This window comes from Onychomys torridus, chromosome 19 (genome assembly GCF_903995425.1).
Source record: "Onychomys torridus chromosome 19, mOncTor1.1, whole genome shotgun sequence".
Taxonomy (NCBI): domain Eukaryota; kingdom Metazoa; phylum Chordata; class Mammalia; order Rodentia; family Cricetidae; genus Onychomys; species Onychomys torridus.
Genome location: NC_050461.1, coordinates 31,126,295 through 31,198,383, shown reverse-complemented (window position 1 = coordinate 31,198,383; position 72,089 = coordinate 31,126,295). Strand labels below are relative to the sequence as shown.

Sequence of the window (72,089 nt, the reverse complement as noted above, 5' to 3'; positions counted from 1 at the left end):
GCCAGAGACAGATGCAGTGAACCTGGTGGGGTAAGTCAGGGGGTCACTGACAGCAATATATCTATCAACAGAGATGAAGCACAAGTGAAAGATAGAAGAATAACAGAATGACCCTTCAAAACAAGAATGAAATTTACAATAACTGTCCCCAAAGTACCAGCAGCTCTCCACAGACCTCACTGTGCTGAAGGGCATAACGGTCAGTCCCACCAAGAAATCAGCACAGGCCAGGGATGCCACCAGAAAGTTGGCAGGAGAATGCAGCTGCCTGAAATGAAGAATGGACATCATCACCAGGAGGTTTCCACACATAGCCAGCACAGTCCCAAAGCCAAAGACTGCATAGAGGATGAGGCGAAGGCCTGGGGAGTAAGGGTTCCTAATGCACGATCCGTTCAGGTTCTCATAGCACAGCTGGACAGATGTATGAGGGAGCAGATCTTCACTCATGATCCTGGCTAGATCACTGAGAAAACTGTCATCCAATGTGTTCATGTATACTCTTCCAGTTTTTAAAAAATCCTTGGAAAAAGATATAAAATATGTCAATAATTCCCACTACCTTATTCCCTTCATTGTACCTGTAAATCTTTATAGCCATGTTTAAGGATATATTTATACCTTCATTTCATACAACTAATTCCTTAATTATAGAAAAGGTGTCAGTTTCTATCATCATTATTTTCTTCCTAACATTTGAGTTGTCAATTTTCATTATTACCTACAATGCTATTTCAATTTTCAAATGTGCTTCTGAATTACCTACTTCCTCATATTGGAGAAATAAGTGTGGCTTCTGTAGTGCTCTGTTGTGTGAAGCTTGCTTGTGCTCATCTTTTATTGGCATTATTTACCTAAGTTCACAGACCCAAGAATGCCCAGAGCATGCCTTCCCTGCAGGAAAGTAGCTTAATGACTTTCAATGCCTAAAGCCCTGAAGACCGATTCCCCACAGTGCAAAGAGGAAAGTAAGAGACTTTTCAGCATGTTTATGCCACAACTAAATTCACACCGATCCAATTTGTGATGACATCAGATCTTTTCTGGAGATGGAGATGGGAACAATAGCTTTCCTCACCAGACCATTGTTCAGATTTGTAAGCCATGCTAATTCTCTTATTAATTATTTGAAATTGCCATTGTGTTTTTACGAGAACTTTTTTATTGACACGGCTCACACTGACTGCTTTTAAAATGTTTTCAGATGATCTTTGGCTTTCCAGCTTAGCTTTTTTTTTTTTTTCCATTAAAGACACAAGATGCTAAATTAATTAGTACTAATAATTACATATTTTAAGACTTGGACTTAGAATAATGAGAAAGAATGTAAATAGAAAAGAAAAATAGTCACTCTTGTTTTATTCATTTTGTAAATGGGAAATATTGAAAACAATATATATTTATTTTCATCTTATGCATGTGAGCATTGTGCTTGAATGTCTATATGTGCACCATGTGTGTTCCTGGTGCCTGTAGAGACCAGAAGAGGTCATCAGATTGCCTGGAACTAGAGTGACAGATGTTTTTGAGCCACTGTGGAGGTACTTGGCACTGAATGGGGGTCCTCTGCAAGAGCAGCAAATGCTCTTAACTCCTAAGCCATTTCTCTAGCTCTGGAAGATATACTGAAAATAAATTAGATAGACGGTAGAAATTTTAACATGGCTCTTCTTTTAAGGTTTACATACAATAACTTTATTTATATGCAATATGCACCTAAATGTTTATAACTGAGTGAAAAGTCTGAGGAAGCTACAAACATAACTTTAATAGTGGTTTTCTTAACTGGTGGCCATGGTTACATTAGAAACGTCATATTGTTGTGACCCTTATTTCACAGTGATCTGCACATGATAGCTGTGTGATGAGCTGTCACAGAGGCTCAATTCCATTTATTATATATGAGCATTCTCTGGACAATGATGAGTCTTCTCCTCCACTTTAAAAAATAATTTTCCATTAATTCTTTGATAATCTTACATCATGTATTTGTCTTATGAACATATTCACCCTCTCCCAGATTCATCACCCCATTTTTTCCCCAACCTTGTGTCTCCTTTTTTTTTTTTTAACCAATCTATCCAGCCCAATTAGTACTGAATACGGTTCAATTTTATCTCAGACAAATTTCTTTGTGCTCATAAAATTCTTGAGTCTTTCCTTTTTAATCTATTACCTATTTGTCTATCTATCTATCTATCTATCTATCTATCTATCTATCTATCTATCTATCTATCTATATCTCACTGCTCTAATTTATAATCACCCATTTCATTCTCATTTCCTGTCTTCTTTTTTTCTAGTTAGGCTCTTGAGATGTGTTGTTCAGGCTGATCCCTGAGTCCCAGGCTCTCAGGCTAGTCTTCTTGCCTCATTTTCTCCAGTGCTGGGACTGGAAGTATATGTCACCATACCCAGCTTTCATCACACGCATGCTCACTTGATTTCAGGACAGGTTACTTGTCATGTTGACATCTTTTGGTTTTGGTTATTTGTTTTTTTGAGATAGGGTTTCTCTGCATAGCCTTGGCTGTCCCAGAACTTGCTCTATAGACCTGGCTAGCCTGGAATTTACAAAGATCCGCCTGCCTCTGCTTCCTGAGTGCTGGGATTAAAGGTGTGTGCCACCACTGCAAGGCTAAATTGAGACTTCCTATGTGTGGTTTCCCAGGAGGGCTTTCCAGCAAAATTGTCACCAGTAACATCTTCTTGGCACTTTCCTTTTCCTCTTTCCTGTTCCAGTGGCTTTTAACATTTCTGTTTCTCCCAGGCTACTGTCTTTGGGTCTGCAGTCCATCACTCAGCTCAGCCTGTTCTTTAGATTTTGTTTGTGTTAAACAACACCCTTGCCAGGTATGTCCTCTGCACCATGCAGGACAGATGCTGCTTGTAGGGGAGCAGAGCCTTGTGGTCCTTTTGTTGGAGGTTTCTCTTTTCATGCATCTTGATCTTCTTCCCTATTTGCATTTTTTCAGACCCACTGCACCATTTATAGTAGATTTCAGCTGCCAGGAATTTTTTTTTTTTTTCTGTGAACATTCATGAGCTTCTCAACTTTCTATTTTTCTGGTAAGCTAACAATATCTGTAGTGTTCATGGTGTAATTCAATATATTCAATTAGCAGCGTGATGGCAGCTGCTGGGCACAGCCTTCAGAATGCAATGAAGCACTCAGTGATCCAGGAACCAACCTGGTGGTTGCTCAAACAGGGAAGGCTTTTAGTTTCCACCAGCAAAAGTGAGCACGACATGATTGCCTTTCTGTGCTTTGCCAAATCTGTTGCCTTCCAGTTCATCCATTTTCCTGCAAATAGTAGGATTTCGTTCTTAATGGTTGAGCAATACACCACTGCGGATATACACCATGTTTAAAAACTATGCATTTCTTAATGGACACCTTGGTTAATTCACTATTACAGTTATTGAGAATAGAGGTGTAAAGAACATGGGAATCCAGGTGTGTGTTTTGTATGTTGACTTCATTTTCTCAGGCACACTTCTAGGCTCTGTAGTACCCGATCACCCATTAGTTCCACTCTTCAGTTCTTTTGTTGTTTAGCTTTTTTTGAATCACATATATTTGTTTGTTTGTTTGTTTTGGTGGGAGTTTGGCTTGTACATTTGCTGTCTTGTGTACGGCAGCTCTCAGGAGTCAGTTCTCTCCTTATACTGAGTAGATCCCAGGCATCACACTCAGGCTGCCAAGTGCTTTCAGTCGAGGAGTACCTCACCGGCCCCATTCATTAGTTTTTAGTTTTTATTTTATTTTTTATTTTTTTTTGTTTTGTTTTGTTTTGTTTTTTCAAGACAGGGTTTCTCTGTGTAGCTTTGCACCTTTCCTGGAACTCACTTTATAGCCAGGCTGGCCTTGAACTCACAGAGATCCCCCTGGCTCTGCCTCCCGAGTGCTGGGATTACAGGTGTGTGCCACCACCGCCCGGCTGTCATTAGTTTTTAAAGAGATTTTTCACTGATTCCCACAGCCATTTTAGTTTATTTTCTCATCAATTGTTTGGAAGGATTCCCCTATTCCACAGTTTTTCCAGTATTAGTTATTTTATTTTATTGTTTTTCTTTCTTTTTTTTTTGTACTAATCATTTTCACCGGGAAACAGTTTTCTCATTTAGTGGTGGTTTGAACTACCCTGATGGTTCAGAATGTGGAACTTTCAGAGACCATTCTGAAGGCTCAGAAAAGATGGCCTAACCGAGAGATCAGTGAGACAAAAGAGACATCAAAGTCAAGATCACGATGTCTCATTAGCTACACGAAGGGGAAAATTCCATCAAAAAACAAAACTAAAACTTGTGGAATGCAAAGTGAAATTTCTAACTTGGGCCACATATGATTAACTTCAACCCTGATGCAGACAACATGGATGGACGTTCAGTGGACACAGAACAGTGTTCAAAGCATCAGAGAAGAAGCCAGACAGCTGAGATGGTACAGAAATTAAATAGGGAAGGGACACACGAAGGTGAGTGGGGTACTCACCAAAGATTCTTCTAGCAGCATCTGCTCCTACTGGGACCCATGGAAACTAAGCAGAAAATGATGTTTTAACTGTCTGCCTTCGAGTAGCAATTGAGAGAAGTTTACTAAATTGCATTAAAGAACCAGTCAAAAGTACTGCAACTATACTTAGCTTGGCTTAAGGAAACAAATCTCCTCTGGAAGGAACCACCATTCAGAATCTCTGGAGTTTTCACTGAAATGGTAATGGGTGTAGGGCTGTATTAAAAATTATTAGGAAAGTTACTCACATCCTTGAGGAAATTATAATTAATTCCTTTGGATGCTGAAATACCAAAAGAAAATGTTGGTTTAATTTCTTGATCAAAATATTACTATTATAAGATATAAACACAGGTTTTAGGAGTCACAGAAATGAAAAGTAAGGAAAGGAATAAAAGTTTAAAATTATGACCTGTACAGATTACACTTCATTCCTGAGATTGATATTAAAAGATACGCCATCTAAAATTCATACAATTAAAACTAAATAATGCTCCTAAAATCCTAAACTATATTATTATCTCCAATAATAAAATGGACAGTTTGCAATTAAATAGAAGTGAAAAACACTATCATTATATTTAGCATGTGTAGGAATGTTCACACGTGTGTACTTGCATGTGATAACCTGTAGGTGACATTGGAGTCTTCTCAAGTTGCTCTCCTCTTCTTCTTTGAGGCAAGGTCTCTCAGTTGTACCCATACTTGCCAACACTACTATTCTAAATGGCCAACTTGTTCTGGGAATCAACTGTGTCTTCCTTCTGAGCACTGGAACTACAGGTGGGCGTCTATGTCTACCAGGCATTTATTATGGTCCTGAGGATCCAGACTCCCATCCATGTGCACTGCCAGCACTTTGTTTACTGGGCTACTCCCAGCCATGAATATTTTTTTCCTCACTTGATTAATACGGTATCTTTCCAATGATTTCATTAAACCAAATGAACGACACAGAGAAGAAACTTCTATTTGTTATAATAACCCCTTGTCTCTACTCTCAAATCAGAAATATTAAAGCTGGGGCAGGAGAAAACTGGGTGTTCCATGACTCAGCATCATATTTCGTTACCATGGACCAACACCTGAAGAAAGAAAGAACTTTTATGCAAGAATTTTGATCACTTTCAATGTGAGGGTCATTAGTAAATTTTCTCACAAGGGGAAAGGTGAGCCTTAATAAAATGAACAAAGCTTCAAATTCTGGGGGAAGTTCTGTTGTGGCAGGTCTTATGTTCACCTACATTATACAGAAAGGTAAGCTGTCACTAGCAAATGAGAAGGGGAAAATTTGGCTGTGGAACAAACAACACACTCACTGGCAAGTTATCACTTGCCTCACCTTACACCATGGGGATTCAGTCCTAGGGACACACTGCATTTGGCATCATTAGGCTGCTTTCCTGAGAGTTAAAAGTGCATAGGTTAGTTAAATAAGAAAGAGAATGATAACAAAAGGTGAGATTTAAATGTGTGCACAGAGTAGGTTGGTGCTTTGAGATGTGAGGAAGTAGATTAAGCTGAGAAAATATTTAAAATAAACCTAAACAGCATTCATGTAATACAGAAGGTTGACTGTGAATCAGAAAGCAATTAATGTTAGAGAAAGAAAATGTGAATTGATATCTAAGCCTAGTGTAAAGATGTGCAGGTAAAGAAAAAGATGGACAAAATTCATTAATAATTATACATTCTGTATTTTTTCCGAGGACTTTTGGAATAGCATACATGGCTACAGATGATGACAGTTTTGTCTGGGATGAAGAAATAATCATGAGTAAAGACATGGTCCCTCCCACATCTGTCCAGCTGTGCTATGAGAACCTGAACAGATCCTGCATCAGGAACACTTACTCCCCAGTTCCTCGCCTCAACCTCTATGCAGTTTTCAGCTTTGGGGCTGTGCTGGCTGTGTGTGGAAACCTCCTGGTGATGATGTCCATTCTTCATTTCAGACAGCTGCACTCTCCTACCAACTTTCTGGTGGCATCCCTGGCCTGTGCTGACTTCTTGGTGGGACTGACCGTGATGCCCTTCAGCACAGTGAGGTCTGTGGAGAGCTGCTGGTACTTTGGGGACAGTTATTGTAAATTTCATTCTTGTTTTGAAGGGTCATTCTGTTATTCTTCTATCTTTCACTTGTGCTTCATCTCTGTTGATAGATATATTGCTGTCAGTGATCCCCTGACTTACCCCACCAGGTTCACTGCATCTGTCTCTGGCAAGTGCATCACCTTCTCCTGGCTCCTGTCCATCATCTATAGCTTTTCCCTCCTTTACACAGGGGCCAATGAAGCTGGACTGGAAGATCTAGTGACTGCCCTCACCTGTGTGGGAGGCTGTCAAATCGCAGTGAATCAAAGCTGGGTCTTTATCAATTTTTCTGCTATTTTTCATCCCCACACTTGTCATGATAACTGTCTACACTAAGATTTTCTTCATTGCTAAGCAACAGGCTCAGAGGATTGAGAGAATGAGTGACCAGACAGCCAAGGCTTCAGACAGCTACAAGGACAGGGTGGCCAAGAGGGAGAGGAAAGCAGCCAAAACCCTGGGAATCGCTGTGGCAGCCTTCCTCCTTTCCTGGCTGCCATACTTCATTGACTCCATCATTGATGCCTTCCTGGGCTTCATCACACCCACATATGTGCATGAAATACTAGTTTGGATCGTCTACTACAACTCAGCCATGAACCCCTTGATTTATGCTTTCTTTTATCCTTGGTTTCGAAAAGCCATCAGACTGATTGTCACTGGCAGAATCTTGAGGGAGAATTTCTCAGTCTCCAGTGTATTTCTTGAGTAGATTCTTGGTTTAGTTGGGGATTGAAAAAAGAATCACAGCAGAACATTATCAGAGAACTGAGTGCCACATCTGATCTTGTAGCGTCATGGATTATGCTTCAGCTCTGAATAAAACAGTTAAATCCAGCTTCTGCTTTCTTCAAGAAATGTAAAATTGCTGGGCAGTAGTGGCGCACGCCTTTAATCCCAGCACTCGGAAGGCAGAGCCAGGCGGATCTCTGTGAGTTCGAGGCCAGCCTGGGCTACCAAGTGAGTTCCAGGAAAGGCGCAAAGCTACACAGAGAAACCCTGTCTCAAAAAACAAAACAAAACAAACAAACAAACAAAAACACAAAAAAACAAAAAAAAAAAAAAAGAAAAAGAAATGTAAAATTAGTTTCTATCTGTAATAGAACTAGATGACCCTGGATCTAACCATTTTCCACTGTGTTTTGCACTGGTTAGTGTTGGTTGCTTTCCTGTTGCCCCTTTTCTGCCTTTCTAAAATTCTAATTGTTGTCTTTTGTTAAACTTCTTAAGCCTCAATTTTCAATACATAGCCATTAAATCCTTTAGTAGTGTTTTTCTAATAAAACAAAAAGACCCTTATGGGCTGTCTCTTCCTCAGAGGAGGGGTATGTGTGGTTCTCTCTTAACTGGGGCCCAGAAATACACTCTTAAAAATGTGATTTTTATGGTCAGGAAAAATAAACCAAGAAGTTGACATATTAACTTACATCTATCCGATTGTTTACAGAGGAAGGAAAAATGGTGTCACAAAGGTCACATCTGTTCAGTGACCTACTTTCTAGGGAACAGGCATGCAGAGAAGTGGTCACTGTCTAAAGGCTTTACAAGGTGTCATTTGTAGAAATGAAGGATTTAAAGATGCTTATTCTTTTTTACTAGGCGATTTATAAATTAGCTGATCCTTCACTTATTTTGTAAAGTATATATATATATATATATATATATATATATATATATATATATATATATATTCCTGTTTATGGCTGCAGTCTTCACAATAGACAAGTCTGGGATCAGCATGCTTACCTAACAATGGAAGAATGAATTAAGGAAATGTTGTATAGATATCAAGTGGGTATTGTTCAGTTTCAGAAAATAAAATTACTTGTGATTCCATCTCTTGGGAGATGGAGACAGGGGTATTAGACTTCAAGGTCATCTTCAGTTCCTAAGAGTGATTGAGGTCAAATTATGCAACATAAAGTTTTGGATCAAAAGCTATAACTCCTTAGAATTTGTAGTAGTAAAAGGATGTGCAGCTCTTGTGGAAGACCTGAGTTGAGTTTCTAGTACCTACATTAGGCAGTTCCCAACTGCCTATAACACAGATCAGGTGGATCTTGCTTCCTTTGGAACCTACAGTCAAATGAACAAACTCATGTACAGATACATAGGTAAAGACACCATGTGTAGCAGTGTATACCTGTCATTTACTCCTGGGGAACAATGACAGGTGGATCTAATGGTTCCACTGGCCAGACTTTCTAGTCCAATAGGAAATGGCAAGCTCCTTGTTTAGTTATAGACTCTATCTAAAAAAACAGAGGGAGAGTAACCTGCCCACCACATATCTGTAACTTCCACATTCCACAAAACAACATCAACAGAGTCTCCAATTATGATAGATGACCTTTCTTTTTGGTAGGCTCTTACTATGTAGCCCTGGCTGACCTAGAACTTACTCTGTAGATCAAAGCAGTCTTGAATTTGTAGAGATCCCCTTGCCTCTGCCTCCTCAGTGATGGGATTAAGGTGCGTGCCACCATGCTTGCTTATATTGGGTTATTTGTTTGTGTGTATGTGTGTTTGGTTTTAACTTTGTGCATTTCATTTGAAGGTGAGAATTTCTCTCATTTTCCTCTTTCTACCATCTCTTCCATTTTTTTTTAATCATTGAAGTATTCTCTGATAAACACCAAGTCTTAAGAAGAGACTTACAGAAGTTTCTTCTCATTTTTCATATTTCACCCTTTGGAGATTCCTATTGTCATCATTTCTGATGTGCAATTTGGCTTTATTTCCAGGAAACTTTTGTTCACTTATTACTCAACCTTAGGAGTGTAAGTAGTGAAAAGTGAGTAATCCATGTTCAACCCTCACCAAATTTCAGGGCTTTGACAATGAGGACAGTCTTAGTCACACAGAGCAGGTACTGAAAATGACTGGTTAAATTATAATGTCACAGCAGAAGATTTGTTGCATATTTTTTTGAAATGTAATTGCTGCTGGATTAAGAATAAATTTTTCTCCGATTACACTGAGATGTAAGAATTACGATCATAACAATGAAATTCATGGAACACACAAATTTAAGTAGATTTCATAACTGCTTTGTAGGTTCAAACATTAAAGCTGAAATCAAGATGTGGCAGGGAATGCTTGACAAGAACACCTTGGATATGCAAATTAATGAGGGTTCTTCTCTCTTTTCAGCACTTAAAAAATTGTCATCTTATGTGATTGATCAAAATTCTAAACTTGTGCCCGAATGAACAGTAAGAAAGAGATGGTGCTAGAGAAGAATCTTGTCAACCATAGCCCTCTGCTACAAGAACCCAAAGGAGTCCTCTGTGATAACCCATTTACCTGGGACCTTGGTCATTGTCTACACAGTATTTGAACTCAGGCTTGTGTTGGCTGTATTTGAAGAGCTCCTGAAGATGAGCCTCACTCTCTAGTTCAAATCATGTATTTCATCACTGTATTTCTGGCTTGTTCTGATTCTGGGTGGGAGTCTCTGCAGTGCTCTTCAGCATGGTCACATCCATTGAGAGCTGCTGGTACTTTGGGAGAAATTTCTCTCCTTTTCTCACCTACTGCTATTTGGCATTTTGTTACTCTTATCTCTTACACTCATGCTTCACCTCTGTCAGCAGGAACATCATTGTAACTGACTCTTGGATCAATCCAACCAAGTTCAAGATGTCTGTGTCAGGGATTTGCATAAGCATCTTGGGATTCTGCCCCCGTTGTACACCAATGCTGTGTTATACACAAGGGTCTGTGGCTGTGGGCTGGGAGAATTAACCAGTGTTGCTAACTGCAAAAAAGGATGTCAGTATGTTCCAAACTAAGGCTGAGTAGTCACAAGTTTTCTGTTATTTTTCAGACCTGCTTCTTTATGGCAATAGCCATATTTTAATAGTGACGATATAGAAAACAAGCTACAAACAAAAAGATAGAAAACATCAGTTACAAGGACAGTTATTTTTAAGGAGTTACAAAGCCAATGTGGCCAAAGGAGAGGGAAAAGTTGCCAAATCTTGGGTCAAAGTGATAACAGTTTTGATCATCTATGATTATGTAGGATCACTTCTTTCACTGATTCTTTTAAGGAGTTCATAACATCTTTCTCCAGTTATAAGCTATTTTGTTGGTTTAGCTACTGTAACTCAGTTCAAAATACATTGATTTGAACTTTATTTCCTTGTTTGATTCATGAGAACATCAAAATATCCACTAACTTGACAGGTACCAATAATCCATTATTACCTTGTAACTCAGCCCAAATCTGTAATTAAGGAATTTTCTGACAGAGTGGGAATTTTGTTGTCATTATGACAGTTATTATACTGCCCATAAATATGTTGCTTTCAGTTGAGGAGGGAAATTGATATTTAATTTTATAGCATAGCTTTTATTCTAGTAGGTTCTTGTTTTCATGATCATCTTAAATCACTTGATAGAAATATGGCTTAGTAAATATTAGTGTATACAATATTTCCTAGGTTCATCAAATCAAATCTGCCTGGATGCCTACTTTGTCTGTGGCTAATTATTGTCTTCTAGAAGCCTCCCATTTATGCTTTACTATGAGTGACAAGTTCAGTTGCTACAATAAGAGACTTCTTTTTAAGTCTTAAAATATTTATATAAGGTGTATCCATTTTTTTTTTTTTTTTTGTCGAGACAGGGTTTCTCTGTAGCTTTGTGCCTTTCCTGGAACTCCCTCTGTAGACCAGGCTGGCCTCGAACTCACAGAGATCCACCTGCCTCTGCCTCCTGAGTGCTGGGATTACAGGCATGAGCTACCACCACCTGGCCAAGGTGTATCCATTTTATATGTGAGTGTTTTGCTTGCCTGTAGGTCTGTGCACATCCTGTGTATTTGGTGCCCACAGATATCAGAAGAAGGTACCAGATGGCCTGGAACTGACATTAATGAGATTTGTGTACCACAATGTGGGTGATGGTAAATGAACCCAGGTCCTCTACAAGTTCTTAACCACTGAGCCATCTCTCCAGTCTCTAGAGATTGTATTTTGTAGAATTCCTTTTCTTTTTCCCTACAATTTTGTATGTCTAATGTCATAATATAGAGTAATTTTGTCATGATGTTCTATAAAATTTCATATTACTACAGTGTCGATTACAAAAAAACATAATGTAGAATAGTTCCTGAAAAAAAGAATAGATTATTTAAGAAATGGTAATGGAGTGTAGGACTATTTAAAAATTTTAAGTAAGTTACTCATATCTTTCAGGAAATTATAATTAATTCATTTGGATTTTTAAGCATTAGAAGAAAATTTTGGTTTTATTTCTTAGACAAAATATTAAAAATGTAAAATATAAACATAGATTTTGGTGTAATTGTCACAAAGATGGAAACCAAGAAGATGAATATATGTCTCAGATTATGAACAATAGAAATTGTGCACCACCTGTGAGAGGTATATTAAGAGATTATGCCGTTCCATCTAAAATCCAAACTATTGAAATTAAATAAATGCTCCCAAATCCATGAAGTATAGGCAAAAATATCTCAAATAATAAAATGAACAGTTTTCAGTTAAACAGAGGAGTGAAAATTATTTTTTATTATTATTTTTAGCGTGTGTTGGAATGGCCACATGTGTGCATGTGCATATGACAACCTGTAGATGGCACTGGGTGTCTTCTCCAGTTGCTCTCCACTTCTTTGAGGCAAGGTCTCTCAGTTTGATCCATACTTGCCAACACTACTAATCTAACTGGCCCACTTATTCTGGGAATCAACTGTCTTCCTTCTGAGCACTGGAACTACAGGTGGTCGTCTATGTCTACCAGGCGTTTGTTATGGTGCTGAGGTTCCAAACTCCCATCCCGACTTGTGCACTGCCAGCACTTTGTTTACTGGGCTACTATTGCCTTGAAAGTGTGGTTTTATTTTGAAAAGAACATAAATGTAATTCAAAGTGTATTGCACTTTTGTTGTTACACTAGGCAATATATATATATATATATATATAAATTTTATATATTATTATTATTGTTGTAATTATTATGAAGAAGGTAATTCCATTTTGACTACCATTAAATTACAGGGAAAATTCATGTTCATATGTATCGATGAAAGCAAAAATTGGTTAAAAAAATTTAGATAGATTTTAAGGTGAACTGTTTAAAGTATAATTTATAACTCAACCCCAAATCCAGTACTAACAATGTTTAGAGTTTCAATAGAAAAGACTTCTCAGAGGTTAGGCAGATTCTGTAACAGTGTTTTTTGAGGAGAAATATTTCCAAAGTAAAATAGAGTCACACATTAGGACACCACAGTCTGAGGATTCCTTCCACATTTTAATTTTACAATATGTTTCTAATGACTTTGTCACATCAAAGAAGAAATTCCTGTTCATTATGCTAGCCTCCTTACTTCATTCTATGAGCAAATCCTTGCAGTCAATACCTCCAATTTTCCAAATCAAAATGGTTAAAGCTGACCCTGGAGAAAAGTACTTGTTCTCCTGGCTCTGCATCTTATTTCTATAACAAGGATGAATGCCTGAAGAAAGAAAGCTTTTATGCAGGAATTTTGATCATTTTCAATATAAGAACCATTGATAGGAATTCACATGAAGGGAAAAGGTCATTTTTTTTTTTTGGAGCTGAGGATCGAACCTAGGGCTTTGCACTTGCTAGGCAAGCGCTCTACCACTGCGTTAAATCTCCAACCTCAATTCATTTTTAATAAATGAACCAAGTTTCAGATTCTGGGGGAAGTTCTGCTGTGGCAGGTATCATGTTCACCTACATTATACAAAAAGGTCAACTGTCACTAGAAAATGAGAAGAGGAAAACTTGGTTGTGGCATAAACAACATTCTCACTGGAAAGTTCTCACTTACCTCACCTTAAACCACAGGGATTCAGTCCTAGGGACACACTGTACTTGACATCATTAGGCCGCTTTCCTGAGGGTTAAAAGTGCTTGGGGGGGTATTAACATAGGTTAGTTAAATCAGGATGAGAATGCTCATAAAAGGTTAGGTTTAAGTGTGGGTCACAGAATAGTCTGCTGCTTTTGAGAAGTGAGGAAATAGATTAAGCAGAGAAAAAAAAACTGAAAAGACTTAAGCAACATTCATGTAATACAAAAGGTTGATTGTAAATTAGGAAGCAAATAATTTTAGGAAATGAAAATCCGTTAGCAGTTACATATTCTGTATTTTTTTTCCTGAGGATTTTTGGAATAGCATACATGTCTACAGATGATGGCAGTTTTCTCAGAGATCTAGCCAGAATCATGAGTGAAGATCTGCTCCCTCACACATCTGTACAGCTGTGCTATGAGAACCTGAACGGATCCTGCATCAGGAACCCTTACTCCCCTATCCCTCGCCTCATCCTCTATGCAGTCTTTGGCTTTGGGGCTGTGCTGGCTGTGTGTGGAAACCTCCTGGTGATGATGTCCATTCTTCATTTCAGACAGCTGCACTCTCCTGCCAACTTTCTGGTGGCATCCCTGGCCTGTGCTGACTTCTTGGTGGGACTGACCGTGATGCCCTTCAGCACAGTGAGGTCTGTGGAGAGCTGCTGGTACTTTGGGGACACTTACTGTGAAGTTCATTCTTGTTTTGATGCATCATTCTGTTACTCTTCTATCTTTCACTTGTGCTTCATCTCTGTTGATAGATATATTGCTGTCAGTGACCCCCTGACTTACCCCACCAGGTTCACTGCATCTGTCTCTGGCAAGTGCATTGCCTTCTCCTGGCTCCTGTCCATCATCTATAGCTTTTCCCTCTTTTACACAGGGGCCAATGAAGCTGGACTGGAAGATCTAGTGACTGCCCTCACCTGTGTGGGAGGCTGTCATTTCCTAGTGAATCAAAGCTGGGTCTTTATCAATTTTCTGCTATTTTTCATCCCCACACTTGTTATCATAACTGTCTACACTAAGATTTTCTTCATTGCTAAGCAACAGGCTCAGAGGATTGAGAGAATGAGTGACCAGACAGCCAAGGCTTCAGACAGCTACAAGGACAGGGTAGCCAAGAGGGAGAGGAAAGCAGCCAAAACCCTGGGAATCGCTGTGGCAGCCTTCCTCCTTTCCTGGCTGCCATACTTCATTGACTCCATCATTGATGCCTTCCTGGGCTTCATCACACCCACATATGTGTATGAAATACTAGTTTGGATCGTCTACTACAACTCAGCCATGAACCCCTTGATTTATGCTTTCTTTTATCCTTGGTTTCGAAAAGCCATCAGACTGATTGTCACTGGCAGAATCTTGAGGGAGAATTCCTCAGCCACCAATTTATTTCTTGAGTAGATTCTCGGTTTAGTTGGGGATTGAAGAAAGAGTCACAGCAGAACTTTATCAGAGAACTGAGTAGCGTCATGGATTATGCTTCAGCTCTGAATGCGACACTTAAATCCAGCTTCTGCTTTCTTCAAGAAATGTAAAAATAATTTCTATTTGTAGTGGAACTATACAACCCTGGATCTAACAATTTTCCACTGTGTTTTGTACTGGTTCGTGTTACTCGGTTTCCTGTAGCTGCTTTTCCCTCCTTCTTAAAATTCTAATTGTTGGCTTTTGTTAAATTTTGAAGCCTCAGTTTTCAATACATAGCCATTAAATCCTTTGGTAGTGTTTTTCTAATACAATGTAAATGAAACCAAACGTCCCTTATAGGTTCTCTCTTCCTCAGAGGAGGAGTATGTGTGGTTCTCTACTCACTGAGGCACAGATTTGCACTTTTAAATATGTGATTTTTATGATCAGGAAAAATAAACCGAGAAGTGACGTATTAACTAACATCTACTCCATTGTTTACAGTGGAAGGAAAAACGCTGTCCCAAAGGTCACAGCTGTTCCGTGACCTGCTTTCTAGGGAACAGGCACCCAGAAGAGAAGTCACAGTCCAACGGCCTTACAAGTTGTTATTTGTAGAAATGAAGGATTTAAAGATGGTCATTCTTTTTTTCAAGGTGATTTATAAATTAGCTGATCCTTCACTTATTTCGGAAAGTTTCTATAGATTTACAAAAGTCAAATTAAGAATGTATTCAGCTGAAGAAAACAGTAAACTAAAGGGCAAAGTATGCATGCCCCTGAATCTTGAAAACACATTTTTATAAGGATCACCGGATGTATTCCTAAAGCTCCCCCCCCCCCCCCCAAAAAAAAAGCCTGAATTAGTCATAAAAATTATCCTGGATAAAGCCAACTAGGTGTTTAACGTATAACTCTCTCAATAGTAAATTAGAGAGCAGTATACAGCAGTAGTGAACAAACTCCATATTCTACTCTAGATTACTTTTGTTAAGACAAGACATTATAAAATTCCAAGTCTTGGGGCTGGAGAAACAGCTCTGATGTTAGGAGCACTGGCTGCTCTTTCAGAGGACACTCCGTGGCAGCTCACAGCCCTTTTTAACTCTATTTCTCTTCTTTAACTTTGGCTTTTGTCGGCACTGAAAGCATGTGGTGCACAGATATACATGCAAGAAATACACCCACACATATCATAGAAAAATAAAGGAAAAGTCTGAGCCTTCTGGATTTGGTAAAGTTATGGATGCATACTGAGATGTTCTTGCTTACTCTTTTTTTTTCTAATTTCTATGTTGACATGCACCATGAATATTTATTAATGATTGCTGTCTTTTTTATCAGATCAATTATAAACTGGTAAAGCTTTCCGTTTGAGATGATACTATGTCTGATGTTAATTTGAGACAGTTTCTCTGTAGCTCAGACTAACCTATATTGGATATTAAATTCAGGCATTTCCCCTGCTTCTGCTTCCTGAACATTGTGATTAGAGGTTTAAGCTGTCATTCTTGCCTTATTTCTTATTTCAATGTGTTTGAGGAAGTCTGTCCTCTTGTGATTGGCAGGTGACTAAAGGCTGCTCGGACTCCTTGAAATCCTCTGTCCATAGCTGTTTAGTTCAGATATTAAACATCATTGGTTTCTTTTGACTTTAGCTGTTTCAATAAGAGTGACTTATTCTGCAGCCATAGAACACTGTCCCTTCTTCACTTGAGTGACAGTGTTCACAAACAAAAGCTTAACAGTAATTGATGCATACTGTAAATGTCTACATTCAAAAGCAACTCTAATATTTAGTTCAATACACTCAAAGAAGCAATTCCCCTTTTTTAGTAACCCATTGTGCTGTCTAGTTTTTATGTCTAGAGTTATCTACAAGGATGAAACCTCATTTGAGAAAATGCTTCCATATGCTCTAGCTGCATGGCATATTTTAATTAGTGATTGATGTGGGATGGCCCAGCTCATTGTGAGTGGTGCCATCCCTAGCCTGGTGGTCTTGGGTTCTATAAGATAGCAACCAAAAGACCTTTAAGGAATTGCTCAGAATCCTTAATTATCAGGGAGATGCAAATCAAAATGACTCTGAGATACCATCTTCCACCTGTTAGAATGGCTAAGATCAAAAGCACTGAAGACAGCTTATGCTGGAGAGGATGTGGAGCAAGGGGAACACTCCTTCACTATTGGTGGGAGTGAAAATTGATACAGCCTCTTTGGAAATCAGTATGGTGGTTTCTCAGAAAATTGAGAATCAATTTACCTCAAGACTCAGCTATAACACTCTTGGGCATATACCCAAGGAATACTCCATTATACCATAAGGGCATATGCTCAACTATGTTCATAGAAGCATTATTTGTAATAGCCAGACCCTGGAAACAACCTAGATGCCCCTCAGATGAAGAATGGATTTTAGCTAGAGTTTTCTCTCCAGGTCCTGCCAAGCCCTGGCAGTCCAACAGCCCACTTATAAAATAATCACTCAGATGCTTATATTATTTAAACTGTTTGGCCTAATGAATCAGGATTCTTGCCAGCTGTTCTTACATCTTAAATTAACCCATTTCTATTAATCTATATGTTGCCATGTGGCTCTTGGCTTACCAATACCTTACATCTCCCTTGTCATGGTGGTGCCTGTCAGCGTCTCTCTGCTTCAGCCTTCCACTTCCAGAATTCTCTTCTCTGCTTGTCCCACCTATACTTCCTGCCTGGTTACTGGCCAATCAGTGTTTTATTTATTAACCAATCAGAGCAACACATTTGACATACAGAATATCCCACAGCAATGGATTAAGAAAATGTGGTACATATACACAACAGAGTACTACTCAGTAGAGAAAAACAATGACAGTATGAAATTTGCAGACAAATGGATGGAACTGGAAAATATCATCCTGAGTAAGGTAACCCAGACTCAGAAAGACAAACATGGTATGTACCCACTCATAAGTAGATATCAGATATAAAGCAAAGTGTAATCAGGCAATAATACACAACTCCAGAGAAGCTAACTAACAGGGAAGACCCAAAGAAGGATGTGTGGACTGCCCTGGGAAGGGAAATAGAAAATATCTCCATGAATAAAGTGATGATGAGGGGTAGGCAATGGAGGGTCAGGGATAGGGGATGAGAGCCTAAGGGAATGAGATGGTTAAGCTGGAACAGGGAGGGAAGAGGAATGCAATGAAAAAGACACCATAATGGAGAGATACATCATGGGGATAGAGAGCAGCCAGTTACTGGGGTAGTTGCCAGGAGTCCTCAAGGATGACCACAGCCTGCCATACTGGCAATAGTGGAGAGGATGCCTGAACTGACTGCTTTGCCCTAGAGAGCAGACCAGTGAATGCCCTAACTGTCATCACAGAGCTTTTCTCCAGTGACTGATGGAGGCAGATGCAGAGATCCACAGCCAATCACTAGATAGAGCTCCAGGAGTCTGGTCAAGGAGAGAGGAGGGATTCTGTGAGCAGGTGCATCAGGATCATGATGGGGAAACATGTAGGGATGACCAAAACAAACTAGAGGGAACTTATGAAAGTTGGATCAATGGCTGGGGAGCCTACCTAGAACTAGACTGGGCCCTCTGTATGGTGAGACAGTTGTGTAGCTTGATCTGCTTGGGAGGCCCCTTGCTGGTGGGATCAGAATCCATTTCTGGTGCATGGGTGGGCTTTGTGGAGCCCACTACCTATGATGGGATACCTCGTGTAGCCTTGAGGCAGGGGGAAGGGCTTGGACTTGCCTCTGCTGAATGTGCCTACCCATGGGAGAACTTGCCTTCTTGTGGGTGGGAGTGGGCGATGGGTTGGGAGAGGGAGGCTAGCGGGGGAAGAAGGAGGGAAGAGGGAGATCTTTGACTGGTGTGTAAAATGAATGAAAAAAATTCCTTGCTAATAAAGGAAGGAAAGAAGAAAAAGATAGCATCCTGAACAGACTATTTTGAACTAGACAGTAAGTGGCACTCTTTCTTGGTTTCTGCATCAGCTCCTACCTCCAGGTTCCTGGCCTGTTTGAATTCCTGCCCTGACTTCCCTCAGTGATGGGTTGTTACCTGGTGCTGTAATATAAGCTTTGGTTGTGGTATTCTATCACAGCAGTGGGGATCGATGCAGGTGTCATAGCAGGCAGGAAAATGAAGAGGTGAGACTAAAACCAGGTTCAGACTGAACGTGTCAAACTTCAAAACCTTTGTCAAACATGGATCACACTTCAGGAAGTCTAATGCAAAATGGTTTATTGTAAGCATATTTAAACACAATAGTATTTGGAAACAATTTTCTAGGCAACAATCATTCCATTTGCAAGCACACAATAAAGCTTAAGATGGGACTACAAATGCCATATGACCATGTAGGTTTATTTTGTGGCTAAAAGGCCTAGAATCTAGTGTGGTTTCTAAACAAGGTGGCCAGAGAACCCAGCAGCAGACACACTGATCTGGAACTGGGAGCATGCAACACAGAGGGAATGTAAACCTTCTGAAGCTGGCATGTGAATTCATGGGATCTTATTCTGTGCTGGAGACTGCTTTAATCACAGGAGTTTATATTCTTCAGCACAATCTGGTAGAACAGGTAAGACTGTGCCTTGGTTTTTGAGTGCACTTAGGTCAGAAGAGGTCAAGTCTCATGGCTATTGTCATCATAGACAGATGTGAACATGCACCACCCAGGACTCAGAGAGTAAGTGCTGCTGCTCCTAAGTGTGCCTCCCTCCCATCATGAAGTAGAACTCGGCCAAATTGCTTAGAGCAGAAATTATGGAACACATACATTTTATATAATTACTTCAAGGGAAAATATGATTTTCATCAAGAAAATTTTAATTAAAGGTTTATATTATATGTATAGCTGTGTTTTATGTATGTATGGGTGTATGTATTTGTATATGTTCATATGTGTGTATTTATATGTGTGATATATATACATGTTTGTGTGTGTGTGTGCATGTGCTATTTTGTTTTTACCACCAATTTGACCACTTCTTTTTTTTTAAAAAAATGTATTCATTTATTTAACATCCTGACCAGTGTCCCCTTCCTCCTTTCTTCCAGTTTCCCCCTCCCCTGCTCCCCTTCTCACCCCCTCCCCCAGTCCACCTCTAATGTTTGTGTTCAGAAAAGGGCAGTCCTACCATGAGTATAAACAAAGCTTGATCTATCAAGTTGAAGGAGGACCTCAGTTTTAAGGCTGGGGAAGGCAACCCAGTATGAGGAATAGGTTCCCTAAAGCCAGCCAAAGCATTAGGGATAGCCCCTGCTCCCACTGCTAGGGGTCTCACAAGTAGACCAACTAGACAACTGTCACTCAAATATAGACAGTCTATGTTGGTCCCATGCAGGTTCTCTGGTTGTCAGTTCACAGACTCTGTGAGCTCCTAAGGGACCAGGTTAGTTGTTTGCGTGGGTTCTTTTGCCACGACATGTCCCCCATGGCTAGTATAACCTTCCCCCCCTCATCATCAGGCATCAGGATTCCCTGAGCTCAGCCCACCCGTACTTTTTTTTTTTTTTAAGATTTATTTTATTATTATGTATACAGTGTTCTGCCTACATGCATGCTTGCAGGCCAGAAGAGGGCACCGGATCTCATTACAGATGGCTGTGAGCCACCATGCGGTTGCTGGGAATTGAACTCAGGACCTCTGGAGTGACTTGGAAAAAAAACTGCACTATCTCTCCCTGCCATGTAACAAAGACGTGTGAGTTCCACATGATGCAGAATACACACAGAAGGCAAAGAACCTTGACAGAGCTTGCATGGATTCCATACAAGAGCTGAATCTGTAGAAAGAGGTCATCTTGATGCAAGCCTTCTGTGTTTGGGGATTATTATGATTCCCACAGAGTACTGAAGATGAGACCTCCCTGATTAGAGGCTTTAAACGCAGAGATGGAGCCCACCAAGCAAAGGCTAAGAGTGGACAAATTTGGCTATAATAGTATTTTATTCATGTTAATCCACCCCTTCCCCCTCCTCCTAATGGAATAGAAACAGCAAGGTCTATAGTATAATGAATATGAAGAAAGACATTTATCTTCTTCAACGCAAACATGATTCACTATTGATGTCTATCACTGGAAGAAAGGGGACAATATTCAGATGTGGACTGAAGATGTGGAACTGAAATTGAAAGAAATCTAAACTTTCAGTGCTCATGGTGACTGACAATTGAGGGTCTACCAAAAGAGGAAAAAATCAGATTGGCTACGGAACACGTATACACTATGGTTGATGCAAGCACAATTTCATACAGTTTCACACCCACATCTAAGAATTCCTTAGGCAATTAACAGTATCAATAAGAAATGTTTTTGAAATACATGTAGATCATGTAACGGATCAAGCTAAACTGGTGTAATTATTCATGAACTCAAAGAATGCCTGGACCCCTTAGCAGACAATTTGCTGCATGTGTTCAGTGCTCATAGCAGTTCATACTCAGCTTGTAACTTTCATCGTTCTTGTGTTTGGTTGCTGCCATCCTCTTATACAGGGGTTCTCAACTTGTGGATCTTGACCCTTCTGTGAGGATGAACTACTTTTTCACTGGGTTATATCAGATATCCTGTATATCAGATAATTGCACTATGATTTATGAAAGTAGCAAAATTATACTTAGGAAGTAGCAATGAAATATTTTACGGTTGGGGGGTCTCCATAACAGGAAGAACTGAATTGAAGGGTCACTGCATTAGGAAGATTGGGATCCACTGTGTTAGAGTCTAACCCATAAAGACAGGGCATAAAATCTTTTTCCTGTTTCCTCTCACTAAATGTCTTCTTAATTTTGGCTGTGCTATGACCACAGACCGTCATTACTGTATCCTTCTCTAATGGGAAATGCTTCACACTCTCTATCATTTGGGTGATTACAAGTTAGTGGATTTTTAGTAATGTGTTTCAGGAGCCAACAACCTGTCAACTAGTGCTCAAGTGTAGAAATGAGAATGAAAACTTAGGATCACCACAGAACCAAAAGTTTGTCTGAGAATTGTGCTCTCAGGGTTAGAATCTTAAACCCCAGGGAAGGAAAACTTCTGTCCAACCTTGATTTGACTTTTAGTGGACTCATTTACTTAAAATAAATTTGTAAACAACCATGGAAGTAACATTTCTACAATAATGTTACAGGTGTTGGGGATATCTCCTAATTATATCTTACCTCAGCATTAAGTTTTCATGGAGTTAATCTGAAAGCAAAGGTCAAATTAACCTGGATGAATCTATTTAGTTTAGACTGTCTAACGTATGTGTAGAATAGTTGCAATATAAAAACATTGAAGTGACGTTTTGCATTGCTTGTACCTGACCATTCTTGTGTTTATTGCACTATAGGGCATTGGCTTTCTCTTCCTGGTGCTTACTGCATCTATGGTCACTACCTCATGATGCAGTTATATCATTTGTTACAGTGTGTCCCAAATTAATCAAAGTCACTATGCAATATAATCTATCTGTATACTCCTGTTTATGGCTGCAGTCTTCACAATAGGCAAGTCTGGGATCAGCCTGCTTACCTAACAATTGAAGAATGGGATAAAGAAATGTTTTATACATATCAAGTGGGGTATTATTCAGTTTCAGAAAATAAAATTACTTGTGATTCCATCTCTTGAGAGATAGAGTCAGAGGTATTAGTCTTCAAGGTCATCTCCAGTTCCTAAGAGTGTTTGAGGTCAAATTATGCAACATGAAGTTTTGAATCAAGAGCTATAACTACTTATAATTTACAGTAGTAAAAGGATGCACAGCTCTTATGGAAGACCTGTTTTGAGTTGCCAATAGCCACATTAGGCAGCTCCCAACTGACTGTAACATAGGATCCCCTGGATCTGGCTTCCTTTGGCACCTACAGGCACATGAACAAACCCATATACAGACAATGTAGGTAAAGACACCATGTGTGGCAGTGTGTGCCTGTCACCCAGCCCTGTGGGACAAAGACAGGTGGATCTAACTGGTTCACTGGCCAGCCTTTCTAGTTCAGTAGGGAATGATAAGCTCCATGTTTAGGTACAGACAGACTCTATTTCACAACTCAGAGGAAGAGTAACCTGCCCTCCATCTATTTGTAACTTCCATATCACACATAACAACATCAACAGAGATTCCAATTATGATAAGTAAGACTTCTTTGAAGAGATCCATCTTGTAATCAATCATAGACCATACTCTAGACCTGGCAACTGAATTAGGAACCACGGATCCCACAGAGTGGGACATGTGCCCCGCCTGTGGCTCAGGTGATCCATGTTTTAAAAGATCCTTGTGTTTGGAACTTCTAAGCTAACTTTGTTTCAAAGCCTGAAAAATTTCTCTGCTTACTTTTTCACATCTTGCCGTTTCTTAGCTTAGGCGTATCCTGAAAATACCCCTCTAAAAGGTCTTTGCCTCTCCCCAAGCTTGATTTATAAGACATGCTCAGAGAAAAGGGCTTGGGACTTGAGCACTTCATCTCCAAACAGAAAAAACATGCCCGCTCAAATACCAGAAAACTCTGGTCCCTGAAAGAGTCAAGTGAAAAATGTATCCTGGCCTTATAATTAGTGTCCAAGAGCTAAGTAAGGTCAGGGAAAGAAAAACATTGGAGGAGATTGCTACATTTCTGCAGGGGTTTCCCTTTTTGCAGAGTGAAGCAAAAGAAGCAACATCTTAGGCTGGAGAAGCAGAGCTCAGATAAGAAGCCTCTTAAGTGGGGGCTGAGAAAAGCTCAGCTGCGGCAGCTCTCCAGGAGAGGAGCAGGGTTGCTATATCCTGCAGGGAGACCATCCCCCTTCATACCAGGCATAGTCTGACTCTCCCAAACAGTCAGGATACCCTCCTCTGCTGTAGCAATTTCAGGCCTGACTCTCCCAAGCAGTCAGAAAAACTTCTCTTCCAGGGCTGAGCTGTCTCTGTGCATCTCCAGCCATCAGAGCTGTCCTAAGTAGCTCAAGGTGTTGCCTGACTCACCAAGTAGTCAGGATACCTTTCCCCAGAGTGGCAAAACTCACATATTTGGTGCCAAAAACTGGAACCAAACCCACAGAATTGCAACAAATTTACTTGCAAAACCCTCACCAAATTTCAGGGCTTTGACAATGAGGATAGTCCTAGACACATAGACCAAGTACTGAAAATGACTGGTTAAATTACAGTCACAGCAGATGATTTGTTGCATATTTTTTGATGATTAATTGAAGCTGGATTAAAACATATTATTCTCAAATTATACTGAGACATAAGAATCATGATCAATACAATGATATTTATGGAACACACAAATTTAAGTAAAATTTACAACTGCTTTATAGCTTCAGAGATTAAGGCTGAAATCAAGCTGAGACAGGGAATGGGGAAATATTTGATAATGATGCCTTGGATATGCAAATTAATGAGGATTTTTATTTACCCTTCAGCAAATAAAAACTGTTTTCTTATTGGATTTATCAGAACTTGTGCCTGCATGAACAGCAAGAATGAGATGGTGCCAGGAAAAGAAATTTGTCACCCATGGCCCTCTGCTACAAAACCCAAAGGAGTCCTCTGTGAAAACCCAGGTCCTTGGTCATTGTCTACATACTGTTTGACCTCAGGGTTGTGCTGGTTATGTTTGAAAACCTCCTGAAGGTGAGACTCACTCTCCATTTCAAGCAATTGGATTTCATCATTGTATTTCTGGCTTACTCTGATTCTGGTTGGGAGTCTCTGTGATGCTCTTCAGCATGGTCACATCCATTGAGAGCTGCTGGTACTTTGAAAGAAACTTCTCTACTTTACTCACCTGCTGTGATGTGGCATTTTGTTGCTCTTCTCTCTTCCACCCATGCTTCGTCTCCATGGACAGGCATAACATTGTCACTGACCCTTTGGTCTATCCAACCAAGTTCACAGTATCTGTATCAGGGATTTGCATCAGCATCTCCTGGGCTTTGACCCAGTGTACAACAGTGCTGTGTTCTACATAGGTGTTTATGACCCTGAACTGTAAGATTTATCTAATGCTGCTAACTATATTGAAGGATGTCAGTATGTTCTAAACTAAGGCTGAGTATTAACAGGTTTTCTGTTACTTTTCAGACCTGCCTCTATTATGGCAATGCTATATAGTCATATTTTTATAGTGACTAGAAAACAAGCTAAAAAGGAAAAGTAAAAAACATCATTGACAAGGACTGTCATTTTTAAGGAGTTATAAAGCCAATATGGCCAAAGGAGAGAGAGAGAAGCTGCCAAACCATGTGTCAAAGTGATAGCATTTGTGATCATCTATGACTATGTAGGATCACTTCCTTCACTGATTCTTTTAAAGATTTCATAACACCTTTCTCCAGTTATAAGACATTTTGGTGGTTTAGCTGCTATAACTCAGCTCAAAATCCATTGATTTGTGCTTTATTTTTTCTTTGATTCATGAAAACATCCAGTAACTTGACATGTATCAATAATTTATCACCTTGTAACTCAGCCCAAGTCTGTAACTAAGGAATTTCTTTACAGACTAGGAATGTTGTCATTGTGAGAGTTATTATTACTGCCCATAATATGTTACTTTAATTTGATGAGGAGATATGATATTTGTATGTCATAGCATAGCCTTTATTCTAGGAGGTTCCTGGTTGCATGATCATCTTAAATCACTTGATAAAAATATGGTTTAGTAAATATTAGTTTATGCAATATTTCCTAGCTACCTCAACTCAAGCCTGCCTGGATGTCTTCTTTGTCTGTGGATAATTATTGTCTTTGAAAACCCTCCCATTCTCCATGGGCAGGCTTCTGGAACTTGGTGCCTGTGGTGTGATACTTTGCACAGCCTTATTGCAGTGGGAAGGAGCTTGGACCTGCCTATGCTCAGTGTGCTGGGCTCTGCTGACTCCCCATGGGAGACTTCAATTTGGGGAATGTGGGTGGCTTGGGAAAGAGGGCTGGGGATGGAAGGAGGGAGGAGGGGGCATCTGTGGATAGTATATGGAGTGAGTAGAAAATTTCTTAATAAAGAAAAATGAAAAAAAAGAAAAGCCTTCCATTTGTGCTTTCCAATATGCAACTAATTTCAGTTTCTACAATGGAGATTTCCTTATAAGTCTTAAAATATTTTTATTAAATGTATTCATTTTATGTGTGAATGTTTTGCTTACCTGTATGTCTGTGTACAGATGCCCTGGAATTGGCATTAAGGAGAGTTGTGAACCACCATGTGGGTGATGGAAACTGAACCCAATTCCTCTGCAAGATCACAAGTGTTCTTAACCACTGAGCCATCTCTCCAGTCCCTAGAGAATGTCTTTTGTAGAATTATTTTACTCTTTTCCTGAAATTTTGTATGTCTAATGTCATAATATACAGTAATTTTGTCATGATTTTTCTATAAACACTCATATTTCTACAGTTTTGATAATAAAAAATTCATAATGTAGAATAATACCTGAAAGAAAAATATATTATTTAAGAAGTGGTAATGGAGTGTAGGACTGTTTAAAAAATGTTAAGTAAGTTACTCATAACCTCCCAGGAAATTATACCTAATTCATTTGGGTTTTCAAATATTAGAAGAAAATGTTAGTTTTATTTCATGGACAAAATATTAATACTAGTAAATACAAATACAGATTTTATTGTACTTGTCACAAATATGGAAACTATGAAGATGAATGTATGTTTGAAATTATGACCAATAGAAATTGAACCCTTGAGATATATATTAATACAGGAGACTGTTCCATCTTTAATCCAAACAACTAAAACTAAATAAATGCTCCTAAAATTGTAAAGTCTAGGCAAAATATCTGCAGCACAAAAATGATAGCTTCTGTGTGATGTATTTCTGTATGCTGTGAATATGTGTTGCTATGATTGGTTAATAAGAAGCTGCTCTGGCCTATGGTGAGTCAGGTTATAGCCAGGCAGGATATCCAAGAGAGAGACAGGAAGAAGAAAGGCAGAGGCAGGAGAGACCCCTGGCCACAGCTCAAGGAGCAGCAAGATGCCAAAAGACCACTAATGCCACAGCCACATGGCAATACATAGATTAATAGAAATGGATTAATTTAAGATGAAAGAGCTAGCTAGTAAGAAACTTAAGCCATTGGTCATACAGTTTGCAATTAATATAAGCCTTTGAGTGATTATTTTATAAGTGGCTGAGGGACTTCGAGGGCCAGATGGGACCTGAGAAAATTCACAGCTATGTTTGGTGCTCAATGTGGTAGGAAGAATTTCCACCCAAAACCTGAGAAAGAGTCATAAATGGAGTCAAGAGCAGCTGCCTAGTTGTGTCTGTCAGACAAGCTGTGATTCAGAGATGTTTGGGCATGCAGGCTTGAGCTACAGTATGGTGGGTTCACAGCATGTGGGCTTGACCTACATCATGGTGAATTCCCTCCATGGTACACAGAGGCATCTCCAAGCCATGCCACACATTGCATGGCAGATGCTGTGGAATGTCTTTCTGTATGCTGTGAATATGTGTTGCTCTGATTGGCTGATAAATAAAGTTGTTTGGCCTATGGCAAGGCAGCTTAGAGGCAGGTGGGAAATCAAAGAGAGAGACTGGAAGAAGGCGGAGAGACAACAGTGAGCCGCCCAAGGACCAACATGTAATGGGATGCAGGTAAAGCCATGGAACGTGTGGTGATACATAGATTAATAGTTATGGGTTAGTTTAAGATATAAAAGCTAGATAGCTAAAAGCTTGAGCCATGGCCATGCAATTATAATTAATATAAGCTTCTGTGTCTTTATTTGGGGGATGAAGTGGGAGACATTTGTCCCAACTGCCGGCAGGCCAGGACACAGGAAATCTTCCAGCTACTGGCAGATTTAGCTTTTGCTAATACAGAACTCACCCCCACCTCAAAAAAGTTTCTGGTCTATATGCTGCTTGTTGGAAACATAGAACCACTGCTTCTCAGAGCTGGTGGTAGGCATACCTCAATCATGTTAGGAAACTGCGATGAGCAAAGTCAGTAGCCAAGGCCGCCTCATTGGTCCTTGCCACACAGTTTAGCAGTTCAAAATCTCTCCTGATCAGAAAAAGATTATAGACACACAAAAGACAGATTCAGATGGATAAACCTCTAAATGTTTTGCATTATAAATAAAAATACACATAGGCTTGAAAGAGAGAGGAAGGGGAGGATGGATAGTTATATAAATAAATATATAATTAAAGAGACAGTAAAAATAATATAAAAAAATAAGCCATGTAAAGATGGAAATCACACAGAGAGTCTAGATTATATTGTCTTTGGGATTTTTAACTGAAGAGAGACATTTGATTATAAAGGCTGCTGAATTAAACATATATATATATATATATTCTCAAGGTAATGTGACTTCAAAATTTTTTTCTAAGCATGTGTTGCTTTGGAAAAACAGTCCTGCTTTTCTTTCTACAGAAGATGAGAAGTTGTGGACTCCTTCCAGGTTAATATGAATCAAGGAAGACTCCCTGAGAGGTCTTCAGTTGATCCAACATCCAGAACAGCTTCAAAGTAACTGGCTCAGAGAATACAGCCTCACAGACTACTCCAGTCAGGACTTGACCACAATCCTAAAAGTTTCTTTGTGTCTACATAAAACTAACAGTGCCTCCAATTAGCAGGAAGTGACCTACAAAACTATGCCCACATTGCCAAAAAATGGATTATGGATGTTTGTCTTTGTTTAGACATTGGTTACAAATTGTTATTGGTCATAGTCAATCTCTTTCTAAAAGAAAAAAGGGGGATATGATATAGAAATGATGGGATGAAAGGGTAGATTATTGAATCTACTTTTAAAGAGCAACAACTCGGTTGAAATTTTTTTTTTTACATTGCTGTGGATTTTTGTTTATTGATAAAAATTTAAAGTTAATTTTGTTATATTGTATGTAGATTTCTACTCTTGTTTAGGTATTATGCTTATGCAACTTATTTTAAAATGCAATATATAATTAAATACAAATTAATAGTCATCTACACTAGTCAAACTTATAGTCATGTTAATTAGGTTTTCTAGATATGCAGAGATATATTTCAGATAGACAGTTAATCTTCAAACACTTCAAAGACCTACAGAATACAGCATTTGAAATGTTTTTAAGAACTTAGATTTTTCAGAACAATAAAACATATCTGCTTCTGACATCACCAATTACTTCAAAGAAGATGATGGGCATCAAAAAACTCCAAATGGAGTTTACTTTCTTTATGGCAAAAGTTAGCCATTTGCACAAGAAACTTCTCTTGCCTGGACTGTTTGATAATATGTTGTATAAACTGGACATATAGAACCCATAGGAAAATGACTTTGAATTTTGCCAAAACAAGGCAAGATGGTCCTTCAGGTTCCTGATTCACAGAGGAGACTGCCAGACATTCTGCAGAACACAGGGAGAGGCGATTGAGAGACTCTAGACCTATAGGCTGAAGATGGATGCCCAAACATTGCAGAGGAACTTTGGATGACTGTCCAGGCAGCCAGCTATCTTTATCATTTCCAAAATTTTGAAAGTTGCTTACAAAGCACTTCCTGTTTACTGAGGTAATATTATATCCTTCTGAGGTCTTTGATGGAGCTGAATACTAGATAGTTATAATTATAGTTTTCCTTGGTTACTATGAAAGATAAATTAGATATGAAAATTTAGACTCATAGAAATAAGACAGATGATAGAGTATTTTCTTTTATTTTGCCAAATATAAATAGACTAGCTATTGTAACTGTAATTTCTGTTTGATCACTGCTCTATTATATATTATTTTACTATGTTAAACTTAAAACCTTCCTTTTTGTTTAGACAGAAAAGGAGAAATGCTGTGGTATTTCTTTCTGTATGCTGTGTATATGTGCTGCTATGATTGATTAATAAGGAAGCTGCTCTGCCCTATGGTGAGTCAGTTTCTAGCCAGGCAAGAAATCCAAGAGACAAAGAGGAAGAAGAAAGGCAGAGGCAGAGAGAGGCCAGCCTGCCACCCAAGGAGTAACATTCCAGTAGACTGGTAATGCCATGCCAATGTGGTAACTTAAAGATTAATAGAAACAAGTTAAATTATAAGAGCTAGCTAGCAAGAAGCCTGCTATAGGCCATAAAGTTTGTAAATAATATTAAGCCTCTGAGTGATTATTTTATAAGTGGCTACAGGATTGTGGGTGGAAGAGATTTGTCCCAATCGTGGGGCCAGGCAGAACCAGAGAAACTTCTGGCTATAGAGAGCTTACAATTAAACAGAGGAGTGAAAAATATTATCATTGTATTTAGCGTGTGTAGAATGTCCACATGTGTGTGCATATGCATGGAGAAGCCCGTAGGTGGCACTGGGTGTCTTCTCCAGTTCCTCTCCCCTTCTTTGAGGCAAGGTCTCTTAGTTGAATCCATACTTGCCAAAACTACTATTCTAGCTGCTCACTTGTTCTTGTAATCAACTGTGTCTTCCTTCGGAGCACTGGAGTTACAGGTGGCCAGCCATGTCTACCAGGCATTTATGAGGCTTCTGAGGATCCAGACTCCCATCCTGACAGGGCACAGCCAGCACTTTGTTTACTGGGCAACCCACTGCCTTGCAAGTGTGGTTTTATTTTTAATAGAACAAGAAATGCAATTAAAAATTTATTACCCTTTCATTATTACATTTGGAAAATAATAAAATAACTATTTTATATATTATTATTATTATCATTATTATGAAAAATATAATGCTATTTTGACTACTATTAAACTACAGAGTTTGTTCATGTTCATATGTATTGATGGAAGAAAAATTGTTTAAAAAAATCTTTAGATAGATTTTAATGTGTAGTATTTATTATATAATGTACAACTCGATACCAAAAAAGCAGTACTAACAATGTCCAGATTTTCAACAGAAAAGGATTTTCAGAGATTAGGCAGATTCAGTAACAGTGTTTTGTGAGGATTTCCAAAGTAAAATAGGCATGCATTAGGACAACATACTCTGAAGATCCCTTTCACATTTGAGATTTGTGGTGTCTTTCTAATGATTCCGTTAAATCAAAGAAGAAGTCCTGTTTGTTATACTAGCCACCTTGCTTCATTCCACAAGTAAATCCTTGAAGTCCATCCCCCTTTTTACCAATCAAAAAACTGAACATTGAGAAAAGTAGTTGTTCTCGTGGCTCACCATCTTAATTCTTTAACAAGGACCAATGCCTGAAGGAAGAAAGAACTTTAATGCAGGAATTTTGATCACATTCCATACAAGAGCAATTAATAAAATTCCTCAAGAAGGGGAGAGGTCATTTTTAGTAATTGAACAAAGTTTCAAATTCTGGGTAAAGTTCTGCTATTATACGGAAAGTTCAGTTGTCACTAGCAAATTAGAAGGGGTAAATTTTGGTTGTGGCACAAACAGCTTACTTCCTGGCAAGCTCTCACTTACCTCATCTTGCACCATGGGGATACAATGCACTTGGCATCATTAGGTTACTTTCCTGAGGGTTAAAAGTGCTTGAGGGCATTAATGTAGGTTAGTTAAATAAAGATGAGAACGCTAACAAAAGGTGAGATATAGGTGTGGGTCACAGAATAGATTGGTGTTTTGAGATGTGAAGAAATACATAACACAGAGATAATGTATAAAATAGACTTAAACAGAATTCATGTAATACAGAAGGTTGACTGTAAATTAGGAAGCAAATAATTTTAGGAAATGAAAATCCGTTAGCAGTTACATATTCTGTATTTTTTCCTGAGGATTTTTGGAATAGCATACATGTCTACAGATGATGGCAGTTTTCTCAGAGATCTAGCCAGAATCATGAGTGAAGATTTGCTTCCTCCCACATCTGCCCAGCTGTGCTATGAGAACCTGAATGGATCCTGCATCAGGAACCTTTACTCCCCAGGCCCTCGCCTCATCCTCTATGCAGTCTTTGGCTCTGGGACTGTGCTGGCTGTGTGTGGAAACCTCCTGGTGATGATGTCCATTCTTCATTTCAGGCAGCTGCATTCTCCTGCCAACTTTCTGGTGGCATCCCTGGCCTGTGCTGATTTCTTGGTGGGACTGACTGTGATGCCCTTCAGCACAGTGAGGTCTGTGGAGAGCTGCTGGTACTTTGGGGACACTTACTGTAAATTACACACTTGTTTTGATGTATCATTTTGTTATTCTTCTATCTTTCACTTGTGCTTCATCTCTGTTGATAGATATATTGCTGTCAGTGATCCCCTGACTTACCCCACCAGGTTCACTGCATCTGTTTCTGGCAAGTGCATTGCCTTCTCCTGGCTCCTGTCCATCATCTATAGCTTTTCCCTCCTTTACACAGGGGCCAATGAAGCTGGACTGGAAGATCTAGTGACTGCCCTCACCTGTGTGGGAGGCTGTCAACTTGCAGTGAATCAAAACTGGGTCTTTATCAATTTTCTGTTATTTTTCATCCCCACACTTGTCATGATAACTGTCTACACTAAGATTTTCTTCATTGCTAAGCAACAGGCTCAGAGGATTGAGAGAATGAGTGACCAGACAGCCAAGGCTTCAGACAGCTACAAGGACAGGGTGGCCAAGAGGGAGAGGAAAGCAGCCAAAACCCTGGGAATCGCTGTGGCAGCCTTCCTCCTTTCCTGGCTGCCATACTTCATTGACTCCATCATTGATGCCTTCCTGGGCTTCATCACACCCACGTATGTGTATGAAATACTAATTTGGATTGCTTACTACAACTCAGCCATGAACCCTTTGATTTATGCTTTCTTTTATCCTTGGTTTCGAAAAGCCATCAAACTGATTGTCACTGGCAGAATCTTGAGGGAGAATTCCTCAGCTACCAACTTGTTTCCTGAGTAAATTCTCAGTTTAGATGGGGATTGAAAAGGGAATCACAACAGAGCATCACCAAGGAACTGAGTGTCACATCTGATCTTGTAGCGTCATGGATTATGCTTCAGCTCTGAATGAAACACTTAATTCCAGCTTCTGTTTTCCTAAATAAATGTACAATTAGTTTCTATCTGTAATGGAACTGGATTACCCTGCATATAGCCATTTTTCACTCTTTTTTATACTGGTTAATGTTGCTTGGTTCCCTGTAGCCCCTTTTCCTACCTTTCTAAAATTCTAATCGTTGGCCTTTGTTAATGTTTTGAAGCTTCAATTTCCAACATACAGTCAATTAATACTTTGTAGTACTTTCGTAATACAATGTGAATGAAATAAAAAGACCCCCGAAGGCTATCCTTTCCCCAGAGAAGGAGCGTGTGTGGTTCTCTATTCACTGAGGCCCAGATTTACACTTTTAAAAATGTGATTTTTGAGGTCTGGAAAAATAAACCAAGAATGTTATGTATTAACCAAAATCTACTCGATTGCATACAGAGGAAGGAAAAACGCTGTCAGAAATAGTCACATCTGTTCCGTGACCTGCTTTCTAGGGAACAAGCACAAAGAAGTGAAGTCACAGTCCAAAGACCTTACAAGTTGTTATATGTAGAAATCAAGGATTTAAAGATGGTTATTCTTTTCAAGGTGATTTATAAATTAGCTGATTCTTCACTTATGTTGTAAAGTATCTATAGATTTATAGAAGATTTTAAAAAATATACACAAGAATCAAGTTAACAATGTGTTCAGAAGAAGAAAACACTAAAATAAAGGGCAAACTCTGCAGTCATCTTGAATCTTGAAAACATATTTTTATAAGGATCCCCAGATATATTTCTAAAGCCTCCTCCAAAAGTCTGATTTTGTCATGAAAATTATCCCAGATAAAGTCAACTAGGTATTTTATAGATAATTCTCTCAATAGTAAATTAGAGAGCAGTATATAGTAGTGAAATAAACAAACTCCATACTTTATTCTAGATCATGTTTGTTTAGATAAGACATTATAAAATTCTAAGCCTTGGGGCTGGAGTAACCATTCTGCAGTTAGGACCACTGGCTGCTCTTTCAGAGGACACTCCGTGGCAGCTCATAGCCATATGTAAGTCTAGTCCCATCTATAACTTTGGCTTTTGCAGGCACTGCAAGCGCATGTTGTACATACATACATGCAAGCAACACACCCTCACATATAATAGAAAAATAAAGGAAAAATCTGAGCCTTCTGTATTTGCCAAAGTTATAGATATATTTTCAGATGTTCTTGCTTACTATTTTTTTCTAATTTTTATGTTAACATACTCCATGAATATTTATCATTAATGATTGCTGTCTTTCATTGTCAGATCTATTTTAAATTGGTAAAAATTTCCCTTAGAGATGATACTGATTTTTGTTTGAGGTAGTTTCTCTGTAGCTCAGACAAACCTATACTGGGTTTTAACTCCAGGCAATCCCCCTGCCTCTGCTTCCTATACATTGTGATTAGAGGCTTATGCTACCACTTTTGCCTTATTTCTTATATTAATGTGTTTGAAGAAGTCTGTCTTTGTGATTGACAGATAACTAAAGGCTCTTCAGAGGCCTTAATGTCCTCTGTCCATAGCTCTTTAGTTCAGAAATTAAACATCATCAGTTTCTTCTGACTTCAGCTGTTTCAGTGAGAGTGACTGAACCTGCAGCCATACAACAGTCTCACTTTCAGTTCAGTGACATTGTACATAAACAAAAGCTTTACAGTAATTGATGCATACTGTAAATGTCTGCATTTAAAATCAACTCAAATATTTACTTCAGTACACAGAAACAATTCCTTTTTTCTTTGTTTTTTTTTTTTTTTTTAGTAAACCTTTATGTTATCTAGTTTGTATGTCTGGAGTTATCTGTAAGGATGGAACACCATTTGATAAAATGCTTCCATATGCTCTAGCTGTAGGGCATTTTCTTAATCAGTAATTGCAGTAATTGCTGGGAGATGGCCCAGCCCATTGTGAGTGGTGCCATCTCTGTGCTGGTGGTCTTGGGCTCTAAAATATAGCAGGCTGAGCAAGCTATATTGAGCTAGACAGTAAGTATCACTCCTCCATGACTTCTGCATCAGCTGCTGCCTGCAGGTTCCTGGCCTGTTTGAATTCCTGTGCTCACTTCCCTCAGTGATGGGTTGTTACCTGGTAGTTTAATAAAGGCTGAAATAAACCATTTCCTCCAAATGTTGCTTTGGTCATGGTATTTTATCACAGCAGAAGGAATCCATGCAGGTGTCATATCAGGCAGAAAAATGTAGAAGTGAAAATACAAACTCAGTTCAGACTGACTTTGTCAACCTGGATCAAACTTCAGGAAGTCTAATGCAAGGTGGTTTATTGTGAGCATATTTAAACACAATAGAATTTGGAAACAGTTTTCCAAGCAACAACCATTCCAATTCCATACACACAGGAAAGTTTAAGATTGGACTACATAGAGACTCCTTTGCAAACTCCATGTGACCATGTAAGTGTACTCTTTGGCTAAAAGGCCTAGTATCTATTGTGATTTTGAAACAAGGTAGCCAGTGAATCCAGCAGCAGACACACTGACTGTGGAACTGGAAGCATGCAAAAAGGGGGAACTTAAACCTTCTGAAGCTGGCATGTGAATTCATGGGATGTTTATTCTGTGCTATGCAACGCTTTAATCACAAGAGCTCATCTTCTTTGGTACAATCTGGTAGAACAGGTAAATACTGTTAAATACTGTGCCTTGGTTATTGAGTGCACTTAGGTCAGAAGAGGTCAAGTCTCATGGCTATTGTCATCATAGACAGATGTGAACATGCACCACCCAGGACTCAGAGAGTAAGTGCTGCTGCTCCTAAGTGTGCCTGCCTCCCATCACAAAGTAGAACTTGGCCAAGTTGCTTAGAGCACAAATTATGGTACACATAAATTTCACATAATTACTTCAAGGGAAACTATGATTTTCATCAAGACAATTCTAATTAAAGGTGTGTATTATGTATGTACACGTATTTCTATGTATATATTTGTATATGTTCATATATATATATATATATATATATATATATATATATATATATATATGCCTATATATGTGTTTGTGTGGGTATGCATGTGCTTTTTTGTTTTTTTTCATCAGTTTGACCACCTCTGCTTTTTTTTTTTCTTTCTTTCTTTCTTTCTTTCTTTCTTTCTTTCTTTCTTTCTTTCTTTCTTTCTTTTTTTTTTTTTAAAGCATTTATTTTACATCCTGACCACAGTTTCCTCTTCCTTCTGTTCTCCAGGTCTCTTTCCCTACCTTGCCTCTGCACCCCCTCCAATCAAGTCCTAGTGCTTCTGTTCAGAAAAGGGCAGACATCACTTGGGTATAAACAAAGCAGGAACTATCAACTTGAAGGAGGACCTCAGTTTCAAGGCTGGGGAAGGCAACCCAGTATGAGGAATAGGTTCCCTAAAGCCAGCCGAAGCATTAGGGACAGCCCCTGCTCCCACTGCTAGGGCTTTCACAAGTAGACCAACTAGACAACTGTCACTCAAATGTTGGTCTACTTGTGAGAGCCTATGTTGGTCCCGTTCAGGTTCTCTGGTTGTCAGTTCACAGACTCTGTGAGCTCCTAAGGGACCAGGTTAGTTGTTTCTGTGAGTTCCCTTGCAATGACATGACCCCCATGGCTGGTGCAATCTTCCTCCCTCTCTTCAACAGCATTCCCTCAGCTCAGCCCACTTCTGCTTTTTATCTTTCAGATCTATGTATTAGGTCATTTCAGTGAGAATTTAGGAATAACATAAATAAATGTTTGTATTCAGTTGGTGTGGTGTTAAGTAGTGTACACTGATTTAACCACTCAATTATTAAATGTGGAATTGCACCATTACTTATTAAGAAAATATCTAGGCCTTGGGGCCCCATGTGACCTGACTCCTCCCTCCATACTTCTAATGCTGCCACATGGTCAAGAGCTGATGTCATCTCAAGGCCTTGCTCCACTCTCAGAATAACAGATTCTGGTTGGTCACTGCCTGTGTCTTGCTCATGTGGTTTTAGAATATGAAATCTGAATAAGAACTCAGGAATCAAGTGAGTACATCTGGTTGAACATTTTCACTACAATAAACTTAAATTTTGATATTGCAAACCCAAATATACAAATTTAAAAGGTGTCCAAAAATATTAAAGCATCATTTGTTATTTATGTTCAATAACTAAATGAAATATGTCAAAACAAGTGATGGTATACTATGGAATATTGAAATTATTCAGAAAAGGAGCAAGGAACAGAGTTTGACCAACAAATTCTTCCTTATCTCTTCTTGTACTATGAAGGCTGACCAGTCAAATGTGTCTCTAGTTTCATTTTGGTCTACATTTGGTCTACCCCAAACATAAAATGGCTTTTTTATTCTCTCTCCCTACTGTGTTTACAGTCCCTCCATCAATTCACCATGGTTGATAAATCCACTAGATAGATTCCACAGCCTATTACTTACTTCATGAATTTAAAAGTTTATTCAAAGTATAACTCACATTAAAACTTCAGTGTCATGTACAATTTAGCACATCATCTTTCATGCCCATGCCAGACTATTGAATGATATCTCTTATCTCACAGTATCTCCATTCCCTCTTTATAAACCACTCACTGTCCAGAATCAAGACAGGAAACCAAGAGAATATTGATATCACAAGATGACATTCTCTCTGTGTAGTAGTCATGTAACCTTGATGAAGAAAGTCCATGAGGTGGTCGCCAAACAAATGTGAGCTCTGTGATTTGGTACAACCAGATTCCATTGGGAGTATCATGCCCTACCAAGACATGTGTGTGAGATTTCTTTCAATGGATCTCCTCTAATTCCTGCTGGCAGTCTCTCCATGGCTGGAAAATTTATGGGATTTTCAAAAGGTCATGTTATTTAAGGACTATGACTTTGAAGAAGGTACTGACAAAGGGGTTCAAGTTTTAGTGCCTTCTTAAGTCTCCTTATGTAGTAATAGTCCTTAACTTGCCTTCAGTTTATTTAGAACCAAAGGATGGTATAATTGGGAAGGTAATTTGATTGACTGGGAGAAATCTCCACTAGCCTCTCTGCCATGTAACAAAGAAGTGTGAGTTCCACATGACATAGAGCACTCATGGAAGGTGATGAGCCTTGACAGAGCTTGCGAGGATTCCATAGAATTCATAGATGAATCTGTAGAAAGAGGTCATCTTGGTGCAAGCCTTTTGTGACTAGGGATTATTATGATTCCCACGGAGTCCTGAAGATGAGACCATCATGATTAGAGGCTTGAAACACAAAGATGGAGCCCACCAAGTGAAGGCTAAGAGTGGACAAATTTGTTTATAAACAAATTAAATAAAATTATTTCATTCATTTTAATCCACCCATTGCTCCTCCTTATGGGATAGAAACAGAAAAGTCTACAGTATAATGAGTATGAAGAAAGACATTTATCTTCCTCAGACCAAACATTATTCACTACTGCTTGACTACCACTGGAAGAAAAGGTGGCAATACTCAGATATGGACTGAGGATTTGGAACTGAAGTTGAATGAAATCCAAACTTTCAGTGCTCATGATGACTGACAATTGAGGGTTTAGCAAAAGAGGAAAAAGAAAGATTGGCTACAGAGCAAACTATGGTTGAAGCAAGCAAAATTTCTTACAGTTTTACACCCAACCTAAAAACTCCATAGGCAATTAACAGTATCTACAAGAAATGACCAACTGTGGTTGGGCAGTGGTGGTGCATGCCTTTAATTGCAGCACTCTGGAGACAGAGGCATGTGGATCTTTGTGAGTTTGGGGCCAGCCTGGTCTACAGAGTGAGTTCCAGGAAAGGCTCCAAAGCTACACAGAGAAATCCCATCTCCAAAAAAAGGGAATGTTTGTGAAATATATGTAGATTATGTAATGAATCAGGCTGAACTGGTACAGTTATTCATGAACTCAAAGTATTGCCTGGACTCCTTAGTAGACAATTTGCTGCATGTGTTCAGTGCTCACAGCTGTTCATATACACCTTGGTTCTTTGATTTTCCTTATGTTTGTTTGCCTCTTATACAGGGGTTCTCAACCTGTGGGTCTTGACCGCTCTTTGTAGTTGAACTACTTTTTCACTGGGGTCATATATCAGATATCCTGCATATAAGATAATTGCATTTGATTCATAACAGTAGCAAAATTACAATTATGAAATAGCAATGAAATATTTTATGGTTGAGGGGGTCTCCATAACAGGAAGAACTGAATTAAAGGGTCACTGCACTAGGAATATTGAGAACCACTGTGTTAGACTTCAGCCCACAAAGATAGGGCATAAAACCTTTCTCCCTATTACCTCTACTAAATGTCTTCTTAATTATGGCTGTGCTATGACCGCAGACCATCATTACTACATCTTTCTCTAAAGAGGAATGGTTCACACTCTCTATCACTTGGAGGATGACAACTTAGTGGAATTTTACTAATGTGTTTCAGGAGCCAACAACTTGTAAATGGATGGTCAAGTGTAGAAATGAGAAGGAAAACTTACATTCACCAAAGAATCAAACGTTGTCTGAGAATCATGCTCTCAGGGTTAGAGTCTTAAACCCCAAGGAAGTAAAACCTCTGTCTAACTTTGATCTGACCTTTAGTGAACCAATTTACCAAAAATAAAGTTGTAAACTGTGGAAATAACATTTGTAAAAGCATATCACAGACTTAAGGAATATCTTTAAATCTTACATCAGCATTAAGGTATTTTTTAATTTTATAATTTAATTTAATTTTACATATCAACCACGGATTCCCCTGTCCTCCCTCCTCCCGCCTCTCCCACCCTCTTCCCCAACCCACCCCCATTCCCATCTCCTCCATGGCCAAGACTCCCCTGGGGATTCATTTAAACCTGGTGGATTCAGTACAGGCAGGTCCAATCCCCTCCTTCCAGGCTGAGCAAAGTGGCCCTGTGTAAGTCCAAGGTTCCAAACAGCCAGCTCATGCTCTAAGGACAGGTCCTGGTCCCACAGCCTGGGTGCCTCCCAAACAGTTCAAGCTATTCAATTGTCTCACTTATCCAGAGGGCCTGATCCAGTTGGGGGCTCCACAGCTTTTGGTTCATAATTCATGTGTTTCCATTAATTTGGCTATTTGTCCCTGTGCTTTTTCCAATTATGGTCTCAACAATTCTCAATCATACAATCCCTTCTCCTTCTCACCAATTGGACTCCTAGAGCTCCACCTGGGGTCCTGGATGTGGAACTCTGCATCCACTTCCATCAGTCATTAGATGAGAGTTCTAGCATGACAGTTAGGGTGTTTGGCCATCTGGATCACCAGAGTAGATCAGTTCAGGCTTTGTCTCGACCATTGCCAGTAGTCTATTGTGGAGGTATCTTTGTGGATTTCTGGGGACCTCTTAGCACTTTGCTTCTTCCTATTCCTGTGGAGTCTTCATTTATCATGGTCTCCTTTTCCTTGTTCTCCCTTTCTGTTCTTGATGCAGCTGGTATCTACCACTCCACTAAGCTCTCTTTCCCTTGATCCTTGCCCTTCATTACCTCACATCCAGTTTGCTCATGTAGATATCATCCATTTCTCTGTTGTTGGGTGATCCTTGTGTCTTTGTTAGGGTCCTGTAGTTTCTAGGTAGCCTCCCTGGAGTTGTGTAGCAGTCTAGTCATCTATGTTTTACATCTAGTATCCTACTGTGAGTGAGTACATACCATGTTTGTCTTTCTGAGTATGGGTTACTTCACTCAGGATCATTTTTTTCTAGATCCATCCATTTGCCTGCAAACCTTATGATGTCATTGCTTTTCTCTGCTGAGTAGTACTCCATTGTGTATATGTACCACATTTTATTTATCCATTCTTCAGTTGAAGGGCATCTAGGTTGTTTCCAGGTTCTGGCTATTACAAACAATGCTGATATGAACAAAGCTGAGCATGTGCCATTGTGGTATGATTGAGTATTCCTTGGGTATATGACCAAAAGAGGTATACCTGGGTCTTGAGGGAGCCTGATTCCCAATTTTCTAAGAAAGCACCATATTGATTTCCAAAGTGGCTGGACAAGCTTGCATTCCCACCAACAGTGGAGAAGAGTTCCCCTTGCTCCACATCCTCTCCAGCATAAGATGTCTTCAGTGTTTTTTATCTTAGCCATTCTGACGGGTATAAGGTGGTTTCTCAGAGTCATTTTGATTTGCATTTACCTGATTATTAGGGATGTTGAGCAATTCCTTAAATTTTTTTTCAGCCATTTGTGCTTCCTCTGTTGAGAATTCTCTGTTTAGCTCTATAACCCATTTCTTAATTGGACTGTTGGTCTAATTTCTTGAGTTCTTTATATATTCTGGATATCAGCCCACTGTCAGATGTGGGGTTGGTGAAGATCTTTTCCCATTCTGTAGGCTGTCACTTTGTCTTGTTGACTGTGTCCTTTGTTCTACAAAAGCTTCTCAGTTTCAAGAGGTCCCATTGATTGTTTCTCTCAGTGTCTGTGATACTGGTGTTCTATTTAGGAAGTGATCTCCTATGCCAATGCATTCAAGATTACTTCCTACTTTGTCTTCTATCAGGTTCAGAGTAAGTGGATTTATGTTGAGGTCTTTGATCCACTTGGACTTAAGTTTTGTGCACGGTGACAGGTACAGATCTATTTGCAGCCTTCTACATGTTGACATCCAGTTTCTGAATAGGTACCACATATCTAAGTTAAATAAAGACAAGATAAACTATTTAAATTGTCAAATAACACCTAAGGAAATAGAATCGGTCATTAAAAGTCTCCCACCCAAAAAAAAAGCCCAGGGCCAGATGGTTTCAGTGCAAAATTCTACCAGATCTTCAAAGAAGAGTTAATACCAATACTCTTTAAATTGTTCCACACAATAGAAACAGAAGGAATATTACCAAACTCCTTCTATGAGGCTACAATTACCCTGATTCCTAAACCAAACAAAGATGCAACAAAGAAAGAGAATTACCGACCAATCTCCCTCATGAACATTGGTGCAAAATATACTCAATAAAATACTGGCAAACAGGCTCCAAGAACACATCAAAACAATTATCCACCATGATCATGTAGGCTTCATCCAAGGGATGCAAGCATGGTTCGACATATGAAAGTCCATCAATGTAATACACCATATAAACAAACTCAAAGAAAAAAACCACATGATCATCTCACTAGACACAGAAAAGGCATTTGACCAAATCCAACACCCCTTCATGATAAAGGTCTTGGAGCGATCAGGAATACAGGGAACATACCTAAACATAATAAAGGCAATTTACAGCAAGCCAACAGCCAACATCACATTAAATGGAGAGAAACTCAAAGCGATTCCACTAAAATCAGGAACAAGGCAAGGCTGTCCCCTCTCCCCATACTTATTCAATATAATACTTGAAGTTCTAGCCAGATCAATAAGACAACATAAGGAGATTAAGGGGATACAAATTGGAAAGGAAGAATTCAAGCTTTTGCTATTTGCAGATGACATGATTATATACATGAGTGACCCCAAAAATTCAACCAAGGAACTGATACAGCTTATAAAAAACCTTCAGCAACATAGCAGGATACAAGATCAACTCAAAAAAATCAGTAGCCCTCCTATATACAATAGACAAACAGACTGAGAAGGAAATCAGAGATACATCACCCTTTACAATAGCCACAAATGATATAAAATACCTTGGGGTAACTCTAACTAAGCAAGTTCAGGACCTATATGACAAGAACTTTAAGTCCCTGAAAAAAGAAATTGAAGAAGATGTCAGAAAATGGAAAAATCTCCCATGCTCATGGATAGGTAGGATTAACATAGTAAAATTGGCAATCTTACCAAAAGCAATCTACAGATTCAACACAATCCCCATCAAATTACCAACACAATTCTTCACAGATCTGGAAAGAATAATACTCAGCTTCATATGGAAAAACAAAATACCCAAGATAGCCAAAAGAATCCTGTACAATAAAACAACCTCTAGAGGCATTACAATCCCTGACCTCAAGCTCTACTATACAGCTACCATAATAAAAACAGCTTGGTACTGGCATAAAAACCAACATGTGGACCAATGGAATTGAATTGAAGACCCTGACATTAAACCACACACCTATGAACATATAATTTTTGACAAAGAAGCTAAAAATGTACAATGGAAAAAAGAAAGCATCTTCAACAAATGGTGCCAGCATTAAGTTTTTATGGAGTTAACCTAAGAGCAAAGGTCAAATTAACCTGGATGACACTATTGAGTTTATATTGTCTAATGTAAACGTAGAATAGTTACAATATAAAAACACTGAAGTGAAGTTTTGCTCTACCTGGACCTGACCAATCTTGTGTTTACTGTATTATAGGGCATTGCCTTTCCCTTTCTAGGGCTTACAGCAACTCTAGTCACTACCACATGATGCAGTTACATCATTTTTTACAGTGTACCCAAATAAATCAAAGTTAGTATTGTTATATTTATCTGTATACTCCTGTTTATGGATGCAGTATTCACAATTGGCTAGTCTAGGATCAGCCTGCTTACCTAACAACAGTGATGTGCTCTACATAGGGGTCTATGGCCTTGGGCTAGAAGAATTATCCAGTTGCTCTCCCCTTCTTCTTTGAGGCAAAGTCTCTTGGTTGAATCCATACTTGCCAATACTACTATTCTAGCCGGCCCACTTATTCTGGGAATCAACTGTGTCTTCCTTCTGAACACTGGTGTTACAGGTGGGCATCAATGTCTATCAGGCATTTATTAGATGCTAAGAATCTAAACTCCCATCCCGACAAGTATAATGCCAGCACTTTGTTTACTGGCAACTCCTTGCCATGAAAGTGTGGTTTTATTTTGAATGAAACCATATCTGTAATTCAAAGTGTATTGAACTTTTATTGTTACACTAGGCAAAAAAGAAATAAAAACTATTTTATATATTATTATTATTATTGTCATTATTATGAAGAAGGTAATTCCATTTTGACTACCATTAAAACACAGGGAAGATTCATGTTCATATGTATTGATGAAGGCAAAAATAGGTTAAAAATCTTTAGGTAGGTTTTAATGTGAACTATTTAAAGTATAATATACAACTTAGTCCAAAAACCAGTACTAATGCCCAGATTTTCAATAGAAAAGACTTCTCAGAGCCCAGGAAGATTCTGTAACAGTGTTTTGTAAGGAGAAATATTTCCAAAGTATAATAGAGTCACAGCACAGTCTGAGGATTCCTTCCACATTCAAATTTTACAGTATCTTTCTAATGATTCTGTTAAATCAGAGAAGAAAGTCCTGTTTGTTATCCTAGCCTCCTTACGTTATTCCATGATCAAACCCTTGCAGTCTATAACCCCACTTTTCCAAAAGTGAGCCTGGAGAAAAGTAGTTTTTCTCACAACTGTGTATCTTATGTCTCTGACAAGGATGAATGCCAGAAGGAAGAAAGAGCTTTCATGCCGGAATTTTGATCACTTTTGTTACAAGAGACATTGCAATTCTCATGAAGGGAAGAGGTAATTTTTAATAAATGAACAAAGTTTCCAATTTTGGTAAAGTTCTGTTACAGCAGGCATTATGCTCACCTACATTATACAGAGAGGTCATCTGTCATTAGCAAATGAGAAGGGGAAAACTTGGTTGTAGCACAAACAACACACTCACTGGCAAGTTCTCACTTACCTCACCTTACACCATGGGGATTCAGTCCTAGGGACACACTGTCTTTGGCATCTTGGGGTATTACCATAGGTTAGTTAAATAAGGATGAAAATGCTCATAAGAGGTAGGATTGAAACTTGGGTCACAGAATAGACTGCTGCTTTTGAGATGTGAGGAAGTAGGTTAATCAGAGGAAAAAAAACTGAAACAGACTTAAGCAGCATTCATGTAATAAAGAAGCTTGATAATACATTAGGAAGCAAATAATTTTAGGAAATGAAAATCCATTAGCAATTACATATTTTGTATTTTTTCCTGAGGATTTTTGGAATAGCATACATGTCTACAGATGATGGCAGTTTTCTCAGAGATCTAGCCACAATCATGAGTGAAGATCTGGTCCCTCCCACATCTGTCCAGCTGTGCTATGAGAACCTGAACAGATCCTGCATCAGGAACCCTTACTCCCCAGGCCCTCGCCTCATCCTCTATGCAGTCTTTGGCTCTGGGACTGTGCTGGCTGTGTGTGGAAACCTCCTGGTGATGATGTCCATTCTTCATTTCAGGCAGCTGCATTCTCCTGCCAACTTTCTGGTGGCATCCCTGGCCTGTGCTGATTTCTTGGTGGGACTGACTGTGATGCCCTTCAGCACAGTGAGGTCTGTGGAGAGCTGCTGGTACTTTGGGGACACTTACTGCACATTTCATTCTTATTTTGATGGATCATTTTGTTATTCTTCTATCTTTCACTTGTGCTTCATCTCTGTTGATAGATATATTGCTGTCAGTGATCCCCTGACTTACCCCACCAGGTTCACTGCATCTGTCTCTGGCAAGTGCATTGCCTTCTCCTGGCTCCTGTCCATCATCTATAGCTTTTCCCTACTTTACACAGGGGCAAATAAAGCCGGACTGGAAGATCTAGTGACTGCCCTCACCTGTGTGGGAGGCTGTCAAGTCCCAGTGAATCAAAACTGGGTCTTTATCAATTTTCTGTTATTTTTCATCCCCACACTTGTCATGATAACTGTCTACACTAAGATTTTCTTCATTGCTAAGCAACAGGCTCAGAGGATTGAGAGAATGAGTGACCAGACAGCCAAGGCTTCAGACAGCTACAAGGACAGGGTGGCCAAGAGGGAGAGGAAAGCAGCCAAAACCCTGGGAATCGCTGTGGCAGCCTTCCTCCTTTCCTGGCTGCCATACTTCATTGACTCCATCATTGATGCCTTCCTGGGCTTCATCACACCCACATATGTGTATGAAATACTAATTTGGATTGCCTACTACAACTCAGCCATGAACCCTTTGATTTATGCTTTCTTTTATCCTTGGTTTCGAAAAGCCATCAGACTGATTGTCACTGGCAGAATCTTGAGGGAGAATTCCTCAGCTACCAACTTGTTTCTTGAGTAGATTCTCAAGTTAGTAGGCATTGAAAAGGGTGTCATTGCAGAACATCACCAGAGAATTGAGTGTCACATCTTATCTTGTAGAGTCATTGTTACACTTCAGTTCTAAATGAAGCACTTGAATCCAGCTTCTATTTTCTTCATTAGTTTCTATCTGTAATGGAAGTAGATGACTCCAGATCTAACCTTTTTTTTTTTTCACTCTGTTTTGTATTGATTTGTGTTGCTCAGTTCCCTGTGGCTCCTTTTCCTATCTTTGTAAAATTCTAGTTGTTGTCTTTTGTTAGACTTTTTAAGCCTCAATTTTCAATATGTAGTTTAGTGACCTGCTTTCTAGGCAACAGGCACACAGAGGAATGGTCACTGTCCAAAAGCTTTACAAGTTGTTATTTGTAGAAGTTGAGGATTTATTCAATGTGATTTATAAATCAGCTGATCCGTCACTAATTTGTAAAGTTTCTAAAGATATAAAACAGTTTTCAAAGGTATACACAAAAGCCAAATTAATGATGTATTCAGAAGAAGAAAACACTCAGAGAAAGGACAAAATATGCAAGCACCTCGAATCTGGAAAATACATTTTTGTTAGGTTCCACAATGTGTTTCTAAACCTCCTCTCTGTAAAGGCCTGAATTTGTTGTACAATTTACCCTGGATAATATAGCTCTGTGTTTTTAAATGACTGATGTAATAATAAACCAGAATTCATTGTACAGCAGAGGACTAAACAAACTGCATATACTATTCTTAATTAATATGTTTAAGACTGGAAATTATAAAACTTCAAGTCTTGGGGCTGGAACAACAGCCCTGAAGTTAAAAACACTCACTGGCTGCTCTTTCAGAGGACACTCCATTACAGTTCACAGCCCTTTGTAACTATAGCCCCATCTGTGAACTCCAGGCCTATGCATGCACTGCAAGCTCATTGGGCATAGACATATATGCAAGAAAGACACCCATGCATATAATAGAAAAATAAAGAAAAAATTGAGCCTTTTATACTTGACAAAATTATTAAGACATACTGAAATGTCCTTGCTTCTTATTATTTCTAATTTCCATGTTGACATATACCAAGACTATTTATTATTAAAGTGTGCTGTGTTTTATTGTCAGATCTATTTAAACTGGTAAATCTTCCCCTTAGGTTCTATCCTAGTTCTGATTTTTATTTGTGATAGAGCCTTTCTCTGTAGCTCAGACTCTATGTTGCATTGGAACTTCAGGAAATCCCCCTGCTTCAGCTTTCTGAATTTCTTATTAGAGGCTTAAGCTATCACCTTTGCCTTTTTTCTTAATTTAATGTGTTTGAGGAAGTCTGTCTTTGTGATTGGCAGATGACTAAAGGCTCCTCAGACTCCTTAATGTCCTCTGCCCATAGCTCTTCAGCTCAGTTATTAAACATCATTGGTTTCTTTTGACTTCAGCTGTTTCAATAAGAGTGACTTATCCTGCAGCCATAGAACAGTGTCCCTTCTTCACTTGAGTGACAGTGTTCACAAACAAAAGCTTTACAGTAATTGATGCATACTGTAAATGTCTGCGTTCAAAAGCATTTACAGAGATGGTAACATCTCCATGATAAATTAGGTAGGTGATTAACTGAATGACTGCTTTCATAAAACATTTCTAACATTTGCTTTCCTACTATTACTTCCTACTATTATTCCAATGTGTTTTTCTTAATGATTTTAACCTAGGTGGCAGGTTATTTTTCTATTTCAATCTTCAGCAAATTTCTGTGGTAAAAAGTTAGTATTTATTATCTTCCCATTGGTGGTTGATTTATGAGATTTTCTCAAACAGAAAATCCTCTCTGGCAGCTCTAGCTCTTCAGTTTCCTTCTTGAGTTCCCGCACTCCTGATAAATCATCCATGAGAGACTCTAGGTCAGAAAAGGTGTTGATGTAGTTGCCTGACTCTCTCACTTTTCATACCCTTCTGCCTGGCTGCCATGCCATAAAGCACAGTGTAAGTCATTCCCGGCTTCATCACTGAATTGCTACTACTAAGATATACCAATACACAAAATGAAATAAGCACAGTTGATACACGGGCTGGCAACCGGAGCAGTATCTGAGGCTCGCAGTTCAGCTTTGGTTTCTGAAACTGTTGTTTTGAATGTATTTAAAATTTTTTTCTTAAAAATAATTTTTTGTTCAATTTCCATTAAATGAACTAATGCTCCTGTATTATATTATATACAAGATAATACTCCTGTACCATACCCCATTCCCTCATTTCTGATAGGTTCAGTCACCCCCCTCTTTACTTCTCTGAGTTTCTTTCAAATACTTCTTCCACCATTGCTACCCAGTCACCCTCTCCCCACCTGGATGCATGGACAGAATTGTGTCATGTTCCCTTTCAGTCTCAGGACTGGGCATAAGCCGGGGTCAGAAAATTTTTGTTAGGTATTTAGAAGGGCCAATTCTCCTACTCAATTACTCCCTCTCCAAATCACATTACTTGTGCTGTAGACTTTACAATTCCTTTGAAGCCACACACCTATTTTTGGTTAAACTGGCAGTCCCGTGAGTAGGGAAGATGTCTGGCTCTACTTCCTTGTCTCCATCATGGGCATGACATATGGGCTCAACACTGGCAGGAAGTGAGTTTGGCAGTATCTGTGACACATTAATGCTGAGCTGCTGGGGAGGATGGCATCTCTGAGGCTCCTCATATGCCCTATAAATACAAACCTCTATACCTAAATGGTAGGTGAAATGAGAATGGTCCCCACAGGCTCATATGCTTGAATACATGGTCATCAGTTGGTGGAACTGTTTGGAATGGATTAGTAGACATGGCCTTGAGGTGAGCTTTGATGTTCACAAGCCCACACCAATCTCAGTCAGCTCTCTCTGTCTCTCAGCTAGTTCTCCAGTGTCATGCTTGTCTGCTTGCTGCCAATGCTCCACACCATGATGGCCATGGACTCTAACCCTCTGGAGGTGTGAGCCCAAATTAAATGCTTTCATTTATCCACCTCTTTGGTCTTGGTATTTTGTCATGGCAATGGAAAAGTAATTGTGACACTCATAGGGGAAGGATTGCAAACACCAAACTCCACGAGAGACCACAAAAGACAGGAAAAAGTAGATTTAGACCTTTCATATGCTGCCCCCAAACCCCATTTTTGGGTAAAGTAGTCTTTCTTTTGTTCATTTTTGTTTTAGTCCCAGGGTGTGTAAACTTTGAAGGCAGATGAGTGAGTAAAGAAACATCATAAAGGAGTCGAATACTGGGCTGGGCTCTTTCAAGATTCTTGAACTGAGAGTATCCCAAGGGTGGTGAAAATGAGAATCAGCTCTACAAAGTGGCACGACACAGAGAACACACTTCAGAGAAGAACTAGTGATTGTAATTATCAAAGCTAAGTTCCCTTTATGATTCACACCTCATGCCACAGGGACCATCTTAGAGGACTTTATAATGGTTGAAGTGGGTTGGCTGACTGCCTGAAAATTCTAATATTTACTCTGTGTGTGTGTGTGTGTGTGTGTGTGTGTGTGTGTGTGTGTGTGTGTGATTATCTTTTGCAGGGAAGAGCATCACTGGGGTGAACAGGTATCTAAGTAAAATAATTTATAAACTAGATAGTACGATTCTGGGCTGATGACAATTCATAGGACATTTGCTTAGGGTTAGTGATGAAGTTTAGGGATAATTATATAATTATTAAGTGATTATAAACTCAGGATAATTTTCAGAATTTTAAATGTCTTTCAATTTTTCATTATGTGTAAAGGTTGCAAACTGGGAAAATACTTAAAGTAAGCAATCAAATATGCTGTATGATTTTTTTAAACTCCAGAACTCAAAATTTAATTAAGATTATTTTTCCAACTGTTCATGTAATAATTTCTGGACTAAAGTAAGGTTTATATCAGATATACCTAGAGTTAAGGATGAAGCTAAACACAATCATAAAGAAGGAAAATAAACCTGGGCAATATTTAAAAATCAATTCTGCTGATACGGCATTCCATTTCTTTAATTTTTAGATCTCAAAATTACTGTTGTCTTCTACCAGGACAGAAATCCCTCAAGCACCATAAAGCAGACTCATGACCAACAACTTTTCCCAACCAGCCCTGCAGCTCTGTTATGAGAACATGAATGGAACCTGCATTAAAACACCCTACTCGACAAGGGTCAGGGTCATCCTGTACATGGTCTTTGGCTTTGAGGCTGTGCTGGCAGTGTGTGGGAACCTCCTGGTGGTGATTTCAGTCCTCCATTTCAAGCAGCTGCACTCTCCAGCCAATTTCCTCATCACCTCTCTGACCATTGCTGACATTTTGGTGGGTATCTCTGTGATGCCCTTCAGCATGGTCAGGTCCATCGAGAGCTGCTGGTACTTTGGAGACAAATTTTGTAGCCTTCACAGTTGCTGTGATGTGACATTTTGTTACTCTTCTGTCCTCCACCTGTGCTTCATTTCCATCGACAGGTACATTGCTGTCACTGACCGTCTGGTCCATCCCACCAAGTTCACAGTGTCTGTGTCAGGAATCTGCATCAGCATCTCCTGGACTCTGCCCTTGGTGTACAGCAGTGCTGAGTTCTACACAGGCATCAGTGCCAAAGGTATGGAAAGCTTAGTGAGTGCTCTCAACTGTGTAAGGGGCTGCCAAATTGTTTTGATAGATTTTCTTTGTTCTTCATACCTACCCTTGTTATGATCATTCTCTTCAGCAAAATTCTCTTCAGCAAAAGAGGTATCTTGATGAGGGGGCATTTTGGGGTTAGGGAGAAATCTGGAGTCAGGGAAACTCCAAGTAATCCACAAGGATGACCCCAGCTAAGACTCCTAGCAATAGTGGAGAGGGTGCCTGAACTGGCCTTCTCCTGAAATCAGATTGGTAACTACCCTAATTGTCATCAGAGATACTCTATCCAGTAACTGATGGAAGCAGGTACAGAAATTCATAGCCAAGCACATGGCTGAGCTCTGAGAGTCTTGTTGAAGAAAGGGAGGAGGTATTCTACAAGCTGGAGTCGGGGGTGGGGGTCATGACAGGGAACCCACAGACAGCTGACCTGAGCTCTTGGGAGCTCATGGACTCTGGACCAACAGTTAGGGAGCCTGCATAGGACCCACCTAGGCCTTCTTCATGTGTGTGATAGTTGTGTAGCTTGGTCTGTATGTGGGGTCCCTAGCAGTGGGACCAGGACTTGTCCTTGGCACTAAGCTGACTTTTGGGAACACAATCACCATACTTGATTGCCTTGACCAAACTTGATCCAGGGGGATTAGTTTGGTCCTGCCTCAAGTTGATATGTTATGCTTTGTTGACTACCATGGGAGGCCTTCCCTTTCTGAATGGAAAGGATGGGTGGGTAGATGGGAGGTGAGGGGAGGGAACAGGAAAAGTAGAGAGAGGGGAAACCATAGTTGGTATATAAAATAAATGAAAAAAAATAGTAAAAAAGAGATTATTTTGGCTCATATAATACAACCCTATCATGGTTTCCCAACTCCTTACTCCTCCCAGTTTCTCCCCACCTTCCCTCCTATCTGGATCTATTCCCTTTCAGTCACTCATTAAAATACAAACAGGCTTCTATGGAATAATAATAAAGTAAAATGTGATATAGTATGATGATATAATATGACAAAAACTAACACATCAGAACTGAACAAAACAAATAAAAAGAAGGAAAAGAACCCAAGAAAAGGTACAAAGAATAGTTTCTTGTTTTCAGGAATCCTATAAAAATAATAAACTGGAAGCCATAATATAAATATTTGCATATATATGCAAAGGACCTGCATAGTGAAAAAAGAAAAGAAAAAAAAACAAATAAAATAAAATTTAAAAAGAATAAGATAAAATTTTTAAAATAAAAAAAAAATCAAAGAGGGGAGCCTTGACAGGACATTATGAGACAAGGAACCTCCAAAGATGTCTTTGAGTTCATTTTCTGTTTACCATTGACTTCTGGGCAGTTTATTTCCCAAGTGAGATGCCCTTATGTAGTGGGTAGCCATTCTGGCCTTGGCCTGGAAGTTCCAACCCCCATTGAGGCTTCACACCTACAAGGCGGAGCTGAAAGAGGACCCTGAAGACCCAGGATCCAAATGAGAGGGATCTCTTGGTGCCCAGACCCTGTACACTGGAGGTAGACCAAGCAGAGTTCTCCAGAGAACACCGCCGGACTGCGCCATACCTTTCCAAGACCCTACAATCTACCTATCCCTTCATTTGTAAGTTACCCCACAAAATAAACCTCCCTTTTAACTATGTGGAGTGGCCTTAATAATTTCACCAATACCCTTAGAGAAAACTAAAATTTTATTTGCAAGTGGTTATCGATTGAAGATAGCTTCTGGGTCAGGGATGGTGGTATATGTCTTATTCTTCTTTCTGCTCTAGGACCCTATCTGGTACAGACCTATGTAGACCCTTTGCATGCTGCCTCAGACTCTGGGAGTTCATATGTGTGGTGTTGTGCTTAGAAGAATTTATTTATTTATTTCCTTAATGTTCCGCATCTCCTCTGGCTCTTACATTTTTTTTTTTTTTTGTAATTTACTTTACATCCTGACCACAATTTTCTCTCACTCCTCCTCTCCCAGTCCAGTATCTAGAACATATAAGAATACAATGGACAAATCAGCTGTATACTCAGAAGAAGAAATATAAATGGTCAATAAGACTGGGTCAGGGGACCCATTGATCTCCCTGGGAAAGGAAACTAGAATAGGTAGCTATAGATGGGTGGGGTGGGGAGCTGGAATGGGAGCATAAAGCAGGGAATGGAAGGGAAGAGAGGGATGAGAGGGACCACTGGGAGAGAAGCTAAAGTTAAGGGCCATTTGAGGGGTCATATGGAAGCATAATATAGTAGAAGCTTCTTAAAATATGTGTATATATGAATGTTATCTAAATGAAGATGCTAAAATATGGGGAGACAAAGCTCCAATTGGAAATTTCTTCTCACCAAATGAAGTTCCCAGTACTAGGAATGGACTACATCTAATTGAGTTGTTGGCCAAAGGGGTCTTTGAGGAACCCCTAAACAACTCAAGTTGTTACTAAGGCTATATAGATTGCTCTCCATAAACTGAGAGCAAGGCCCTATTGCTGAAGACAACAATTCACTGAAAATGAGGAAGTCAAGCTGATGCCTAACTAGAGCCTCCACCCTTATAAACTAGTGTTCTTGATACTGGAAATGACTCTGCAGGGTACCAAAGGATGAAAGTAAACATCAATCCAGCCACAAACTCTGCAATCTACAATGGTGACCTATGTGAAACACAGGCTAGTGCAATGTGGTACCAAACTTGTGGGAGTAACCAACCAACATCTTATTTGACTTAAGGCCCACTCCACAGATAGAACCTGTAACTAACACTGCTTGGGTAAGTAAGGATCTGAGACTAGATAGCCCAAGGACCTAGGCAAAACCCGACTTTTCTTGTTCTGCTAAAGGAATACAGCAATAACATGACTCCTAATGACATTCTGCTATGCTCATAGGCCAGTACCTTGCTCAGCCATCATCAGAGAAGCAACCTCTTGTAGCAGATGGGAAAAAATACAGAGACCCACAGTCAGATAATATGAAGAGAGTAGAGAGTAAGAGACCACAGAACACTCAGGATTCTCCATCAAATCTCTCCCCACAGGGCTCAGGAAACCCTAAGAAAGAAGAGGAGGAAAGAATATAAGAGCTAGAGGAGATGGAGGACACTAAGGAAATAAGGCCTTCTAAATACAACACCACACATATGAACTCCCAGAGTCTGAGTCTGAGGCAACATGCAAAGGTCTACACAGGTCTGTACCAGATAGGGTCCTAGAGCTGAAAGAAGAACAGGACCATCCCTGACCCAGAAGCTATCTCCAGTTCATAATCATTTGCAAACAAAAATTTAGTTTTCTCTAAGGGCATCTCACTTGGGAAACAAACTACTCTTAAGGGTAGGCTGCATGCCCAGTCGTAGATGGCCACAGAAAACAATCTCAAAGACAACTTTGGAGAGTCCTTATCTAATAATGTCATGTCAGGGCTTTTTTGTCTTTTCTTTCTTTTTTCCCCCTACATATATGTTATGGCTTCCAGTTTTGTGTTTTTATGGGATTCCTGAGTGTGAAAGCAAGTGGGTCACTACATCTATATCTGTTTCTCGTGCCTTTTCTTGGGCTCTTTTTCTTTCTTTCTTTCTTTCTTTCTTTCTTTCTTTCTTTCTTTCTTTCTTTCTTTCTCCTATTGTGATTTGGTTCTTTGTTTTGTTTTATAATTTCTTATTTTATTTTGGTATTATCTCTTAGATTTCCATTTGCTTTCTAGTGAGAGAAAGAAAGGGGGTGGATCTGGATGGGAGGGAAGGTGGGGAGGACCTGGGAGGGGTAGATGGAGGGGAAACTGTAATCAGAATATATTGTATAAAAAATCTATTTTCAATAAAAATAAAATAAAAACAACTTATACTTATTTTCTGAACTTTCCAAATTTGATGATTATTTCATTCAATATCTCAGCATAGGTGTATTAAAACTATCAATGAGGGGTTGGGGATTTAGCTCAGTGGTAGAGCGCTCACCTAGCAAGTGCAAGGCCCTGGGTTCGATCCTCAGCTCCTAAAAAAAAATTTCAATGAGATTCAACTTAGTTATTGTAAAAGAATAACATGAATTTCCATACATTTTAAATTATGCATTCTATCTGTTGCTTTCCATAATATTGTCCCATATCATTTTTGTTCCTGGTTATTTTTATTGAAGTTGAACCTTTACCTATGAAATTTTGAGGGACGTGGATATGATCTTTTTCCAGCAGAATCACTTGCTCTTCCCAGCCTTCTCTCTACTATAGACCCTGAGATAATTTGAGAGAAAGCCCAGCCCTCATGTTCTGGAAATATTTGTGCTCCAAGGTTTTACTAGAAACACTGGCTGTGGGCTCCTCTTCCTGTTTGGGACATAAAACATCCTAATCTTTTTCTCAATGCCCAATGAGCCTGACAGAACTGGGCTGCACTCTGCCCTCTCAAGTATTTCTTCTGGAATTGGATAACACCTGGTGGAAAAAAACAAAGCAAAACAAAACATCATTCTGAATTTTAAGTTCATTTCTTCTTTTCTCCCTGGTGAACCTTGACTAATTCTCACTGCCTTTGTACCCTCTGATGTATTTTGTTTATTGGTTTACGGAGTTTGTTCTTTAACCATTCCATTCATGTATAAAGTGCATTCTGATATTAAGGGTTTTTTTTTTTTTTAAATGCTTTCCCCAGATTTTCTAAATGTTCTCGTTTGAAATATTGGTGTGCATAACGTGTTCCACCATCACTGGAACAAGATGTCCTGGGGTGGAACTTTTAGCAAATGTATAAAGGAAATTACGTTAAGGGTTACCTGTAACATAACCTAAAGTTGCTAAGCACTTTTGTATCTCAGGGAAAGCAAATAATTCTTTGTGTGAGAGGGATCTGTAGTCTGCTTCAATGTCACAAAAAGACCTACTGGGATGTAGGAATAGACCTCAGTGGTGAGAAGTAAATTTAAACAAACTGATTTTCAGCCTCAAAATAATGATAGTTTAGTTCCCTAGTTTCAAATTCCCTTATCTGTTTTCCCCGCTGGTTTCATTAATATCAACTAACATTTTCAAAGCAATATCTTAACAATATGATAATATTGACCCTTCTATCTCATCTCGTTCCTAAAAAGGATGCTTCTATAGTTCTTCCTCTAAGTATGTGCTGAATATGGTGAGAAACTATCTCATCATTCAATGAAGGAAAGAGGGTGGGGGGATGGGAACGTAAAGGCTAATGTTCCTTCCTACACAAACTCCCTCATGTTTTGCTTTCTTTAGTCCAGCTATTCAACATTAACTTTAGTCAAGAAATGCCAAATGGGAAATTCCAGAAATAAAATGGTGGCACATGCCTGTGATTTTTCTTTCGTTATTACCATCATTACCATTTGTGTGTATATGCTACAAACGAATGTGTGTGCACGTATGTGTATGGATCCACACAGTTTGTGTGCATGTGTAGAGGCCAAAGGTCAACACTAGATGACTTTCTCTACTACCCATCAATTTATTGTTTAAGGCAAGATCTCTCACTTAAACTGGAGCTCAGTGACTTCCTAGAGTGTCTAATCAATCAACAAGTCCTTGAGACTCTCCCGTCTCTGCCTCCCAGCACTGAGATTCCATGTTTGCATTCATGTGCCCTGCTTTTTACATGGCTGTTGGGGTCTGAACCAGGGTACTTATGCTTATATAGCAACCATTTCCCTCACTAAATCATCTCTCCAGCACCCCCAGTACCCAGGATTTGGGAGTAAATGATCACCTCAGAATAAGGCCAGTCTGAGCTCCACAGTGAGTGGATGTTAAAATTCAAATTTTAAATTGAACATGATTCTGAGTAATATAATCATCCTTTCTCCAGGATCTAGACATTGAAAGCTGACCATCCCACTGGCCATACAGCAACTGTCTTGGTCGTGTTCACCATTGTGGGAGAACAGTGCTTGAGATCAGAGTCTCTCATGTTAGTTAATGATCTCAGTGCACAAAGGTAACCAAACTGTCAATTCAGGTTTGCCAAAGAGCAGCCAGACATTGCTTCCACTAAGTATAAATGTAGCAATCCTATGATTTGGTATAGAATTTTTAAAAAGTCATGTGCTGAGGTTGTCAAGATCTGCAGTAAGACCACAGTTTCATTTTTATGAAATTTTTGGAAAAAAAAAAGCATGATTTGTGTCGTACTTCACACTACCCAAGTTATGTCCCTAATGTGCTTAGTCACTCATATCACTACATGTCATCAACTAGACATCACATCACCTCACATTAGAGATGAAAAAGAATGGCTGATGTAGTATTATTGTAGGTATTTTGAGACTACATTCACACAACTTTTATGGGAGTATTATAACTTTTATTTTCACATATTGTTACTAATACCTTACTGTACATAGTTTACATTTTAGTATATAGTAACTAGGTTATGTACAGTGAGGTATTAGTAACAATATGTAAAAATAAATATATGTGAATTACATATGAAAAACTTAAATATAGACATCACTGCTGACAAAATTTGTGATACCTTCTTAGATTTTTACCTTGCAAGGGTGAGAAAGAACTGCTCTATGCATTCTTTTTAAGAGAGAACACTATTGAAGAAAGATGCAGAAGTGAGTTTTACATGAATTCAAGACTGCTGTGGATATCTCTCTGTATAAATAAAATGCTGTTTGGCCAGTGGCCAAGCAGGAAGAATAGGCGGGACAAGAGAGAAGAGAATTCTGGGAGGTGCAAGGCTGGGGTAGAGAGATGCTGCCAGCCACCCCCATGACAAGGAAGTTGTAAGGTACAGGTAAGCCACGAACCAAGTGGCAAAGTATAGATTAATAGAAATGTGTTAATTTAAGATAGAAGAACTAGATAACAAGAAGCCTGTCACGGCCATACAGTTCATAAGTAATGTAAGTGTCTGAGTGATTATTTTATATGTGGGTTATGGGACCACCGTGGGGGCTTGGTGGCACCTGGAGAGAAGCTCTCCAACTACACAAGTCAAATATGTTATTTAAATGGCATTTTTCCAGTGATAATTGATAATTCATTCTCAGTCTTCAAGTTGATTATAGTCACTAGTCCTGCTTTTTTTAAAGCTTTATATTATTTTGAAAAAATATTTTTAATTGACAAGTAGCAAGTACACATATTTATAGATACAATGTTTCAATAAGAAATTTTAAGTTGACATACAAAGCGACGGGTTTCATTATGGCAGCGTTGTTATTGCATTATCTGGCTATGGACATACAACCCACTATACTTTAGTCTAACTCATCCCTCTTCTACATCGCCTTCCCTTGTCTCTTGCTAATATTCTTCCTTCTCTGAAGTACCCTATCTTGTCCATCTTCCATATCATATTCTCTTCCTTTTGGTGGAAGATTTTTCCCACTTTCTGGGCAGTGTTATGTCTTTAAAACTAAAATACCAGTCCTACCACATTGGGAATGCTCCAAGATTCTGCCCTCTTTTGGACACAGGAGGATTCCACGTGGCTTCTTATCTTGAGAGGTGAACAATGATGGGAGGAGATGGAGGAACAGTCATAGAAGAGCAGTGGGAAAATTACTCCTGCACTGTGTTAGCATGGGTGGCTGTCTGTTATGGCTGTTTCATGTCACCCCAGATTCATTTGTATGACCAAGTTCTACAGTTTTGCCAGATGAAGTCCTATCATTGAATACGCCATCTTTAAAAGGCAATTGAGTTAAAATGGATAATTTAAGGTACACCTTAATCTAATGTGTCTGATGAATCTTTAAAAGAAGATAATGGCACTGACAAAGAGCAAGCAGCTTGTAAAAGCTGAAGCTAGACACTTTCCAAAGAAGTCGGTTCTGGCATGGCTTAATCGTGGACTTCCTGGCTTTCAGCTTTGAGACAGACAGTACATTGCTGGGATTAAGCCAGCTGGTTTATGGTATTTTGTCTTAACAATGATAGAAACCTAATGCAGGGTTGCAAAAGGCAAAAGAAGAAAGATCACTTGATAAGTGGATTTCACACCCAAAATGAGACCAAAATCTCAATGCACTGAGAGACATATGTTCAAAAACATTGACACTGGTGACTTATAGAGGCAATGTATTGCTTTGTCACATAGTATAATAACCATCTGTATGACAGTTTCATGGTTTAACTTTGCCATGGCTTTTTCTCCAAAGTTTTAAAAATGTTATATTTCCCTAATTGTCAAAGAGTCATTTCTTACGTTTAGTTCCATCACTGCTTCATAATTTTGTCCCTTGAAATACTTTTTGAATTTAGCATTAAACTTATTCTGAAAACAAAGTTGTGGTTGATGAATGTCCCTTTAAAATTTCCCCACTTAAAATAAGCTTTATGGCTTTCCTAAACCAAGGATAAAACAAAGCATAATATCAAAGGATTCAGGGCTGAGTTATAATAGGCACCCCAGCAACAAATTTCATAGATGTAGGCAGGAGTGATGAAATCCATATAAGCATCAATCAGTGTGTCCATTGTGTATGGCAACCATAAGATCACAAATGCCCCTACAGTGATCCCCAAGGTTTTTGCAGCCTTCCTCTCTCTCTTGGCCAGTCTGGCTTTATAACTCTCTAACGATGATTCTATTTTGCTGCTACTTATGGTAGTTTAAATTTTTACAGCTTGCTGTTTAGCTACCAAAAAAATTTGCTGAAGAGAATGATCATAACAAGGGTAAGTATGAAGAACAAAAGAAAATCTTTCAAAACAATTTGGCAGCCCCCTACACAGTTGAGAGCACTCACTAAGCTTTCCATCCCCTTGGCACTGATGCCTGTGTAGAACACAGCACTGCTGTACACCAAGGGCAGAGTCCAGGAGATGCTGATGCAGATTCCTGACACAGACACTGTGAACTTGGTTGGATAGACCAGAGGGTCAGTGACAGCAATGTACCTGTCAATGGAGATGAAGCACAGGTGGAGGACAGAAGAGTAACAAAATGTCACATCACAGCAACTGTGAAGGCTACAAAATTTGTCTCCAAAGTACCAGCAGCTCTTGATGGACCTGACCATGCTGAAGGGCATCACAGAGATACCCACCAAAAAGTCAGCAATGGCCAGAGAGGTGATGAGGAAATTGGCTGGGAGAGTGCAGCTGCTTGAAATGGAGGACTGAAATCACCACCAGGAGGTTCCCACACACTGCCAGCACAGCCCTTAAAGCCAAAGACCATGTACAGGATGACCCTGACCCCTTGGCGAGTAGGGTGTTTTAATGCAGGTTCCATTCATGTTCTCATAACAGAGCTGCAGGGCTGGTTGGGAAAAGTTGCTGGTCATGAGTCTGCTTTATGGTGCTTGAGGGATTTCTGTCCTGGTAGAAGACAACAGTAATTTTGAGATCTAAAAATTAAAAAAAATGGAATGCCATATCTGCATTATTGATTTTAAATATTACCCAGGATCATAACACCTTTTATTATTTTCATTATAGAGAAATGAGGAAATTTTAAAAACTCAGAAGATCAATTTCCCCATCTTCAGCCACAGAATTATACCTATAACTATGTTAAATAAACTCCACTGATAAACCCAGACAAACAACACTAATTTTTACCTGTCCAGAAAACAATTACCTGTGTAATTGAGTGTAGATTTCTTTCTTGTAAAAGAAGATGGCTTGTAATATAATTTCATATTCAAAAAGTCACCCTTAATAGTATTCCAAGCCCTAAGATGTTTAGAGAAGCCAGCCAATCCACTTCATCTTTTGTGAACTTCACATGAGGAATCCGTACAGTGCAAGGTGAGAATCTTGAAAACACACTCACTGTTGTTAATTATAATTAGTAAGTTCTACAAGTTATGTTTCTCTGTACACTGCTAAATTATGTGAATACTACTGATAGTCACAACCAAGTATTTCTCTGACTGCCCTGAAATGGCATAGTTCAGTATTTGGCAATGATATTATCCATTTAGTATTCTTAGCCTGAGCCATAGTTAGTTCTTATCCAATGAAGCAATTATCAGTTCAGATGTTTTAAAGACTTCCCCTCACCCTGCCTCTAGAACAGTTGATTCAAAATTTTGAAAGACAAATATAGTCTATTATTTAGGGCAAAGAGTCTAAAAATGTTTTGGAATTAATTTACAACAACACACATTAATTTTGTGGCATGAAATAGATGATTCAGTCGCACGTTCACCAGAGTCTTATTGGTCGTGCTCTCTTATACATTCTATACCATTCACCTGGGCTGAGATACATAGTCTCTAATTCCTTGATCAACAACATTTGCACGTTGTTCTGAGTAGGAACCCACAGCACCTTTTAGAGTATGACTGTCATGTGGGGACTTTCACAACTGGATGGAGACAATTAAAAACCACCAGGCACCAAATGCATGCTTTAAGTGGTGTGTGAATAAAGTTAAAACAATAACTGAATAATGTTTTCATTTCAAATAATAAATCATACAAAAACTCAAAGCACATGATAAAATATAATTCTAAAACAGAACCAATAAAGACTAAAACAGGAAACAGGATATGGGAAACACCATCCAGGTATCTTACTGAAGATCATGTGTGTCCATTTTATTGATGATGCATGGGGAGGAATGAGCAAGTGGTACCTCAAATGCTGAAAGCCTTAATCAGGTAAAGGTTTCCTGTAAATTTATAGACAGTCCCTATAAGGATTCAGATTTTTATACTTCATTAGTCAAAGATATTCCACTTAAAGGAAAAGTCAAATGACTGCATCTTGTACCTGTACACACCAAGAGAAGTGCAGTGACTGTTAGATCTCTTCATGATCTCAAGTGACATATCTCACACTTAGGACTATCATTCTGGCCAGTTCTATCTGGAGCTGAGAGCAGGAGAATGTCCTGTGTTTGGATGGGAGTAGTTGGTGACCTTGTGATGCTGGTTGGAGGTATCCATTGTAGAGAAGTTCTGCAGATGGTGTGCACTGAGATAAACAGGGGGCCCTTGGTAGTTCAAAGCAAGGCCATGCTATAGGTAGTGGTAGGCTACAGCACTATGTTGAAAGACAATTCTTTCTATCTATTGAACTGAAATGGTGATAGAGCCATTGACCTGTGACATCAAGTGATCTCATGGTGTCTGACACGGTCCACTGTAAGCTATGTCTTAGTGGGTCATTCAGTGGAGATGAACCATCTGAGGTCAGGCATAGGCAGGCTGATGGGCCCATAGGAACTTCATGGGGTAAAAGTTCCTGTTACTAACCTCCACTGTTCCACCTCTGCCTCATACCTCAGAGAACTTGAGCAAAAGCTCAAAGTATGTTTGACAAGAGCTGCTTCATTCTCTTGGCGTGCACCAACATGGACAGTTACATTTTAAACTTGCTCAGCATGGCCTTAGATGAGCCCAGAGAAGGCACTTCTTCCCAGGAGGTGAAGTGTTAGTTTTGATCAGTTGATGTCAACACTAGGACTTGTCCTTACCTAGTGAAACGTTCCCTTCCTAGAACTTCGCTCAGTATTTTATTTACTGTCTAAACTAACTCTGAATGTTTTCTGAAATTTCTCTTGCACTTTTATTCCCTACCATCTCAGAAGAGAACCCCTCCGGAAATTGTGGTCTTTTTAAAAAAATATATTTATATGAACAATTCTTAGCAAATAGTTATTGTTTATATTGATGAGGGGAACGGACACAAATATGTTCACAGTAGCCTGGGATGTAGGGGTCCCTTAAGAGAAAGAACATAAACTAGAAGAGAAACAAGTCAGCTCAGGGCCTTTCAAGTGGGTTTTGCTGTCTTTACAAATCTACTCCATCGTAAGTCACTCCAGGGAACCGATACATTCATGTTTTCTTTAAGTCTGGTGTTCAGTGCTTACTTAGTACTGTCTTACAAAATGATGCAATGTTGCCCTCTGGCATTAGTATCATGTACATATGTATATATGTTTGAATGGAATAAAATATCTAAATCAGTTCCTATGCAATTCCTGAGATGATATTCCCTGTCTTGTACCTCTGGAAATGTTGGAGTGGTTTTTTATTTTATTTATTTATTTATTTATTTATTTATTTATTTGCCCCTGACCTGTTCACAATGGGAGTAGAGCATTGACACTGAAAACAGATATGGCTGTAACTTCAAAATTTAGTGTATAAAATATGCTATAACTTCAGAATTTAGTATATAAAATCTCTCCAAAATATGTTTCTTAATTGATGCTTTTAAAGCAATATCAACAATAAGAAAAGCAAATACTAACACTGAAAACACACATAATAGGAATGGACTGCAAGTTATTCATATAAGTATCATGTTATTTTGTAATTACAATGTCTTTATTCTGTATATTTGGATTCCTGATCTCTCTGTGGAAGTTTGGACTTGATACTTCTTTATGCAAGACTTGTTTTTAGGCTTGTTTTATTGGGCATACATTAAAAGTCTCTTGAATAAAACATCTTAATTATTTTTTTCTTACAATAGAGAACATTTATAAGACATGAAACACAGATTTTTTTGCTGTGGTGGTTTATGACCTCTTTGCTTTCAGAATCTATAGGTCCGTTTTGCTTTGCAGTCAGTACTTCATGGAGAACACTCTTTTTCTTTTCTTTTCTTTTCTTTTCTTTTCTTTTCTTTTTTTTGCCATTTTACAGATGATAACTCTTCTATACAAATGGTAAGAACTCTAGCCCAAGTGAAGCCAGTGAATGATGTGGACAAATTTGAGCATTTCAAACACAAGCAGCCTGGCCTGAGGAGCTCTCTCTTGGCCTTTGCCTTGTGCACAGCCTTTTCAGATAAAAGAAAGTAAATGCTGTCAGAAACAAACGTGCCATGTGCAGTCCCTAAGATGCTGGCTTGTATGTTCTTAGTGTAAGTACAATGAGACTAGTGCTGGACTTTCCTCAACTACTAATCATTAGACACTCTACAAAACCAAATAAAAATGAAAAGTGACATTAATTTTTAAAAGTAAAAGACAGACCATCAGTAGGTGGGTGAAAATTTAAAAACTGATAAATTGTTTGCTTTAAAAATATTTCTAGAGGTTTAAAAATTGCAAGTCAATATTCAAAACATTCAAATAGTATAGACAAGACTTTACAAGCAAAAGATGTGGCAATTTAGTATTTTCTGTAGACATCTAGTGTTAGTGTTTTGATTTGTAAAGGACGGAAATGTATCTACCCAAAGTGGAATGTATCTTCACACTATTGCCTAAGTATTACAACAAGTGGTCTTTACAGCAAAGCAAAAGATGTCTGGAGAGGTAGCTCAGCAGGAAGAGCCCCTGCTGCTCTTCCAGAGAACCTGAGTTTAGTTCCCAGCACACATATCAGGCAGTTCACAACCTCCTGTAACTCTAGCTCCAGGGGACCCAAAGACTTTTTCGACCTCCACAGGCACCTACATACACAGCATACATTAACACAGTAGACAGATAGACATATACACATACACACAATTTTGTATATATGGTAATCAGAGGCAGAAGAAACAAGAAAATTTGGGAAGAAGGAACAACGCAACAGTTCTAGACTAGGATCAGATCTAGAAGGTTAATGTACGAAACAAGTATTATCATATCTGTTATACTTCATTGGAGACTTTATTAAATAAGCAGACATTATTCATTCTTGTAACAATAAAAAGAGAGATGATAGATACATTTATTGATATCATGTTAGCGTTGTGGTGTATTAACCTCAAAAATAACATTTATTTTTTAACTTAAACCAATTCTAACAATAAAAGTATTATTAATGTGTAGTGGGTAGCCATTCCAGCCTTGGCCTGGAAGTTCCAACCCCCATTGAGGCTTCGGTAATGGTCACACCTACAAGACAGGGCTGAGAGGGGACACTGAAGACTCAGGATCCAAAGGAGAGGCCTCTCTTGGTTCCAGGACCCTGGACACTGGAGGTAGACCAAGCAGAGTTCTCCAGAGAACACCGCCGGACTGTGCCATACCTTTCCCAGACCCTGCAACCTATCCCTTCATTTGTAAGCTACCCCACAAAATAAACCTCCCTTTAACTACATGGAGTGGCCTTAATTCATGGAGTGGCCTTAATAATTTTACCAATTGTAGTTAAAAGGGATGTTTATTTTGTAGGGTAACTTACAAATGAAGGGATAGGTTGCAATGTCTGGGAAAGGTATGGCGCAGTCTGGGCGTGTTCTCTGGAGAACTCTGCTTGGTCTACCTCCAGCACCCAGGGTCCTGGAACCAAGAGAGGCCTCTCCTTTGGATCCTGGATCTTCAGCGCCCTCTCTCAGCCCTGTCTTGTAGGTGTGACCATTACCGAAGCCTCAATGGGGGTTGGAACTTCCAGGCCAAGGCTGGAATGGCTACCCACTACATTAATGGACTAAATTTTCAGAGTATGTAGGGGCATGTATGTTGTCTTTAATGCTTATTTAAAAAAATAATGTTGATGGGGTTGGGGATTTAGCTCAGTGGTAGAGCGCTTGCCTAGCAAGCACAAGGCCCTGGGTTCGATCCTCAGCTCAAAAAAAAACAAAATGTTGAAATGAGTATTTCTAGTATTGTTCTGTTCTTGGTTTTGTTTTTTTTTTTTAAATACAAATGTTGTGAGAAATGTAATTCTTTAAGGCCAACCTTCAATGTGTAGGAGTAAAACTGAGTCAAGGGCATTAGAGGGAAATAAAAACAAATACGGCATATCAACGGCTTGTAAAAAATAAAGAGGTCATGAAACCCAGACAGTTAAGCATTTATTATGGTTTCCTTAACAAATGTAAAACTCTATTATAGCTGGCATTCATTCCTTCCTGCATTCATTCTTGGCTGTGTGAGGAATGAAATCCATGGCCTCTCACATGCTAGACAAGCACTGTTACTGTTCCATACCCCCAGTCCACTACTGCTGTGTCTATATTTTGTTATTTTGTTACTGATGAACTATTGATAGCATTACCACTAAATGATTGGAAAAGTTACTATAACATTTTGACCAGCACAGAGGGAAATGGTTCAATTGCTGATATTTTCTATACTATGTCTGAATAATTCTTTCTTTCTTTTTTCTGAGACAGGGTTTCTCTGTGTAGCTTTGTGCCTTTCCTGGAACTCACTCTGCAGACCAGGCTGGCCTTGAGCTCACAGAGATCCACCTGCCTCTGCCTCCCGAGTGCTGGGATTACAGGCGTGCACCACCACCTCCTGGCTGAGTACTTCTTTTAAATATGATTTTTTTTAAAAATACATAGAGCTTTATATAATTTAGTTGTCATTTTAAGTGTCAACCTGAGAAAACACATGTGAATTAAGTAACACTTTAAAATAGATTTATATTTTTAATAAAATTAAACTTGTATTTTAATATTAACTTTTATATGAGAGAGGCATATTATTTTCATAGCTAATTATTTTTTGTAATAGTCTAGAATCTTTTTTACTGGATAAAGTCAATAATTCAGGACCTATAGCTCACCAAAGTTGAAAGACCAAGTTGAGCCACATGTCTCAGATATAGTGAGTATCAGAGAGCAGAGCTTACTTCCCTATTCCATGGGTCTGGCTCTGAACATAGCTAGGGTTCTTCAGAGTCTTGAACCACAGCTGGCTAAGAGGTTTGTGGTTGATTTCTAACAATCAGTGTGTCCTTGGCCAGAGGATGGAGTTATGCTAACAGGCTGGTTGGTCTTGAGGAAACAGACACAGAAGTTTTACCAGAGGGCTTCCTTTAGGGAAGGCCATAAAGAATGGAGAAATAAGCAAGACAGATGATTGGGAGTACATTCCACACTTAGTGATGTCCGGAAGGAATTAGAAACATCGCTCATTGGGATTTATTACTTTTGTAGTCTGTTCCTCTAAGAATGTGCTCTGTGAAGTAATAATAATAATAAAAAGAGCTAAAACCGAACAGCATAGGATATGCTTTCCAATTACGTCAGGTGGTTTTCTTTATTACTTACAAATGTTAGTACACAGTTTACATTTGCAGTGGAAAGCAAGAACAGACATTAGTCTAAAGACATCTTGACGCAGCATCTAAGGAACACAAGCTTTGAGTTGCTTCTGAAAGAGTGAGGAGCTTAACAGCAATCCCATGAAAGCAGAACCATGGCTTGTGGTTGCTTTCTGAACCACAACCAGGTGCCCAGCTGGGAGACTTCATGTTCCTGTCATTGTCTTTCTGCTAAACACTCTCAGATCAACTTAAAAATCTATTATCAGTTTAGCTTTTCTGTGAAGTGCTTCCAAACTAGTTCATCTATAAGGAATACAGCAGGTATTCCTGTGGAATGCTTATGGGAGTGTTCGCTTAGAATCCTTTCACTCTGTTACACATGCTTATTCGAAATCGTTTGCGTAATCAGCTACCTAAACAAAGACTTAAGGCCATCATTCAAAGTCGTGAGAAGTGGGGTTTCCTTATCATTAGTTTTCAGGTTCTCACTGTATTCTGAAACGTGCAACATATATTTTAATCAAAGTGAATTAGATTCCTTTTGATTGAGAGCTGTATAACTGACTAGAAAGTGGGAGCTGCTCCTGGAGTAAATATCTGCTTGAGTTTTTATTGTGTTAAAACAAGCCCGGTTCACTCTGTTTTTGTGTGTTTTCAGCACCAAATGTGCTTTCTTTGACTCAAAAGAAGACCAGTAAGGTTATGACACACTCATTTGAATTAACATTTTAAAAAATAAAATTCATATTTTACTTCAAATTCTAAACAAGGAGAGAAGAGGCAAGCAGATCTCTTTGAGTCCAAGGCCTGACAGATCTACATAGCCAATGCCCTGCCAGCCCAGGCTACATAGTGAGACTATGTCTGAAACAAAAACAAAACTAGACAAACAAACCATTCCCCAAACAAGTAGACAGACCATCTTTTTATTCATATGTAAATCCTTCAGTAATAACATATGTTCTCTAAAAGTCATATTGTGTGGCACACATGTTCCTTGTGAACCTGTCTCTATGAAATAGGTAGGGAGAGAGCTACCTTTCAGTCAATCAGAAGTACTGCATTCCAGCTCACTGTAAAGATCTGTAAGGTTAAAAATAAACATTTCAAGAATTTGTAATTATATTTACTTCTTATGCAAGATACACTTTGAAGAAGGCTTGATCTCTTGAAAATCTTACTTCAAATTCCCAAGAGCATCTCCCCCTCTGCATTATTGTCAACAATATTATTGTCTGAATACTCATCATGGGTAGGGAAAAATTATAATGCTTCCAATTACTTGATACAATACAAATAGAAATTTCAGAACAAAGCCAAAACCATTAAAGAGTACATGACACTGGAAGGAATTAATAGATCTGATCACCTGTCACTCAGTCCTAAAATGCACAGACACACTAAGGAAAAAATGCTTCAGAGCAACCCTTGAATGTCAGACCTCTTATTTGGTGAACGATTCTTGAGCCTCCCTAGATTGGAGGGTTTATTTTGCCTTTGACCTTCAACCCAAGCCAACTTTCAAATCTCTGTAATGATCTTTTTAACCTACATCTGCCTCTTCTGAGAATAAATTTGTTGTGCATGAATCACCCCTGAAGACTTTGCCACTCACAATAAGTTTTATTGCCTTCCGAAACCAAGGATAAAAAAAGGCATATATCAAGGGGTTCATGGCTGAATTGTAATACACACACCACACTAAGATCTCATACACGTAGGCGGGTGTTATGAAGTTCATGTAGGCATCAATCACAGCATCAATAATATACGGCAACCAAGACACCAGGAAGGCTGCCATGGCAATCCCCAAGGTTTTGGCAGCCTTCCTCTCTCTTTTAGCTACTCTTTCTTTGTAGCTCTCTGAGGAGGCCTGAGCTTGATTGGCTGTACTCTCTATCTTCCTAGCCTGGTGCTTTGCCACCAAAAATATCCTACCATATAGAAACACCATGACAACAGTGGGCAGGAAGAATAAAAGGAAACAAAGTAAAACCCAATTTCGGTTCAGCGGAGCCTGACAGCCTCCCACGCAGGTTAGAGCAACCACTAATTCCTCGATCCCTTCTTCATTGGCTCCCGTGTAAAAGATAGAAAAGCTGTACGTGACAGAAAAGAACCAAGAGAGAGCAATGCATATTCCAGAAACCGACACCGTGAACTTGGTTGGGTAAGTCAGCGGGTCTGTAACTGCGATGTACCTGTCAATGGAGATGCAGCACAGATGAAATAGAGAAGCGAAGCAGAAGGAGGTGTCGAAACAAGTGTGGAACTTGCAGTAACTCTCCCCAAAGTACCAGCAGCTCTCCACAGACCGCACGGTGCTGAAGGGCATCACGGTCACCCCCACCAAGAAGTCAGCACAGGCCAGGGATGCCACCAGAAAGTTCGTAGGTGTGTGTAACTGTTTAAAGTGGAGGATGGCTATAATGACCAGTAAGTTTCCAAACACTGCCAGCAAGGCTCCCAAACCAAGGACCACATAGAGAACGGCTCGGGGACCCGGAGAGTAAGCACTTTTAATGCAGGATCCGTTCACATTCTCGTAGCAGAGCTCCAAAGATTCCGCAGGGGAGAAGCTGCTTGCCATCGCGTTCAACCTTGATAGTTTTAAACTTCCCGGACTTCCATTCTAGCAACCTGGATAAAAAATGGGGTGACAACGTCAAAAGTTTTTGTAAAGAATGAACAAACAAAAACCCTCTAGGTAAAATGAAGGTGATCTTTATACTCAATCTTTCCACGTGCTGTCTACAACCATTTTAAACTTCCCAAAGTACTCCAAAGTTGCTGTTACATAGGAACTTCATCCAGAAAGCCACTCTGAAAGTCCAATGTGTTTCTAAATAAATGATCAGCGTTTATTTTATATTATTATCTTATTTATTATTTTATATTATATTATTACTATAGAATTTACTAATCATTTGAAAGGCCGTGTGTGTGTGTGTGTGTGTGTGTGTGTGTGTGTGTGTGTGTGTGATCTTACCTTTTCAAAATCTCATCTGTTACCCCCTGGATTGAGAGAACAGCTCGGCCACCAACGGTTGACTTTTATTAACTGCTTAGCTGTCTCCCCAGGGTCACCACCTCAGCAGTGTTCAGCAACTCCACTTTGCTTCTTGTTTTTTCTTTTCAAAGTGGAAAAACTAAATTACGTAGCCTTCGAATCATAATTTTTAAATCCCCATAGTATAGAGTGTGAAGGCTGGGAGAGTTCACTCAACTGTTGCTTTATGCACAATTAAAGAATGTACTTCTCCTGTGAGAAGTTTTCATTTTTTTCTTTTTTATCTTGATAGTTTGAGCAGCTGGAAGTAACCTGGAAACCTGTTACCAAACAGTTACTAGAATAATTGATCTGAATGTATTTCTCAGGCAAATAGTCTGAGTTGTCTAAAATCAGCAAGTGTTTATTAAAATAAGCCCAAACTTCCCTAGCACCTCATGTTTTAATCAGGAAATAGGAAATTTAGTTTTAAACCTACCACAAAGGAATGTTAGTAGCTGGGGTGGGTTGGAGTGTGTTTGTACATTTGCTGTGTCCTGTATATGAGTATACACATATACTGCCATCTGAGGCACAAATAGTTTCTAAAGATATTTGAATTAGTTCTTAGAGTAGACATAAAGATAGTTTCCAAAGTGTACCTGACAAACAACTGATTAGTTTCTACTTTGTGAATAAGAGAAAACTTACATTTGAATATTAATCTCTAAGCTAAAGAACAGACTCCTCTTATTGCCATTTCTTCCACAACATGCATCTTTTGGAAATTCAGACTTATATACAGATGTATGCATTGTTGGCTTTTACTATTTTTAAGTAGTGGATTTCCACATCCACAAATTTTAAATGTGGATTTAATTTTATTTAAATGTGCTATTTCAAGCTTCACAAATTCACTTTCTTGACTTTGAATTCCCATTTATTTGTTTTTTAATTCTTTTAATTTTTTTCTTGCATGTATTATATATCACAATCATAGTTTTCCCTCTCTTTCCTACCCCCATGCCCAACCCCACCTCCCTTCTCCCCCAGATCCACCTGCCTCTGTCTCCTCAGAAAAGAGCATGCCTTCCAGGGACTCAACCAAACATGGCTTACAATGCTACAATAGCACATACCATCATATCAAGACTGGACGAGTGACCTTGTATTAGAAAATGAATCCCATAAGCAGTCAAAAGAGCAGGAACAGCCTTGCTCCTACTGCTAGGAATCTCACAAGAACACCAAGCTACTCAGCCATAACATATATGCAGGGGACCTAGGTAGGACCTCTTCAGACTCCCTGGTCTCTGTAAGCCTCCATGAGTCCCGGTTAGTTGATTTTATGGGTCATGTTTTCTTGGTGTCCCTGTCCTCTCTGGTTCCTCCAATCCTTCCTCCCCCTCCTCTACAGGGCTCGCTGAGCTCTGCCTAATGTTTGGCTATGGGACTCTGCGTCTGCTCCCATCAGTTGCTCTTGTCTCTTTGATGAAGATTCTGCTAGGTTCTGGTCCCAGAGCACTCTACAGGCAAGACACAATGTAGTTTGAAGGTTTTATGGCTGGGTTGGTGTCCCAATCCCTTCACTTGAGGCCTTTGACTGGTTATAGAAGATGGCCTGTTGAGTCTCTGTGTCCCCCATTAGTAGGAGTCGTTGACAGAGTTACTCTAGTAGATTCCTTGGTGTTTCCATTGCAAAGATGGTTAAGATTGAAAACACAAATGACAGCTCATGCGGGTGAGGATGTGGAGCAAGGGGAACACTCCTCCATTGCCAATGGGAATGCAAACTTGTACAGCCACTTTGGAAGTCAATATGGCAGTTTCTTAGAAAATTGGAAATGTATCTACCTCTGGACTCAGCTGTACAACTCCTGGGCATATACCCAAAGGATACTCCATCCTACCACAAAGACACGTGGTCAACTTTGCTCATAGCCCTTTTACTTATAATAGCCAAAAATGGAAAACAATCTAGATGTTCTTCAACTAAAGAGTGAATTAAAAAAAAATGTGGTACGTTTTCACATTGGAGTATTACTCAGCTGTTAAAAACAATGGGATCATGAAATTTGCAGGTGAATGGATGGAATTTAAAAAAAAAATGACCCTGAGTAAGCTAACGCAGACCTAGAAAGACAAGCATGGTATGTACTCACTTATAAATGGATATTAGCTGTGCAGTAAAGGATAACCATGCTATAAATCGACAAACCCAGAGAGGCTAAGTAACAAGGAGGCATTACGGGTGTGTGTGGGGGGAGGCACAAGGATTTCCTCAGGAAGGGGTAATAGAATAGATTTTGTGGGTGGACTGGGGGAGGTGGGGTTGGAATAAAGAGGGACCTAGTCCGGGAAGGGATGGAGAAAATAGTGGGAGAAACAACTGGAATTGGGGGGCATCTCAGGGGTCAGATGATGTCCTGTTTATGTTTGAGCTCTCCTTGGTTTTGGATTCCAGAATTAACTACTGTCTTTGCCTTGGTCAGTCTTGGGCTTCCCCAGATGACAAATCTACATGTTCTTAGATCAATGTGGCCAATAAAGTTACACTGCTAATATAATCTCTGCTTCTATTCACATTCTTTGAACAAAGTCCACATAGGTCTTATTTTACTCTCGGGGTAGCTAAAGGCATTTCACTCCAAGTAGTACCCTGCCCCAGAGTTTAAATGTCTGTGTAAGGAATTCTTGTTCCTCAGTCCTTGGCTACGCCCTCCACTTCATTGTGTTCGAGTAAGGATGCTATTGTGCAAGAGGGAGTGGTTGCTTTTCCCAGTCCTCTAGCCTTGAGTTCTAGAATGGCAGCCTGCAGTCTCAACAATGTCTTAATCCTTGCTCTTACCTGGAA

General features: G+C 39.2%; 5 protein-coding genes and 4 pseudogenes across 5 annotated transcripts in view; 6 read left to right on the top strand and 3 right to left on the bottom strand.

Annotated features, from left to right (window-relative positions):
- Positions 1–495, bottom strand: part of LOC118570554 (trace amine-associated receptor 7a) — a 1,077-nt gene extending 582 nt beyond the window's left edge. The window contains exon 1 of the mRNA XM_036169132.1: positions 1–495. This exon is cut by the window's left edge and continues 582 nt beyond it. Within this exon, the coding sequence (XP_036025025.1) occupies positions 1–495 (495 nt within the window).
- Positions 496–6,244: 5,749 nt separating this feature from the next.
- On the top strand, positions 6,245–7,322 carry LOC118570568 (annotated as a pseudogene).
- Positions 7,323–13,792: 6,470 nt separating this feature from the next.
- On the top strand, positions 13,793–14,869 carry LOC118570571 (trace amine-associated receptor 7a-like). Its single transcript, XM_036169182.1, has one exon. It carries the CDS (start codon positions 13,793–13,795, stop codon positions 14,867–14,869), a length of 1,077 nt encoding a protein of 358 aa, XP_036025075.1.
- A 68-nt stretch (positions 14,870–14,937) lies between these two features.
- LOC118570290 lies at positions 14,938–25,024 on the top strand (annotated as a pseudogene).
- A 6,562-nt stretch (positions 25,025–31,586) lies between these two features.
- LOC118570540 (trace amine-associated receptor 7a-like) lies at positions 31,587–32,663 on the top strand. The gene has a single exon (XM_036169110.1). The coding sequence runs from the start codon at positions 31,587–31,589 to the stop codon at positions 32,661–32,663; it is 1,077 nt and encodes a 358-aa protein (XP_036025003.1).
- A 12,039-nt stretch (positions 32,664–44,702) lies between these two features.
- On the top strand, positions 44,703–45,779 carry LOC118570562 (trace amine-associated receptor 7a-like). The gene has a single exon (XM_036169147.1). The coding sequence runs from the start codon at positions 44,703–44,705 to the stop codon at positions 45,777–45,779; it is 1,077 nt and encodes a 358-aa protein (XP_036025040.1).
- Positions 45,780–49,807: 4,028 nt separating this feature from the next.
- On the top strand, positions 49,808–50,579 carry LOC118570289 (annotated as a pseudogene).
- An 8,038-nt stretch (positions 50,580–58,617) lies between these two features.
- Positions 58,618–59,678, bottom strand: LOC118570542 (annotated as a pseudogene).
- An 8,111-nt stretch (positions 59,679–67,789) lies between these two features.
- Positions 67,790–68,836, bottom strand: Taar9 (trace amine associated receptor 9). Its single transcript, XM_036169131.1, has one exon. It carries the CDS (start codon positions 68,834–68,836, stop codon positions 67,790–67,792), a length of 1,047 nt encoding a protein of 348 aa, XP_036025024.1.
- Between the last annotated feature and the right edge of the window lie 3,253 nt (positions 68,837–72,089).

Coding starts and splice junctions, on each gene's coding strand:
- Taar9 (XM_036169131.1), bottom strand. CDS start 68,836: ATGGCAAGCAGCTTCTCCCCTGCGGAATCTTTGGAGCTCTGCTACGAG.
- LOC118570562 (XM_036169147.1), top strand. CDS start 44,703: ATGTCTACAGATGATGGCAGTTTTCTCAGAGATCTAGCCACAATCATG.
- LOC118570540 (XM_036169110.1), top strand. CDS start 31,587: ATGTCTACAGATGATGGCAGTTTTCTCAGAGATCTAGCCAGAATCATG.
- LOC118570571 (XM_036169182.1), top strand. CDS start 13,793: ATGTCTACAGATGATGGCAGTTTTCTCAGAGATCTAGCCAGAATCATG.